The sequence below is a fragment of the Uloborus diversus genome, chromosome 6 (genome assembly GCF_026930045.1).
Source record: "Uloborus diversus isolate 005 chromosome 6, Udiv.v.3.1, whole genome shotgun sequence".
In the NCBI taxonomy this organism is placed as follows: Eukaryota; Metazoa; Arthropoda; class Arachnida; order Araneae; family Uloboridae; genus Uloborus; species Uloborus diversus.
Genome location: NC_072736.1, coordinates 37,156,209 through 37,228,297, shown reverse-complemented (window position 1 = coordinate 37,228,297; position 72,089 = coordinate 37,156,209). Strand labels below are relative to the sequence as shown.

At 32.6% G+C, this 72,089-nt stretch overlaps 1 protein-coding gene across 1 annotated transcript; it reads left to right on the top strand.

Moving 5' to 3' along the window:
* The first annotated feature begins 15,440 nt into the window (after nucleotides 1-15,440).
* LOC129224344 (cytochrome P450 2F3-like) lies at nucleotides 15,441-25,810 on the top strand. The gene is made up of 4 exons (XM_054858786.1): nucleotides 15,441-15,891; nucleotides 18,278-18,611; nucleotides 19,235-19,434; nucleotides 25,473-25,810. Exons 1-4 carry the CDS (start codon nucleotides 15,441-15,443, stop codon nucleotides 25,808-25,810), a joined length of 1,323 nt encoding a protein of 440 aa, XP_054714761.1.
* The last annotated feature ends 46,279 nt before the right edge of the window (nucleotides 25,811-72,089 follow it).

Here is a 72,089-nt window from a genome sequence, read left to right as displayed (position 1 = left end):
TATTTCTTTATGCTTTATAAGCAAATGTGCTGACTTATATTTAACCATTTTAAATTGAAAATCTATTTTTTATAAATTTACAATGGCAGTTACATAGTTAGTTGATTTCATCATTTATCACTTCATAGTTGACTGCAAAACGTACCAAATCACAATTAGTTAAGCTTACTCGCTTAAGGCCTCCTGCTAGGGCAAAGCGAGTTTTTCAAGTATTTGTAATGTTTGATAATGAATAAATATTGGGTTTAAAATAATGCAAGAATCACTTTTTATCTTGAAGTTCACGATTCCTACTAAACATAAATTAAAATTGTTACGATTAAAAGCCAAAAACTACACATTTCGATCGTTCTTCGTTAACCTACCCGCTTTGGGCCACCCTCCCATAAAGGTGTCAGTTAAGGTTCTGAAATTCCCAAGCTCGGAGAAGGGGCTGCAGTTGGTCATTTTTATTCTCACTCCACATTTATAGCATTATTTTGTAATAGCAATATTTTCTTATAGCATTAATTTGTTATAGCAATAATTTCTTTCGCAACGTGTAAACGGACGTTAAACCATTGCTTCTGAGACAGAAATACCTGATGTCATTGAAATATTGGTGAAAATTAAACATGAACATCTCCATGCAGATTTATTTATGTACTAGGGGTCGGTCCCAAACTTGTTCGAGTTGAAAAATTATCTGCTTAAAAAAAAATATTATGCAGATTTTTTTTTAAATTTCATAGTATACATCATTTTTTGTTTCATTTTTATGAGGTTTGTTTTATAAGAAATTGATTCACTTCATTTCCTTATCTAGAGAGACCAACCTTTCCTTCTCCGTGAACAGTAAGGGAGACCGGGACTAGTATACGAAGGGGTAAGTGTGCGAATACTAAATATTTTTTTCGTTTTTGACTTGACAGCTGTGAGTAAGCTGTTACGTAAGAACGTAGATGCCTCGCTACTGTCAGTGTATTTTCAGCTAAATCGGTCCAATCAAACGTGTTGTGCAAGAGAAAGTTGTTCTTTCGCAGTGTTAAGTATTTTGTTTGTTTTTTTCATCTTTAGTTATTTTCTTGTAAAACATATAATAGTAGTGTAATTTACCAAAACTTATTACTATTGAATAGCCCATGCTTCTACGCAACAAATGACGTCTTATTTATATTATTTTATAAAACCATTTTTAAACCAGTGTACCTTAATTTCAATACGTCCAGTTGGGTCTAGTAGGTGAACTTTTCTCAGGGTAAGTGTGTGAATTTGCATATTTGCCCTAAGTTAAGTTTTTAGCCAAAACATTAAACAATGGAAATTTAAATTCTGTAAATTATCAATTTAATGAAATAATTGCATTAGTTACACTATTCTTGAACTTATCATTTGTTATAGGCATGCTTATACAATTGCCAACATACCTGTTCTTCTTTCCGGAAATGAAAAAAACAAAAGAGAAAAAAGAACAACGAAAAACCGCATTAGATGTAATGCTGCATGTATGGTTTATTCCCTAGTAGGTAGTTGACAGCTGAAATATTTCCAGATTTCTTAAAGTATTTTGCTAAAAACAATAGATGTTCAGAAAAAAAACAACAACTCTGATTCTCTTACTAGACTTTTAAGACTCTTAGAAGGGCTTGATTTTTGTAAGTAAATTACTACACTACTAAAAATAATAATAACACTGATTTCTTTCCCACCACATTGTAGCCATTAGTTGCTGCCTCTTGATAAGAGTCGGCATGGTCCATTCAAAAATTAGATTGATTCCGCCTGTGATTTTTGGATGATGAATAATCCGGATAGCCAATGACGATTTACGACATACCAACGGTGGTAGCAGTTGCTTTTCCACAAGAAGCAAGCCCCATAAATGTTATGAATGGTTACAAAAGAACTGGTGTGTTTCCCTGCAATTAAAACATTTTTCAGGACTGTGACTTCATGCCAAGTTATTTCATTGATCGGCCAGACCCCCAATCTCCTGGATCTATGAGTGAATATCTTTGTGTCAGCAGCAACCATGTTGGAAGAAAGTAATAAAACTGGATGCACCTGTCCTAGAGCATATTCAGTAGCTACGTCATTCAATGATTCAGATTTAGAATTTCCTACTAAAGATAGCTCCATGTCTCAGCTAAACCCACAAACGTCTCTGAGCATTACACAGAGATCATACACGACCTTAACCTAAAGCTAGAGAGGGTCAGATCAAAAATGGATGGAAACGAAAGAGGTCTACAGCAATACTTTTAATACTCCAGTCAAAAAGGCTCTTTAGGGAGAAATAAACTTAGCAGAAAGGCGCAAATCATCACAAAAAGTCCCCAAAACATACAAGATAACTCTGAATCCCAGAAAAAAGGAATGTAAACCCAAAAGCAACATAAAAAAAAGAAGAAAGGAGGAAAATAAAATAGTTCGTTTCAAATAATGTTTACATTTTTCAGCATTTGCTTCTAAAATCAGTCAAACCTTTTATATGGTGTAACATACCTAATTTTAAAGCAATTACAATACTAATTTCACATTTTTTCATTCATTGGAAAGTTTCTCTTGCTTGTTTAAAGCGACATTGAAGCTTTATGTGAAATTTTCTAGGTCTATTATGAGTTTTTCTCAATTCGCTAACTCACCCCATACGTCTCGCCAACTTACACCGTGACGGGGCAAGTGTGCGAACTCTGCGAAGGTTCACAAAAAATTATGTAAAAGTTTCGTTTCGTAACTTTTAAATTTACGTTACGTTTTTCGTAACTTTTAAAAAATTATGTAAAAGTCGTATTTTTGTTTGACAAAGCATAGTACTGTCAAAACAAAAATACGACTTTATTGCTAATACCATACAGATTATCCAAGCAATAAAAGAAAAATTTTCTACTTTATTTACAACCTTAAAAAAAAAAAGTTTAAAAAGTTCGCCAATTATCCTCGGTTCCCCCTATAATCTTCCCATGTGTAAAATTGTACGTTTGACCTTCAGTTTTGATGATGGTGATGGCATAAGAAAATTTTCTTCGGAAATTGCAATCACATATATTGAAAATGATTGGAAATCACATATATTGGGAACATGGTTGATTTCGAGAAATATTCCTGACTGACCTGCTACTGGTTCAGTAAGAATAATATGATAAATCATATTAGTCCATATTGATTGTACTTGGGATCCAGTTTCATTGCATAAATAAGACAAATTAAGATTTCACAACGAAAGTATTGAAATACCGCCTTTAATTTGAATAGAATGAATATTGGTTCTTAAAATGGTCTTAAGATACAGAGATGGTACAGAGTTCCTAAAAGGAGACGACTTTAAACAGGCTTAAAGTATATCTGTACGCGTTTATAAAGAGAACCACAGGAATAGCTTGATAAGAGTCACCGGCAATTGCGAAAATGACATCTCTCTCAATGTTGTCTTAATCTTTCAGTTCGTTTAGAATCTACGGCTTCTATATTCAAACAGTGGCGGTTCGAACGTCCATAATACATAATGGAGCAGACCTTTTAAAGACGCTTACCCTTTTTTTTTCTTATGAAACGTACAGAGTCTGCCTGAAGTGAGACATTCAAAGTATTTTAAACCTTAAGTGGTCTGTTTTTCGATCACTAATTAAAATTGCTGCAATTAAGTTAAAAAAAAAAAACTACAAACACATCCTGAGTCAGCCTGTTGATTTTGGTTATAATTAATAAATTTTTTCAGTTCCACCGGGTATGCTGATAAACATTAATTTGTGTTCTGGTATCATAGGCGAGTCGCTGATCGGTTACTAATTTAGTTGCGTGATTGGAAACGTACTGATTCAGTAGGTTGCAATTATGTATCAGTCTTGTCCAGAACATATGAATACACAAAAACCGCTCTCTTTCTCTTTAAAATATTGTGTAGGTTTTGCTGCGCAAGTTTGCATTTCATACAAAGAAGACATTATTTGATTAGGTGCAGTGGGTTCCGGAGATTACGAGGAAGATATAAACGTACAAAATTATCCCTTTCTCTTTAAAATATTACTATACATAAAAAACCTCAAAGGGTAGCACGAAACGTATGAATATTACAAATTTTAGGAACACGGATGAATATCGTCTATCTGCACTACTTGAACTCGAAAACTACTTTGCTCGAAGCAAATCCCAGTTATAATTCACTTGAATAAATTTTGATACATTACCATTCTGTAGCTCTAAATGGTTTACAATGTCCAAAGCTAATAGAATGCTATAGACCTTATCCTCTGCAGCATCAAATACGTGTAAAGGTTTTGGTGGTTCTTAAGCCGCCAACGTGATTTTTCTTTTCACTAGCTTCTCTTCCTTAGCATTCAGTTCGAAGGCAACCTTTAACTATTTTGTCATTGAAAGTGCAGGTCAATCAGCGCTCGTGTTTACGTACGTAAGAATAGATCCGTACAAAACATGAACTGGTTGCGAAGACAATCTATTGGTTTAAAAAAATAGTATAAGTACATATATGCATAATCTATAGTCTATGTCACTCAGTAAAAATGCATCGTTCATATAGTAAAAGAATTTTTCAAATAGCTGCTATGGCTCCCGAGATTAACTCGAACATTAAACACACAAAAATCCGCCCTCTCTCTTTATAATATTAGTATAAATCAGTTCGAAGGGAACCTTTAACTATTTTGTCATTGAAAGTGCGGGTCAATCAGCGCTTGTGTTTACGTATATAAGAATAGATCAGTACGAAACATAAACTGATAGCGAAGACAAACTATTGGTTTAAAAAAAATGTATAAGTATATATGCATAATCTATAGCCAATGTCACTCAGTAAGAATGTACCTTTCAGATAGTGAATTTTTTTCCAAATATCTGCAGTGATTCCAGAGATTACCTCGACCATATAAGCACACAAAAATTCGTCCTTCTCTTTATAATATTAGCATAGATTTGAAGCCAAACAGAATACTCTAAAGAAGGACAACTAAAATGTAAGGCTGCATAAAAGATAAATAAAATATGCTGTGCAGTTTTTGTCTTTCCATGTGAGATTTCCATATTGGATTTCGATTCAAGTAAAACTTCCGTTTCGTTTTCCTTAAGCTAAGATACGTTAAACAAAATAAAAGACAAAATACTTCATAATCCATCGGAATTAACAAAAGGAAATAATTGGACTGTTGTAAAAGATTTTTTTCCTAATTAAAACAAAACGCTCGAACTACTAGTACCTATTGTACGTATAGTTTATTATTCCAGTAAAAAAGATTTATCGAAGAACAAAAAAAAAAAAAAATACAGAATTTACCATTTTTGAATATATATGTTTTGATTTTTTTTTTTTTTATCTGAATGAAGGTTTTTTTTTTGCTGTGTAAGTTTTTGTGCAATCTTACAAATGCTTAATGAAGCTTAATAATGCTTAATAATAACGCTTGGTTAAATAAGAACTGGTCATTTAGATTTTTTTTTTTTTTTTTTTTTTGCACATTCATTATTCTGCCGTGCCGTGTAAGAGTTTAAGCCGTATTTGCAGCCGAGTTCAAAATGAGAAATTGTTATTTAAAATTTTGCGCCTGCATGTATTATGCAACTTTTCTATAATATTTAAAAATATATTTACCATTGGCAAATACCATAAAACGTTGTACTTAGGTGAAATATGTGACAAAGAACCAACTGGTGACCGTAACTCAATTTTTATGAAAAGTGCAGATACGATATTTGTGCTTAGCACGGAAGTATTTATCTAATTATTATTTTCAAAAATTTAACAATACGTTTAATACATATTGAAAAAATACATACATTTAATACATACCTTAAGGATGTTGCCCGTTAAAAACATTAGTCGCAATACATATTTTTACGGAGACACAATAACAACTAGTATACATTGTGTCATACTGTACAGTGCTGGCCAAACTATTAGACTAAGACTGTTTTAAAAGAAAATTCTTTATTTATTACATAACTATAGACACATTAACGAACAGTGAAATAATTGTCTAACATTTATTATGAATTCCCTTGTTCTTGATGAGCGTTTTAAGTCTTTTTGGCATGCTTTTTACAAGGCTTACACCATTTCTTAACTTTAAAAAAAAGGAGGTACAAAATTATTTATACTCACTATTATGTATACTCACATACATACTCACTAACTACCTAAATCTAACTTTAAATATAACAGAACACACTAATAAAAAGAGATAGCGAACTGATTAAGCTGATTGAGGTTATGTTCCTGGTAGGTAGATAAACAAAGAACATAAACAAAACAGACAGTGCTGCCACCTGCAAACATTAAATGACGCTAAAATAACGTAATAATCAATGTACAGTATATACTCTACTTTAACAGTAAAAAAAAAAATAGTATTTTAGTACAAATATTGTACAAAAAACAAAAAAAAAAAAAACTCTCTAGTCTAATAATTTGACCTGCACTGTACAATAGATATCAGATATCACCTCAGTATCGTAGTATAGTCAACTCTCGTTCGTTGCTGTTAATTCGTTCCAGACTCTTCCGCGATAATGGAGTTATTTCCCTCAGTCAAAAGTACTACTTTTAGTCACTAAAGATGATAAAATGAGCACACAAAAAAATGGAGCGAAAAATTTTCTTTATTTTCAAAGCGTTTAATTGTTAATTAATTTTTCAAAATGTGTTTTTTTTTTTTTTCAAATAAGACGTGGCACAGCCATTTTAACACAAGGCCTGCGCGCTCATTCAACATGGCCGCCCGTGAAGTCGGTTTGTTTACATCTCATAATAGCTCTACCATGAATAAAAATTTTGATTTTTTTTTTCAGTTCCATTGAGAAAGTAGTTGGTTTTTACATGAAGTACTTTGATACATCTCTCAATTAAAATTTTGTATCGTTCAAGTATTAATATCTACCCAAAATTCTTAAATAGTAAATTAAATTTAAATTTAGGGGAAGCTGCTATACCCAGGACGGTTGTACCTACGGACGTTGGTCGGGAAATTCCGGGTATCGTCGAGAGGGATCTTAATTGGGGTTCAACGTGTGTGTCACAGCCCTCTCCAATATCCAAGAAAGTTTCAACCCCATCAAACGAACATTTAAGATTCCATCACATTTTTTCGGTTTAGTAGGATCTAAGTAAAAAATAACATGAGCAATTTCTTTTTTTTTTTTATCCGTCGTGTAATTGTATTATTCATTTTTGTTGTAGGTATCATGATTCCCTATATTTTGAAGATTTTGTTTGTGATTTTAATGTTGTAAAACTGTTGTCCTGTCGATGTGACTGCCTTGAAAAACCAAAATGGCATACCTTTGTAACCCAAGGACACACAACCACGTGTACCCATGGACAGCAATTTTTAGTCTCCTTCGGTCACACTTGAGTCTTCTTACAATGTGAAGTACCTCAAAATGATGCCTTGTCATCAACGTTCGAAATTTGCTTTTAACAATGATGATGATATGGCTTGTAATTGTGTCCCGAAATTTGCAGAATTATTAGAAAAAATTTGCCGAATAAAAACATTTTCTGGGAGGTCCCAGTGCTCTCCCGTAACCTCCCATCAGGGTGCTTCTATGCCCCTATGCAAGTTAGTGATCATCTAAATAATATCACTCTATATTATCTATCCACTGAAGTTGTAAAAACAATTTAGAATCAACCTAAGCACAACTAACTGAAGAACCACTAATAACGTAATTAATCAATGATAATTATGAAAATTAATTTAGGTGTTGGACATGATTTGCACTTTTTGCTTAAGCGACAAGCATATGTGCAAAAATGTCACTACAGTGCAAAAAAAAAAGAACAAAATATCGAAGAACCAAATCCACTCACGTATTTTGAACAAACTCTTTCACAACAAAAAATGTGACCTTTGATACACATTTATTTTGTAAGCTAATTTTTTACGGGCAAATTGCTTATAAAACAAGAAAAAGTTATAAGTTTTCTAACAAAAACTTCAGTTAGCAGCATAAGAACAATATTGCCAAATCAATATAGAAGTCACATAGTTATTATTTATCTTGTTCGCAATTTTTAAAAGTGTGATTACCAGAGAAATAATATTGAACATTATGAACTATTATATTGCAGTTTATTTTAATTTCAAAACATTATGGCGTTTACTTAAAGACATGTTTTGGAGTAGTGTCGTTCATTTACGTCTTGTTATTAGATTTTCTGCGTTTGAGAAACATACAAAATGCATCCCCCCAGAAATAAACACAAAACCGTATACAAACCAAATAATGTATGAGTTCCACAAAAAATGTCTTGTTTTTCATGTCATAAATCAACAAATGCTCCAAGGAGAAAGAAAAAACCATTGAGAAACAAAACTATAATGTTCTCCCAAGCTGACTCATAATTCAGGAACGCGAATCCCGCAATGATCATATTTTAATGCTTCATATCGAACGAAAAATGCCAGTTGAAATGTATGTTCTATGTATTTTTGTTGTTAACGTTTGAAATTGATTTTTTAGATTTATACGAAAGATTTAATATGTTCTTCAAAGGAAAAATAATAAAATAATGCACACTGTAAACATTTTATGTATTCTTAAGCGACAAAATACAACGTTGAAAAGCAAACATTTACTATTCATTACAAATGCGTAGTTATGAACGCTTCTTTTTAGAATTTATTACAAATGAATGGAAATACTAATGTATATCTTGTTGCGTGGAATGTTGAAAAATTGTGTCAGAGAATGAAAGTTCCCCCACTATTAGTGGGTGGTTTTTATTTTCTCCCCCTCTCGACTTTGAAAAAACAAATAAGTTTTTACAAATAAGTGGGGTTAGTTTTTGTTGTTTTCTGATAAACCTTGCAATAACGTCACCTCCCCTTGGAAAAATTTGACATGAAGGACTTGATTACAAGCATGTTCAATGGACTGAAAAAAAGAAAGAAAAAAAAAACCGGTAAAATGTGCCACTTACTCCAATACTCAAAGTGTAGTTCATATAGCTTACAATTTTCTTTTTTACTTCCTTTTACAAAAAAGGAAGTATTGTATTCTCGAAAAAAATTTCACTGAAAAATCAACATTAATTTCCATTTTACTCAACCTCGAATGAATGTTGAGTTTTGTTTCGGCTCGACCACACTTGGATAAGTGCCTAAGAACGTATAGACACGCGAAATATCCATTTTGACGATTAACGAGTTAATTATAACGAGTTTTCTCGTGACGTCTTATGTACGTATGTGCGTATGTATGTCGCATAACTCAAGAACGGTATGTCCTAGAAAGTTGAAATTTGGTACCTAGTCTCCTAGTTAGGTCTAGTTGTGCACCTTCCCTTTTGGTTGCATTCGGGTGTTTTTAAATGGGTCTTATGCTCCTTTTGGGGGGAGGGGAATCATTGTTAATTTCGATGTAAACTCAAGGTGTTATACTTTGGCGGACACTTGGCGATATATCGCCAGTATTTTGGTCGCCAAGTTTTGTCGCCAACTTGGCAACAAATTTGGCGATTTTTTTTTAAAATCTGGTTTGAATTTGGCCTCTGTTGGTGATATTTACAAAGTAAACTACTAACACATTAAAAAGGCCAATAATGGGGAAATGACATTAAATTGGAGTAAAAGGAAGTCATGCGATGTACATATCAGTTCGTGTTTTTTTTTTTTTTTTTTTTTAATAGCAATTGCGAACTATTTATTGCTCTCACTTGACCGCAGTTGATGTTGTCTTATTTTTTATATTACCATGACGACAAGAGTTAGTCTAGCTCGCTGTTTATATATTTTTTAAGAAGACTAATTTTCGTTGCTGTGGTTATAAATCGTTTGCTTTTTCGTTAATTCACTTTCTTGTTTCTTCATCTAAATACAATATTTCCAGATTACAAATTCCCATCATTTAAAATTGATAAGAAATAAAAATATCCTAACGGTGTACGCATCAAATACAATCTTTATGCTAAGTGTAAAGTGCAAATTGGCCTTAATAACAATATCAGAATTTCCGCATTATAATTACCGTTTTCTTTTTTATGGTCGTTCGTCGCAGAAAATCCTCAGTCATAACATAACGGAAGCGAATTTTATCTCCATTTCCAATCGATTCGGGGCAGTGAGAAGCAAGGGAATTAAGTGGACATTTTCAAGTTTTGAGCTAAATGCATTTTAATATAAGGTTCTATGTAGGCTTCAATACATTTTTTTTCTTCAAATCATGCTGTGCTAGTAGCCCCTACCAGATTTACTAGTACTATCTCTTACCCTAAGGCAGAAGAAAGGTTCACATACCATTTGAACCGGTATCTCCAATTTTTTTTTAATTTTGGTATTTACATCCTATTGTTTCTCTGTCTCATTTGTAGAAACAGGAAATACAACGAGTAAGGTCCAATCGCAGTGGCAATATTCACTTTTAAGCTGTACTGTAGATGCAAAAAATATTTACGGGAATTAACTTGTTGGTCTTTTTTCTTTTTGAAACCAAGCATTTTTGCATTTGCTTTTATTTTTCTATAAAATGAAAATATCCCCGTAAAGCACCTACCCTCCCAATTAAAGCAGTTTTCAAGTAATAAAAACTTTTGCATTTCGATATTTAAAAAAGGAATAAAGAACCAACTGATTTAAAAACGTTGATGTTTGTATTGCGTTTTTGAGAGGAGAGGTGATTAAACTCCTAAAAGCTCTGTAACGTGTTTAAAACTTAATTCTTCGTTTTATATTTAATGTGTTGATGTTATCGCAGTGCTTAGTACTAAATCGGTTTTGCACCATTATATTTACAGGATAGAAAAAAAATGTAATCCTAAAATAAAAGAGTTTCACCATCTTCTATATTCAAACAGTTTTTAATTAAATTTTGCGAAATGTTGCCTGTTAACAATGCAAAAAAAGAGACAGAAAAAAAGGAACATCCATGCTTTAAATGATACGTCACTTTTTGATTGCTTTGTGTCACACGTTTCAGGAAACAGAAAGTAAATAAAAAGACTGCTCGGCAGACTTCAAACCCGTTGAAGGTCGATAAGAGCGTCCGCAGCGCCGCTTTGAAGGTCGATATGACAGCCCGTAGCGCTGCGACGCTCTCAAGGTCAAATAAGGCATCCTTTCTGATGCCGTGTGGGAGTCTTATCATGTTTACAGGCTTAAGTTTTTCTCTGCAAAATTACATCTCATACTCGTTGTACGATTAAATTGAATAATGAACTTCGGTTTGACATAAAACTACGCAAGCATCTAGAAGTTTCTGGCTGAAATCACTTGTAGGTAAGTGGAAAATTTTGTTTGGGGCTTGAGAGAAAATTATAATTAGACTCTTCATTTGTTAAAACGTATCTAAAAATGAGTTACGCCTAATGTAAATTATACACTGCTCGACATTGAAAATGCAACACCATGAAGGAGTGTTTAGAAATTTCTGCAAATTTTAGAGTAGACGTACATCACTGAGTTAAGTAAATGATGTGAAATGCCCAGCTCTTCGACGCACGTGAAGTGAGATATAAGGGAAGGAACTTGCAGAATGGGCAATATTCGTGTCGTTATTTCTAACTGGAGAATTATCGAAGAAATTTTGTTTTTGTCTTGGAAGATACGTGTAACACGAGAGAATGCCAGGCCGACGTCAACGAAGGCATTTGCAGCAGATGGACGATTTTACGAGGAGTATGGTGATCGGACAGAAAAGGAGAGGTTGATCCGTACGTCAAATCGCAGCTGATACCCACATGGATGCGTGCACGGTGCATCGGCCGAAGATGGTTGGAACAACGAAATGTGGCAAGATTGAGGGGTGCAGAGGCAGCCTGAGGGACGTCAGAACGCGTGGAACGACGCAGCCACCGACATATTGTAGAAGACCCACAAGTCACTTGTTCCTCGATTCTGCAGCAGGTGCAAGATATCCTGAATGTTCCCGTGTCAACCAGAACCATTTCCAGTCGTTTGGTCGCGCGTGGTCTGCAATCACAGCGTCCGGTAAGAAGATTGCCTTTGGCTCCACAAAATAGACAGCAAAGTTTAGTATGGTGCCAGACTAGCACGACGTGGATGACAGAAAGGCGAAATGTCGTGTTCTCAGATGAATCCCGCTTCTGTTTATCTAGTGATACTCGCCGCATATGTGTGTGGCGTCGACGTGGAGACAAATCTAATCCAACAGTAAGTGTGGAACGTCCCACCGCACAACAACGTGGCGTAATGATTTCGGGCGCAATTGCGTACAATTCCATATCAATCTACTTCGTATTCAGGGCACTATGACGGCCCAACAATACTTGGATAATGTGCTGCGGCTGGTGGCAATCCTTTACCTTCAAGGGCTACCTAATGCAATTTTTCAGCTGGATAACGCCCGACCACACAGTGCTCGCATCTACCAACATGCTCTCCAAGGTGCACAGATGCTTCCCTGGCCACCATACCTCCTGACCTGTCACCAATCGAACATGTGTGGGATGTGATTGGACGCCGTTTACATATTCTGTCCCTGCCTCGTTCATAAGACGAACTGTGGCAAATGGTTGAAAGGGAATGGAGAGCCAACCCTCTGGACACCATCCGCACCCTTATTGACTATATACCTAGACGTGTTTCTTCCTGTATCGCTGTCTGCGGTGGTCCTACATCCCACTAAGCCGACGCCGTTCTCGCTTTGTATTCTCCCTATCATTTTGAAATTAAGATCATTCATTATTCCTTGCTATCTCTGTCTTTTTTGAAATTTCATCACTTTGTAAACACTCCTTCTTGGCGTTGCAATTTCAATGTCGAGCAGTGTATGATGTCAAAAAGGAAAAGGGAAATATATACTGTGCTATCCATCAGCATTTTTAAAAATGTATTCATAATTTTGCTACAAATATCTTCTCAACCACTCTTAATTAGGTGAAAGATAAAACCGTCTTACATGTGTCAGGATATAATGCATGTATCCATCAAAAAAAAAAAAAAAAAATCCCGCAAAAAAAAAAAAAAAAAGTTATAAGAAATTAGCAGTTTCTAATTGGTATAAAAAGTTTTTTTCAATACATAACATATACATTTACACATAATTTGTTTACTTGTACATGTTAAAATCTATCTTGTAATGAAATTCCTTCAACAGTCATGATTGAAAAAAAAAAAAAAATCTTCCTTGTAGAAAAATTTCCCCGCATAATGCAATACGGCTGAGAAAATTAGGAGCATAATGTGAGAAAAAATCTTAAATACAGCTTTTATCTTTTGCGTAAAACCGATCAATAAAATGTGAACTGTTAACTAGAGATGGAGAAATTTCTCTTCACGAGTACTAAGGTACTGAGATCAAGAAGAATATTTCTTTTTTGTAGATAGGATAAAAATATAAGAATAACTCCACTCCCCCCCTCTTTCCTCCTCAGTACAGAAAAGAACCTAGTGAAGAAAAATGAAAGGAAATATTAAACCGTTAAGTGTCACTCTTTTGCAGAGAACTGTACGCATTGTTTCAAAGTTCTTAGAAACTAATTTTTTATTACAGAAGAAGTGAAATTATGGCTAAAATGACATCCAACTTTTGTCAGATGTAGTTCTTTCGCTCACAAAAATTTGTTTGTATTAGTCATTATTGATTTCTAAAACGCAAAAAGAGTACAGAAAAAAATACTTAAAGAAAAAGTCTGATCATAATCATGAATTGTGTCATTTCTTGACAGCTTGTAATGATTTAAAGATTTAGTAAAACATGTAACACTAAACAAGTTATAAGCCAAATTTACAATTATTACCAAAGTTGTAAAAACGACATCAGAAAATTAGGTCTAGAAACTCAAGAACATCAGTTCATAACTTATATACTTGAAATTATATTTCATTCACAAAAATAAAAGAAAAATAAGGGTTGAAAGGTGATACTGGAATCTATTTTGTGAAGTTGATATCTACATTGAGTCTTTTTTTTTTTTAACTGGACAAAGTGAACGAGGGCCTGATAGTTGACACGTTCAATTTTTGTGAAACTTTCAGGATATTTTACTAGCATTATGATAAGAAAAAGTGAAGCTTCTTTTCTCTCTAATTTAACTTGTTGGCCCTCAAGTGGAGGTCAAAGTTAGGGTCGTGAGAAAAAAGAGGTAAATATATGATTGCTTTGCTTCAAAAGCAATGAGTAAACCGAGCCAATTCGTTTAAATAAGGATACTACTTAATACTTGGCACATTTAAGTATAATTATTTTGGTGACTCACTCATGGCTTTGAGGGCAAAAGTCAATTGAAAATGCAATTTTTAAAACTTTTTTTGCCTTGTTTGAGCCCGGATATCTGCTAACCAGGTTTCTAACCTGGACCTTAATTTACACCACTCGGACTATAAATACAGCTGCGTCCCTAAGTTGTTGACCCTTAGCGATCGAAGGTATCGCGGTTGTAGCGATCAAAATTATTGACCTCTAAACTTGGCCATTTTTAAAAAAATTATCGACTTTGAGACCATTTAACTACTAAAGTCAAGAGAAACGAAAGCTATTTTACATTTTTCTTAGTACTATACTGTGGTGAGTTGTTAATCATATACTTATTTCCGAAAGTTATTCACGGCTTTAGCAGATATCTGAGCCCAAACATGGCAAAAAGGTTCACAAAATTGCATTTTCATTTGACCTTTTACCTCAAAGCCATGAGTGAGTCACCAAAATATTTATACTACAATGTATCTAGTATCAAGTAGTATCCTTATTTAAAAGAATTCTCTTGTTTCACTTATTGCTTTTGAAGCAAAGCTCTTCATTTAGCTCTTCTTTTTTCATGACCTTAAACTTTGACCTCTGCTCAAGGACTAACAAATCAGTTTTTTTAAAAAAAAGAGACTTCACTTTTTCTTATCATAGTACCACTAACACATCCTGAAATTTTTACAAAAATTGAAGACATTAACTATCAAAATTGTCCAGCTTTAAAAAAAATGTCTCTTAAACAAACATGTTGGGATACCTTGAAAGCTCGTTTAAATAAAATAAAATCAACCCGTTATCGTATGACTAATGACAGCGATTCTTGCTGCAAAGCTCCTGCAGAAGAAGATGTTACAGAAATAGTTTTTAAGAATCATTATATTTTTCTGTGTTAAGTCCTGAGCGACTTTTGAGGTTTTTTGCCAAAAGCATAAGAAAAGACTATATGATTATATTTTCAGCTCGAGTTTTATACACATATGTAATAGAAAAAAAAAAAAAGATAAATAAAATGGATTTCGGGAATGAAAAAGTTTAGAGCGAATATAAAACTCTTCTATGAATATTGAAATAATTTCAGTTGGTATTTTGTATAAATAAGAACTTGGTGCTGACTGGTTAACATTCGCCACCTCCCGAGATTGCCTATGTAATTCTTTAAAAATTTGTTTACAACCAGCCATTCTACTGTGAAGAATCTGTGACAGTTGTGATATGACTATGTCATATTGTATTTATTTTTGAACTCTCCTAACTTTCCAAATTATGCAAAATAAATTTAAAACATTCATTTTTTAAAGACTTGCGACATGAGCATAGCCACCTTAAAGCTAGTGCCTTTGAAAATTAAATGCATCTTATCTTATTTACAGGTGAATAAGGTACTTCCGGTTCCACATCTTTTCCATCCAAAGATGTTTCAGGACCTAATTTCACTTTTCTCTGAGCCATTAGTATTTATATCAACCCTAATCACAGTTCTTGGGATTGCATTGTATCACATAAGAAACAGAGGATTGCCACCAGGGCCAACGGGACTGCCATATTTTGGGGTATTATTTTCATTGAAGGACGATAATAACCATGTCCAACTGGAAGAATTCAAGAAGACGTATGGCGATATCTTCAGCTTTACAGTAACAGGAAAACTGTACATCAGTTTTGGAACAGTAAAATTGATGAGAGAAGCATATTTATCTCATTTTGACTGTTTTGATCGAACGATGGACTACACTATGCTGACACATGTTTTCGGAGACAGTAAGTATTGTAAAAAAAGCATTGTACTTTACATGAAACCTTCTTGCATTTGGTTTTTATAAATGCTAAAAAATAAACTTTAAAAGCCAGTTAAAAATACCAAAAAACTTAACAACTGCAGTTGTAGGAAACTACTGTAAACCCTTGCTTTTATTTAATTAAATTTTCTGCAATACTGTAGTGTGGTGTTCACATAAGATTTTTTTAACCAAAAGTATCTTACAGGTATTTTTTGCATCTCTGAAGACTAAATTGCTGCTTATTGGCAGTTCTATCCCTAAATTTTTGCTCTGATAACTCGAGTCATCATCACAAATGTATCTATGTACATCGGCATACGAGAATCCTTGTTAAAGCAAGTTCACAGCTTGTTGTATATTTTTTGTGGTTTAGTAGTTCCATTCTGGTTTCATCAAAAAGATTGCAGTACAATCACATACATTGTCACCTGCAGTTAACGTAAGAGATCAGCATCCCTTTTGGAGTTAAAAACCAAGTACTAGTTTATAACAATCTTTAAAAACTTAAAATGTGGGTAATTTGATGTGAGACCAAAGCATTTTACGTAGTTTCAAAAAGGATGATTCAACATCGAAAAGATAACTACCAATGCCCCGTTAGTAGAATAAGAAGAAAATACTGTTTTAGACAGAATTTGTATAATTTTATTTAAAACGATATCGGGAGAATTTTGGTATTGTTGTAAGTCAACAAGTACATGCTAGCTAAGAATATTCTTTTTTAAAACTAAGTTGGAGAAAACTTATCTTTTGTTCCAGTCAGCGGACAAAAAAAATGGAATAAATAAATATACCCAGCCGGCCGAGGATAGGCAAAACAGATAAATGTATTCAAAGGTTTCGCATCCAGATCTACCAAAAAGGAAATGATTTTAAGTCGACAAACAATTATGAATAAAAGGTTTTTAGAGCAGTTAAAATAAAGCTAATTTTAAGCAATAAGTTACCGCCCCTGAGCCAGGGAGAAGGCATAACAACATGCAATATACCGACACCCCTGTTCCCCAGAGACTGCAGTTTCGTCCTTGTAATGGACTCATCAGTCTGTAATGGGGAAGAACCGAGCTGGAGGCGGATATTATCTTATTAAATCTAAAAGTGCACTGCAAACAATCAAACACTTTTTTAACACTTTTTGCACACGTACACTTGTCTCCTTTTTGAGAACACTATTATTAGAACCTTTATTAAAACCGTTTTGAGAACACATGTCATAATACTTTTTGAACACGGACACTTGTCTCCTTTTTCAGAAAACTTTTTTCGGTCAGTTTTCAAAACACTTCTAGAAACACTATACGGAACATGTATTTCCTTTTTAGCGCTTTTTTGAAACACTTCATGGATAGTGTAAAATAATGGTTTTTGAACACTTGCACTAAACATGTTGTGGCACACGTTTTGGTACAGGTTTTAGGATATGTTTCAGAACAATTACGGTTCAATAATATCCTCCCAGAATGTGTACTACACAAGTATAAAATAATCTTCTAAAAAGAAAAAATACGCCCTAAATTCACTTTTGTTGAGACTGCAAGCTTGATGATGGGTTTAGGCTTTGACTGAATATGAATATTATTCTGCATTATTGCTATGAACATTTGGAATCTAATGGCATCTCAAAATCAATTGAATAGTTTACAGCAAAATGACAAACAAGCAAAAAAAGTGGCGGGAAGATGTTTTGTTAATCATATTTACTACAGAAATGACATCTAAATTTGAAATATATATTTCCATATTTCGTTTTCAAAGTCAATTAATAATGTAAAAAGTAAATAAAAATGTGTCAAAAACAAATGGTTATATAAATTAATTTAAAAAAAGATTCCAGTAACTGACGGTTATTTGAAACATATGAGTTCAGTTTCAGGCAGTAGACGATTTTTGTGTGCTCCTAATGGGCAATAGTTTTTTGTACTTTTTGACGTAGTTGGTACATTTAACAGATTAAATAAATAGCAACCCAAGTCCAAGCATAACTCAGTAAAGTTTATAACTTGAGGTACTCAGTAGACCAGAAAATGGTCCTGATCTTCTAAATGCAAATGCCATTTTTGCAAATGCATATGCCTCGTCCTTTTTCTGCATGTGCAGAAGTTCATAAATGTCCTGATGTCTGTACTTTATGGTCAAACAGCATTATTTTCGTGGTATCTGCTGATAAATATGATTCAGTAAAATTTCTGTACTCTTCCACTCAAGAGCCACAAGTACGATTTCTACTGAACCGCATGTAGGAAACGAGACGCAGGTTGCCTTAGGATAACGGTTGTCGTCCTTAATGTTCAATCTATTTTATCTATTAAAGATGCTGATGAATTTTACCATTAACTGGAAGAAATTTAACAATTTCTTTCTTCAAGGTGTTGGTTTTATAAATGGCGAAAGATGGAAAACTCTGAAAAGATTCTTTACTCAAGCCTTCAGAGAATATGGCATGGTAAAAATACAGAATGCAATGGCAGGACCAGTTTACGACCAGGTTCAGAAGACTATGGACGAATTCAAAGAAGCAAATGGAAAACCAATCCAGTTGATTTCAGTTTTTATAGACAGATGCTCAACCATTATCCGGCGAACTATTTTTGGAGAAGACGGAATCTCACATCAAGAATTATTGGATTTGACGGAAGCATATTTTATTGTGACAAAGGGAATGACAGTAACAAAGCTCTTAATGGCTGGCCCCATGACAAGGTAAAGAAAATTGCTGCCTTTGGGCGCTGAACCAACTTACCTGATGTATTTACAGAAAATATTTAGTCGAATTTCTGTTTAAGTATTAAAGTTAAGTTGAAAATATTTTTTTAGCAGAAAAAAAACAATACAATATGAGAAATGCCATCCTCTTACAGTTTATACTATCAAATGAAAATTTAAAAAAAAGCATGAAAGTCCCACAGAAGTTTAAAAAGTAGTTAAATAATGTTAAGACTTTCCATAATTCTTATAATGTTGTTAGAGTATTATTATTATTATTTTTTTTTTTTTAATGTTAAATATGTTTAATATAAAAGCATATTTTTTTGTATTTCCTATTCCGTTTCAGTTGATAAGTTTATGTTGAAAACACTTTTGTAGCTAATAAAGCAATGACATATTAGAAATATCATTATCTTACAATTTGGTTTATAAAATGAAAATTAAAAAAAAAAAAAACATAAAAGTCCTTTAGTAACGTTAAAAAATTAATTTAAAAAATGCTAAGATTCTATAATTCTTGAAATATTGCTGTAATCTTGTTATTATTATGTTTTTTTCTTTTTTGAATGTTAAATATCTTGAATAAAAAAGCATAATTGTTTGTATTTCCTTTTCAGATACATACTCTTTCCCTTGATCTCCGACTGCCGCAATGCCTTATCAAGTCACAGAAGTATGGTAAAGATACTAAAATCGGTTATTGAAAGACATGAAAGTAAATTCGATGAAAATAACGTACGAGATGTAATCGATAGCTATCTAAAAGAGAGGAAAGATAGACAAGCAAAAAATGATCCTTCTGCTACGTATTTTTCTAGTAAGTGCAAATGTCATTAACAAAAACGAAACAGAGACGAGGGAGGGGGAGAAACCGAGTGCAGATTTTCTATAATAACTATGGAAACCTAAGAAAAAAAAGTTAATTTATTATAAAAACGTATAATTTGTGAAATAATAAAATTCAATGCTTCGAGATTATTAGAAAAAAAACTTACCTGTTTGGCAAATTTTCCTTATTTGCTGTTCGGTAATTCCTACGAAAATCAAAGGACATAAACAGTTTTTTATCTTTTCCCAAAATGAAAACTTTGTATTGATACTTTACATTATTTCTGTATTACTTTCGCAATAAACTATTCATTGATCTTTATATGAGACAGTGAGAAACTAAGGAATGCAAGTGGACTATTTTAAGTTTCGGGTAAAACGCGTTTAAAGATCAGATCTTAGGTAAGATCAGATCCTAGGTAGGCTTTTATTGATTTTTTTTCTAATTTATGCTGTATAACGGAACTTATCAGGGCTATTAGTTCTATCTCTTGCCCCAAGACAGAGAAGAGGTTCACCTCCCATTGGTATTGATTATCTCCAAATTTTTAATTTTGGCACTTATACCCCTTTGCTTCTCACTGCCTCACATCTAACATAAAGAGAGAGGACAGAGAATCAGTTAAGGTGTTTAACATTATAAGTTTATTATTTTTGTTAATCCCGAATTATCAAACATGACAAAAGATCATTTAATCTAATTTGACCTCGAAAGCTACCTTTCTGTTTTCAGCCGATTTGAATGACAAATGCTCAATAGCAGCAACATTCCGCCAACCGTACAATAATGCTTCATTTAGTCATTTACGAAGATACATTGGCTTCTAGACAGACACAAATTGAACCTTTTGAAAGAAACATAAAAAAAAATCTAAAGAGAGCCATTGGGCATTTTTAAGCACATTTTTGTGTTTTGTACATTGTTGAACAGTTTATGTGTTTTTTCCAATCTTTCTACTATTTAATTTAAAGCTTAACATATAACACTTACCTTCTTTTTTTATAGTCAGAAATACCCAAAATACTCAGAATAGCTTATCTTATTTGTAAGTCGGAGGGATAGAGGGCTTTTATAAGGGTTTTACCAACATATTGAAAATTAGCAGGTGTGTTTTTTTACGGCTGATTTTTTTTTTTTTTTTTTTTGAGATTTCAAAAAAAAAAAAAAAAAAGGAAACATGCAATTTTTTTACTGCAATGATTTTTATTTTACAATAACTTAACATAGATTGTCTTAACGGTGCCGTAACACCTCAAAACACATGATATCTAATAAGGTGAGCCGAAGAAAACTTTTTTTTTTTTTTTTCGATGATGGGTAGTGTGAAAAGGGTGCCACTGGTGGAGCAAAGTGCACATAATAAATTTGAATTTTTTCTGATAATTTCTTCATCTGCCGCAATGGGGTTGAAGTTTCGAAAAAATGCTGTTTTTTCATGTTTTCAGCCAAAATTAATATAAATATTATGTTTTTATTTTCGATGATGAGTTGCGGGGAAAAGGTGCCATTGGTGGTACTAAACTCCCATTAAAATTTTGAGGTAAGTGGTATAGTTCTTTCTTTTGCCACAAATAAGTAGAAGTTTATGCAATTTTCGGTTTTTTAACGTTTTCAATAAATTTTCTGAAATAGCAAAAATTTGCTTTCGCCATATATCTCTGCCATAATTATATGTTTTATCACATAAAATGCATTTTTAGATGCGTGGCGTGTCATAAATTAATTACTTATTGCGTTAAAAATTTTAAATTTGAAATGTGCTATTCGAAAATTTTGTGCAGCTGTGTTCAAAATTAAGGTTAAACAGCACAGAACTCAATAAAGAATTAAAGATGGTGTGGATGTATAGACAATGTCTGCTTTTTCTTTCAACAGAGAATTTTTATCTACACTGTTTTAGGTAATAAAAGCTTTTTTCAACTTGAATTTCAGCATTTTAGTGCTTTTACTTCTGTTACAGTATTGCTACAATGAAAGTATCTTTTCCTTCGTGGCCATCTGTGAATTCCATGCTATTTTAGTAGTAAAGACGCACTGCTGGTGTATCACATGAAGCTCATAACTTGTTTCGGATTTATTCCAGTTTCTTGTGACAAAAGACATTTCGTGATGGGAGATATTGTTTGAGAGCCAAACCGAGCATATCGTCGTATTCAGTTAACCTGAATTTTAATTTTGGAGCCTTGAACTTTAAACACTCGAATTTCTTGACCCTTGTTTCTTCTTTTAATTGCTATCTATTTATTCAATTAATATTCATTTCATATCAATTACAATGTTTTCATACCTTGGATTTTGTCACTTTCTATTGCTGTGGTAGCATTGTTGTGAATTCTTAGGAAGGCCATGTTATTTACTTTTTTAAATCTCTTTTGCGTACGCTGGTGGTTTATATAGGTGAATCACATGGGCAAATCAATTCATATAACGAACAGTGCGAGACATCGTAAGGCATCTTTGGGTTTCGAGGTACTTAAATACAAGCTAATAGTTCTGTAGGCAGCTGTGAGCCACCTAGACTACGTAATAGGCCCTGGTTGGCTGTCTTGTAACTCTGTAGAGCACAGTCCAGTTGAAACAGTTGCACGACTATCAATTATGTGATTTTGGTCTGTGCTCAAATTTTCAGTATTTTTCTTTTCTTTTGCCAATGTAGAAATACATGTCAGAGGTAACCTAGAATGATAGCATACGTCGGTTTTCGCACGCCATCAGCTTGGGTTTGATTGGGCCAGAAAGTTCTTAAGTTCAGTAGGGGAAACCCGGCTGAAGTGGATACCCCGGGCAAAGCGAGTTTCGCCTATAACTCTCAAATAATTAGTTGGCCGGCATCCGCGTTGTCATAGCAACGGTCGCCTGTTGCCGCACCGTGTGCGGCAAACACGTCGGGACGAGTTCGCCACACGCGACGCCAGTGAGTGAACAAAGTATGTTTTTGGGGAAAACAATATTAGTTTACAGAGGTTAGTGTTTAACACTATTTGTGACATGTTCTTTGTTATGAGTAGAATTTGATGCACGATTATGTAGCTTTCAACTCTCCGTAGACGACGAGTTTAGATGCTCTGTGTTTTTAGTTATTTGTAGTAACATCAAAAATGTACCTGAAGGGCAAAGCGGATTGGGCAAAGTGAATACCATATTCACTTTGCCCAGTCATGACAAGTCACTTCTTCCGATCCTGGAAGTCCTTCAATATTAAGATCTCAAGAGAATACTACCATTGAAGACTGTCCTTATACTCCCATGGGATCTGAAACAACAGAATAAGTCCAAGGTAATGGTGTTCTCGCCGCTTCACCCAAACCTGAATTTTCTATACGAACTACTACAGTTCTTAAGTTTTACTACCTATTCCTCAGCCTGTTAAACCAATAAGAACACGTAAACAAAAACTACAGAGATCTACCCTCCAGACAAGTACTGCAGTAAAGGACAATCAGAGACAAAAATTTGAAAAATCAAAAAAGACTGTCATGAAGTAACTAGATGATGTTTCGCCTAAAGCTTCTCAGAAGACTATTAAAAAGACCAAGCACCAAAAAGACTAATCAAAAATCTCTGCTACAAAACATAGGACTGCATAAGAGAATGATAAGAAGAATGAAGTAAAGAAATTTGATGATGTAAGGTGTATTTTCTGTGATGAAATTTTCATTGAAGAAGATGATGAGCCAACGAAAAACAGGATACAATGTCGTATTTGTACTCAGTGGCGTCATAAAGAGGGTTCAGCATTCGAAAATGGTAATGATTTTGTTTGTGATAACTGCAATGATTAGTATTGTAGAAGAAAAATGTGTTTTTAATATGCTCCTAAATTTTGGTTTTTTACTTTTTTTGAAAAATTTCTTTGCTTGTTATAATAATTACTGCAATAATTAGCATTGAAGAAAAATGCTTTTTTGTATGAGCCTTTAATTTTCGATGCTTATTTTATTCTTAAGTTCAGTTTCCTTGTTTGTAATAACAGCAATAATTAGCACTGCAGTAAAAAAATGCTTTTAAATATGTTCCTTTTATTTTCGACGTTTATTATATTTTTAAGTTTAATTTCTTTGTTTGCAATAACTACAATAATTAGCATTGTAGCAAAAGAATGTTTTTTGGATATGCTCCTTTAATTTTCGATGGTTATTTTATTTTTAATGTTTAGTTTCATGACAGATAATGTTGCTGTTTGCTTTGCCCAAGCAACGAATCCACTTTACCCGGGGTGTTGAGCAAAGTGGATATTCATGCCATTTTTGAAAACTGGCCTTATATCTAATAGTGTAATTAATATTAAGGACAACTGTTGTTGAATTACGCAAGTTCATTATATGAAAACTGATTATAAACATTTGTTTCAATTTCTAAAGTTATAATTAAACGACAATAATCAAGAAAACCTTAAGGTATTCACGTTGCCCGGGTTTCCCTACTTTCTTTATTTTATTTATCAGGTGTCAGACCGGGAGTTCGTTCGTATGAAAAATGTACACCAAATGTTGCAGTTCTTTATTTATTTCCTCCTTATTTTTAACACCTGCAATGACACCAATGTTTTTTGTTTTTCTTTTTATGTTCTTACGGGGAGTGCCATTTCATACGACTGTTTTTAGTTAAGAGATAATGACATTGTTCTTATTTTAAAAGATTTACCAATGATTAAGAATGAATTCTGCGTTACTCTCATTGGTTTTGAACGCTAATCAAACAGAGAGCTGCACTAAGTTTTTTAAAAAAAATTTTAAGTTTACAAAATTATACGCAATAAGCACCTACCGTAAAGCGGAGGAACATTGCTCCTCTAGGGATAACATTGCTCAAAAAAGTGTAAAAGTTTTTTCACTGATTTTCGAGAACTTCAGTTACAAAGTGGTTGACAATGCGGAATTTCTTTCAAAAAGTTAGAAGATAACAGTAAACAGGTTGGCAAGTTGCCAATTCGAAACCGAAAATGTATTACACACCACATATTATTATAACACACCACATATAAAAAATCCCTCACATGTGATAAAATTATATAATTATGGCAGAGAAATACCGCAAAAAAATAAAATGTTTACCAATTGAGAACTTTTATTGAAAACGTTAAAAAAAACCGAAAATTGCTAAAATTTCTACTTATTTGTGGGAAAGGAAAGAGTTATGCCACACACCACAAACTTTTTGTGGGAGTTTAGCGCCACAAATGGCACTTTTTCCGCGCAACTCATCATTGAAAATAGAAACATACTATTTTCACTAATGTTGGCTAAAAACATGAAAAAACAGCATTTTTTCGAAACTTCAACCCAATTGCGGCAGATCAAGAAATTGTCAAAATTCAAATGTTTTATGTGCACCTAGCTCTACCGATGGCACTTTTTTCGCACTACCAATTATCGAAATAAAAAAAAAGTTGTTTTTCAAATCCACCCTAATATCTAAGTCTAAACACTCACGCCCATTCGCTACTCCTATTTTTTATTATATTATTCTTGATATGAGTTATTTTCGAAACACATATTTTGCGTGATACGTCTAATATTTTTATAGCTAGATACGATTAAATATTCTCACGCTTTTCTTTTGTCTGAAAGACACAAAGCTAAAGTTTGCAAAATTTATAATAAGAAATTTTACAAACAAACTAGCATTTTGGCAAAAATTTGGCTATTTAAACTTAATATAATTTTTATTTTATATACCCTTAGCTTAAAAAGTTTCAAATGCGCATTAAGGACTTGAGCCAAACGGTTACAAAGTTCTTTAAATAAAATAACTTTATAATTGTAGAGTTCCTATCTTCCCTCCAATGTAACAAAAACCTTTAAATATGTATAATCATCAAAAAATCGCGAAATTTGCAAAAAAAAAAAAAAAATCCTTGTACATGGTTTGTGGTGTAAATGGAGCTCCTTTACAATGACAAAAACCGTGAGCTATTATATGCAGAGGCATCTGGCAAAAAGGTGTTCATTATTGTAAGTATTCTATTACAAAATATATATAATTATTAAAATAATGCACTAAAAAATACATATTCCATTCTACAGATGAAGCATTGGTGTCATCATTAAAACAGTTCGTAGGAGACGGCATTTCAGCTGTAGCTGCTTTTATTGTCTCCTTTCTAACTGGTCTGGTCGAGCATCCTGAAGAACAAGATAAATTGTACTCTGAGATATCTGACGTGGTTGGAACAGACAGGCATCCAACCACGGAAGACAAAAGCAGTTTGCCGTATACAAATGCTTACATCTATGAAGTATTGAGAACTACTAATTTCTTCACTATGTTTCCGAGTTTGGAGTGTACAAGTAAGACATTTTTCGTATTATCGGACAGTACTATGTTTTCTTGTATTAACGAAATTACTAAGAGAAAAAAATAAGTATTTTCTATCAAAAAAAAAAAAAAAAAAATCAGGATCTAAACATCAAGATGTCTTGTTCATTTTTATCGTGATTTTCAAAGAGTTTGATTACTAAATTACAATATAATTACAAAGAAATTAAATTTAAAAAATATTTATGTCTATTACTTCGTCCTAGTTATTACGTCAATTAATGTGTCCTATGAAACGCACGTAGAGAAAAGTTTAAAATAGGGAAAGGATTATGTAAAACTTGTAAATATAAATTTTTATAAATAAACTACGTTGGTTACTGATCGCAATTTTATTTTATTTTATTTATTTTTTTTTTAATAAAAAAATCTCAGAAAATTAATTCTGCATTTGTAGTGAGATAATCGGAAGAATGGAATACCAAAATTTAAGGATTATGACGTCAGGAACATGAATTTGGCAGACATCCAATTACATGAAGTTTCATTTTCGTATCCTTTAAACAAAGTAACTGATTTAGTTCCCGTACGACTATTCGAAGAGACACCTCTGGGATAGCGTTTCTCTGGCCGATAATTTCGGCTGAAATTTTGATGAATATGTCCAAAAATATCTCACAAAAAGCAGGTTTTTGAAGACAGGAAAAAAAAGATACGACAAGAGCAATATATGTACCGATGTCTATTTTGAAAATAATATTATATTTCGATGTTAAATGCTCATGGTAATTTTTTATTTGTTTGTGATCACTCCTTCTTAATCAGCCCTGTTATTTCTAAATAGTTGTTACTTTTAATAAATTTGCATCGCTTTACTTTAATAAACAGCAATTGTTTACCTGTTTTTAACAAGCAATAAAATGTTTCTCTAATGACAAACACAAATGGGATAAAGTAAGTCGATTACTTCAAAATGAAATTTCATAAATGAGTTTTGAATCGACGGTTTTTTAAATTAAGGGAAACTTTAAAAGCAATAACAAAAGAAAAACCTTTGATATCTTGCTTATTAAAATTACTAATTCCAAAATCGTTTTAAGCTTTGCCGATACTGGAATATTCCACATAGTACTACAGAGCTTTCGTTCCGTTTGATTCTTCAATTCATTTGGTGAAAAACTAAGAACATTCATCTCTTGGGGGCATAGTAAAACCACACACTCCCGTACATTGTGTTACTGACAATTCTAAAACTCTGAGCCCAAATCTGTTTTAATCAACTGAAACTAAAAAGTTCAATTATTCTTTGTCATACCTAGAAGGATTAATTTTACTTGTATTGACAACAAATACTGCGTTTTCGACATGACTAATTTGGAATAAATTGCTGTTATGGCAATATTATTAACTAAATATGTACGTATTTGCATATTTTTATTTATCTGTACTACTCTATTTCTGTATTTATAAATTAATTTATATACACTTTGCAGAAGAACTAAATATCAATGGGTACAGAATACCAGAAGGATCAATGACAATAATAAATCTTTGGTTAGCTCATCATGATCCTTTAGTGTATGAAGATCCCTATACGTTTGACCCATCTCGGTTCCTAGCCAAACCGGGAAGACAAAGACCTGAACTGCCCATAATGTTTGGTATTGGTAAGTATGATAAAATTGAATTACTCTTGGACTACATTTACTGGCCAATGAATTCGAAACCAAAGATCAATATTTTATTGGACCACCATTTGCGCTGATTACTGCTCTGATTCGTTTAGGCATCGAGTCTACAAGCTTCTGGAGTGCATTTACATCCAAAGAATAATACCATGCATTAGCTAAGCATCTTTTTAGATCTTTTAAATAAAACAGAAGAGGCGATCGTTGTTGGATGCGTCTTTCCACCATATCCCGCACGTTTTCTATGGGGTTAAGATCTGGGTAATTCGGTGGCTAGAAAAGATGTTAGAAGTCAGGCTGATGCTCAACAAACCAATTTTCAACACTTCTGGCACGATGTATATTTTCATTATCGTCTATGAAGTATCCGTAGTCATCAGGATAAAAATGCATCATTGAATGGTTCACTTGATGATCTATGTATGGCATGTCTGTTTGCTTACTCTGGAAAAACACCAGAGCACCACTCTCATGCCATCAGAACAGTAACCCACATCATAACAAAATGTTTGCATGCTGCTAGTACACAATCAAATGCAAATCATGCTAATTCACTGGCCAGTGAGTGTATATGCAAATATAGAAACAGCAATGTTTTAGAAAACAGGATGTTAGATACTAAATATAATACCTCTGGTAGAAAGTTGTGTTTATTTTTTTTCACGCATGACTGATAATGTAGATGGAATTCTGTGGAATAAATTTTTCAGGTTGTTAACATTACTTGTTGTTTTTTATTTAGGCCGACGGTCGTGTGCTGGAGAAGCATTTGCAATGATGCAAATATTTTTGTTCCTGACTACTACAGTCCAAAATTTCAAAGTATCTCTCCTGGAAGGGGCAACAGTATCATCATCATTTGATCCTGAGAACATGCAATTCGTACTACAACCGAGGCATCAAAAATGAAAATTTATTACAAAGAAAATTAAGGAAAAAAGTTCCCACAACTTGTTAAATTTAAAGTAGCAAGGCCATTATAAATCCTCCGACTTTAAGACGTGATTGAAAGCAGCACTTTTTCAATAGAAGTGAAAAGTTGAATCATGTCTTAAACTCTGAAAACATTGTTTTCTACAAGGTTTATCAGCAAACTGCAATCATCATATTTCTTTCGAATACTACAGTGGTGGACAAAATTATAGACTCATTTTTTTTTTTGTTTCAATTACAACATGACTCAGTTTAAATTATTTTCATTGAACTAAAGATGAATAGTTGAAGAAATAGTTCTAAAATTAGTACATCTTATCAATTAAATTAAAAAATTCATAAAATTAGAAAATTTTCAAATTTAATATTTTATCATTATGTGAAACCTGGACAAAAGTATAAACTCAGAGGTAAAAAATCCAGGATTACAAGAAAGTTTCGTTCGAAAATGTTAATTTAACGCCATAGAATGAATAAATGTTGCCATCAGTGATTGCTAAAAGTTTTGTTTTCGGAAATTTATGAGAAACATATAAATGCATCGCTGGACAAAATTATAAACTCATTTTTTTTTTTTCATTTTTTCAATCATAATTTAATTCAGTTAAAAAAAATTTGTTCCAGTAAAGATAAATAACTCTCTCAGCATGGTAAAGCAGGATTGGCATTTCTTAATGGAAGATAGAACGCTGAAGATTACCAATTAAATACTGGAACATCATCTCTTACCTTTTTCTCATCTGATTCCTGGAGGTAACTGGTTATTTTAGCAAGATAACGCGAGTGTACACACAGCGAAAAGTACAAAAGAATGGTTCAAGCGCTGGGGTATCAAAGTTATCAAATGGCCAGCTCGTAGTCCGGATCTTAAACCGATTGAAAATCTTTGGGGGATCACGGTTCGCAAAGTTTATCATGATCGGCACCAGTACCAAACCACAGAGAAATTAAAAAGGGCAATACTTTCAGCATGGAACCATATGCCACTGCAGTTGTTGGAAACTCTTGTTAACTCTATGCCCAGCCGCGAAGTAATTCAGAAAAATGGTGGTCCAACTTGCTTTTAAAAGTTAGTAGTTTACACTGATAGCTAGATTTAATGCAGTGTTAATTTTTAAAACATTTCAAATATTGATTTTTTTTTTCAATTTATCCATGTTAATAGCAAAATTACATTTTCCTAAATCTATGCTTTTGTTTTACTGAAGTAATTGCAAATGTAACTTAATTAAACTCAAAAAAAAAAAAAAAAATTTTGTCAGCTTATAATTGTGTTTATGTAGTATTGTAAGTTTGTAATTTTGTAATTCAGCATTGGTTCATTTTTGGATATTAAATGATTAAGTATTTGAATAAAATTCTACCAAACTTCAGAGTTTCTTACTTTTGAGTTTTTACTTTTTTCCAAGTTTCATGTATTATAAAAATATTGAAGTTGTGATTTTTTTAATTAAATTATTTATTTTATAAAGTTTATGAATTATACTGAATTTAAGACTATTTAGTCAGTTATTTATCTTTACTGGAACAAAAAGTTTTTTAACTAAGTTAAATTATGATTGAAAAAAAAGAAAAAAAAATGAGTTTATAATTTTGTCCAGCGTGCATTTATATGTTTCTCATTAATTTCCGAAAACAAAACTTTTAGCAGTTACTGATGGAAATATCTAATCATTCTATGGCGGTAAATTAACAATTTGGAACGAAACTTTCTCGTAATCCTGGATTTTTTACCTCTGAGTTTATACTTTTGTCCAGGTTTCACATAATGATAAAATATTAAATTTGAAAATTTTCTAATTTTATGAATTTTTTAATTTAATTGATAAGATGTACTAATTTTAGAACTATTTCTTCAACTATTCATCTTTACTTCAATGAAAATAATTTAAACTGAGTCATGTTGTAATTGAAACAAAAGAAAAAAAAATTGAGTCTATAATTTTGTCCACCACTGTATTAGCTATTTAGCAGCATGTGATACGTCTTAACATTTCATTACGTTTGCACACGAGACACGTCTATTACCTATAAAGTGGTGGTCCATTGTCTGTCGATAATGTAGACTTTATATGATATCAAATGAATGTCGATGGATCTTCAAAATTTCAATTATACGGGATAAAGAGAGGTTAATACACAAGTAAAGCAGTTCTTTCAATGATAATTTGTAGCCTTTTCCATTGAAAAGACAAACGTAACAGAAAAATGGCGATCTTGAAGAACCTTTTGTATGCAACCTTGGTTTTCGGAGCAATATTACTATGGTTATTTGTTACTTTTATTTATTAGTGTGAAAAATTCATTCTGTGCAATTATTTCGGACAATGTACTCAAAATCAGATGGAAATAGTTCTACAATCCAACAGTTGATCTGGATTGGACTGTAGGCTACCCATGCTGTGGTGTTTTAAAGTGCTCTGATTGTAATATGACATTTAAAGGTTTTTTTTTTTTTTGAAAAAGTAACTTTTTTACATCTTGAATCCAACGCTACCTGTGTCCCCTAGGACAAGCTGACAGTGTACCGATCCCACTTCTTGTGTAAAGACGACAAGAGAATGCATGGTCTTTTAGAGACGTTTAATGACATCAATATTTACAGCTATATTACAAATTACAGATTATTTAATGTTACAAAGATATTTTGAACTGCGTGAGCCACTCCGCGACTCAACAGCATCTCTGCTCTACGAGTGTCTCCCCCTTTGACCTATTTACTTTCTCTTATATACGGGGATTCGTTTGGCTGGGAATGCACCCCTGTTTACAACAGTCAGACGATGTTGACAACATGCGTTAAGATCTTTTCCTTCTGCTGTCGGAGGTTTCCAACCGCGTTGACAAGGTGATTGAAAAATGTTCCCTATAGTGTCACAGATATCATATCACACCAAACAGAGAAAGTTTATGTGCACAACAAATGTCCAGCTTCGGATAAAATTCAGCTATTCTGAAGATCTGATTTCGAACATTTCTCAGAAAAGGGGAGCAAAAACCGTATTTACGTGTGGTCTTATACTTATCCAGCTCCCATACTGGTGACAGATATAAAACACCCGCGTAACAGGTTTTTCTCACGATGAGTGTGGTCTGGTAAAGAATTTCTAGACCGACCCCACACATTGAATCAAAATAGCAAACAACTGGAGAAGTCGCATCGGTATAGCTCTTTCCCCCTTAGAAGAACTTTTCGATTAAGAGAGAAGTTTCATTTTTCTGGTGATGACACCCAAGTACAGTTGATTACAAAAATAGCACTTCTATAGGCAGTACTATGCTAATTCTGGAGTTGCAATTGACTCAATACTCAATTTCCATTTTAAAACAAATAAACTACTTTACAATTTTACTTCTACAATGTAAACACAGTGCGAAACTTGTAAGAGTCATATAATTAAAATAGAAAAATCATAGATAAATTACAAAAGAAAACAACAACAAAATTAATCATAATATAACGCGTTCATAAATGCATTAAAGGTAAAAAGCATCAAATTACTTCACTTATTCGTGAACATTGTTAACTTGCTATTCATTAGAACGCAGTACGAGTGTACACAATTAACCAAACCATGCAATGAAATTTAAAATTATACAATTTGTTCTAGTTAAGATTAACAACATTTAACAAATATATTCAGCATATTTTACCGGCATCCTGACATATGCTAGTCTTTCCCCCAAGTTAGCAAAACAAACTAGGTCACTCGTCTCTTTCGTTCCACCATGAATCCTTCCCGCTCGCGACACTTCGTATAATGCGCAAAACACAGTAACTTGAGAAGTATCCTAAGTTGAACCCGCGTACCCCACTAGAAAGGATCTCAAAAAAAACTTTAAAAAAAAAGTTGAGAAAATCTGTAGGTATTTGGCCCACTTCATAAGCCTACATCTTAAGAAAATCTGCAGACTGAAGATATCTAGATTTTCTGCAGAATGTTCTGAAGTTGAGAAAATCTGAAGGTATTTGGCCCACTTTTAAACCTAAATCTTAAGAAAATCTAGAGATTTAAGATCTGTAGATTTTCTCTAAAAAGGTCTGAAGAAAATCTTCAAATTTTTATTCTCAAGGTTTTCTTAGAATATATAGGCTTAAAGTGGGCCAAATAACTTGAGATTTTCTGAAGGTGAGCGTTTCTGAAGATTTTCTTTAAAAATTAATTTTTCAGAAAATTTTATTTATTTATTTTGAAAAATACAGTAATTAAGAAAATCTTACAACTCTTTCGGCTAAAACATAGTTCCAAATGATTTGAAACTCCCTAAAAATTGCATAATGATAATGTATTTAATCTAGATTTGATTATGTGCGTAGATCATCCAAATAAAAGCTTAAGAAGCATTTGAAATTTTAATCTACATACATGAGATGCTGTCATAACAAAAATTTCTTACCAGAAATAACTTTGAATGTAGTACTTAAAATTAGTTCAGAAGAATAAACCAAGAGTTTTTTTTTTTTTTTTTTTCATTGTGCTTGGCAAAAACAGATACCTTGAAATAAGATTTTTTTAATTTAGAGTAAAATGGTGTTCACCGTACTGATGTAGGACAACGTATACAATGTGTTTTTAATTCATTGGTGTTATGAATAGGATACACTTTTTTTATTTCTTGTAGATAGTACTAATTTTTTTAGGATAATGGTCATAAGTCAAGTATTTCAAATATAAATTGACAACAGAAATCCCTTCTACTTCAAGAACAGTTAGTTATATTGTTAAAAATTTTGTTGTGAAAAGTATTTCATTGGCTATTTGAGAAGTGGTATGCACCTGAATATTTTTCCAATTAGAGTAGGAAGAATATAATTTAAAGGGAAGATAGTAATAACCTTGAAATATTTTTATTTTTTTTACATTATAATATATATTTGCTCTACTCTGATTTTGAAAATATATATACTGTCGGCCCTGCTTAATTGAATACTGTCAGTTAAAAGAAATATTATTTGATTAAGCGGGGAAATACTCTTTATCATACCAAATTGACAACATTTGTCTTAAAACGTAATAAAAATGAATCAATAACTATATAATGGAAGTAATGTTTTTGGTAAAAATATATTGAAACAAGCTAAGGGAACGACAAAATAATAGGTATAATAATTTTAAATATATATTAGAAGGGCGCAAGGAAAAAAATGCAACTTACAACCTCATCTGTTGTATGCAAAAAATATAATTTAATATTTTTACATGAATAATTGTTCATACGTAATTAATTTTTAAATTATTTAAAACATTTCTTAGCAAAATATTGTGGAAACTGATCAATATTGTTTGATTAAGCGAGGATCTTTGACATTTCCTCAGTGGGGAAGTATTCGGTTCCAAAAGGTTTTATTCATATTTGGGGTATTTGTTTATCCGATACCCGTTTAAGCGGGGCTGGCAGTTTTTATAAGAATACACACACAATATAAATTTTTTGTTCTGATATGAGATATTTAGCATCACCTCTACACTTCTGAGACTTAATTGTGCTACAATTTCTTTATTCCCAAACACATTTAAATATATATTACTGTGAAAGCTTTAAATAAGAGAATGCTGACTTTCACCGTCTCATGTGGACAGTTGCCAGAGATTTCAAACTTTTAGTTTCATGTAGAGTGAAACTTTGGAAACTCGACTTACGGATAACTCGACTAACCTGGTAGCTCAACATTTATTTTCCTTATGGTTGGCTCAATGCTAATTTCAATGGGCTAAAATCTCTCTAACTTGACGCACATTTGCAGGAACCCCTATAAGTCAACATCCAATTGCTATTCTAGTCCACAATTTTTTCTTTCAACATTCTTTCATACTGACCTTTTCTCAGAACCTTACGCTGTGATTTCTTGGTCAGTCAATCCTTTTTTGGGAAGCTCTTTTAGAGAATTCCATTTTTATCCAGGGGAGTCAGCCACCACTCTGTGCTCTGTGCTGTCAGTGCAATTCTAAAAGGCTAAGGTAAGATAAATGTCCTCTAGAGAAAGGTGGCACCATGACATGTTTTTCAAACAAGGGTGAGCAGGACTTTATCTTAAGACGTGGCTGACAAGAATCTGTTTTATCTCTTTAAAAAAAATAATGGCGAATTTATTATGTACTTTTTAAAATTAAAAAATTCATTTACTGGAATAAACTTTCATAATGTGAATGTTAAGCATTTGTAAGTGACAAGGCTTCAGAGTAGAGGGAAAAAATGACCGGCCCCGACTCTGGGAATTTTAGATCCTTAGACTCCGACGCCACTAGCAGTGGCAGAGTTGCAGGTTTTGGGAGAAAATGACTGACTCAGACTATTGAAGTTTTAAAACTTTGACTAGTAGGTTGACTTCCGCTTCAGTCGACATGTTTTCATGTTCCCTGGGGGTGTGAATTCAGACCTGACTGACAAGAATCTTTATTATCTCTTTTCAAAAATTATGGATTTATTATGTACTTTTCAAAATAAGAAAATTCATATACTGGAATTAGTTTCCATGATGAAAATGTTAAGCATTAGAAAGTGATAGGGCTGTGGTGTAGGGAGGGAAAATGACCGGCTCCGACTCTGGAAATTTCATACCCTTAGGCTACGACTCCGCGAGCAGTGGCAGAGTTGCGGGCTTCGGGAGAAAATAACTGACGCTTGAAATTTTAAACCTTCGACTCCTGAATCTGACTCTTTTGTCCTAAAATCTGTCAGTCTCTGACTCTGCAGCCTTGGTAAGTAAAAGTGATACATAAACTCTTCAGGAATTAAAATTATGGAACCTCAGTAAGTTGACATCCGCTTGAATCAACATGTTTTTAATTTCCCTTGGGGTGACGAGTTATGAAGCTCCACTGTATATATATTCAGTGATGTTCCCATCAATTTTTCTGAGGTTATACTTCCAGTAATCCATTACCCACAATTGGTGTACATGATCATATACATAGTATATTATAATATGAAAATTTATGCAATTTGAGGGTATACTATATGTCTAAAAAATGTTTGTGAGTATACAGCATATATGAAGTATACCCTATGGGAACACCACTGTATATATTTCAGTAGCGTCACTACAAAGAGCGATGTTTAATCATTCAAATTTTAGCAAAAATAGAGCACTATATTGCAGGGAGGGAGAGGTTATTTTGCATGTGTATATACTTCCTTCAATCATAAACCTAAATTTTATCAAATTTTTAGATCAGACAAGATAAACAATAATAATGTAGGGCAATCACATGTGTTTATGTATGCAGAGGCACTGAACATCATCCAAGTGAAGGCTGCTACATTTAGAGTTTTGAAATCCATGACTTAAGTTGCAACTTTCCATGACTCATGAGTTACAATTTCGTAGAAAAAACATGCATTTTTCACAAGAATACCGAAATTTAGTATTTTGTGAAAAATAAAATTTCAACCACATGAACTACAGTTAGCACATTAAATTAAAGCGAAATGTAATGAGCTGAACTACTATTGTAACTAAAAAACAGAAATAATAAATTTCATGAACATTTTCTGGTTTTCAACAAATCATACAAAAATTAGGTAGGAATTTTCATGTAAGCAAATTTGTTATTTTTTCCTTGAAATATCTGATATAATACACAATAATCTCTCAATTACTAAAAATACTGATTTTACAAAACAAAGGAACCTGCTAAACTGGTTTTATTTACTGCATTTTTTTTTTTTTTTTTGAAATTTATTTTTAAAAATATGTTATTTTAAGAACAGAGAAAGACGCTAAGATTTAATTCATTTGAAAGCTAGCAGTTTTCTTTTTTAAATGCGTGACTATCAATAATTTACTAATTACTAAAATCAAGTTCAGAATCAACCAAATGAAATAAATAAATAATCAGAGTAAAATAAACAATTAAATTAACTTACCAACTTGATCAACAAAATTTTAGGAAAACCTACAAATATTTGAAACATTTTTCATGTTGTGTAAACTACATTTCCACACTTATGAATAATTTTAGATAAGAATTACCCGAGCTTCCCATTTTCTATCAACATTTTTACATGTTCCAAACGGGCAAGTGGTAATGGTGTATTTTGACCCTATAATGAATATGCATAGATATTACAGAGGCGCATGTTGTGCGCACATACATTTGCTGTAGATATGTGCATTGCCTGATAATTGTTAATTAATATCCATACTAAGTATTATCTTCAAAATAGGTAAATTAATGCAAAAAATTCCCCTTTTGCTGTCATGGATATATGATTGGAAAAAAAGCCAATGGGATTGTCATTTATTTTCATCTTTCAATTGCATATTGTTTTTCATTCCTGCAGATATTTTTGAATTTTCAGCGTGATGCTTGATGTGAATAAGTTCTTTTCTTACTGTAGGAATAAGTTCTTGGCTAATGTGAAATTTTTGAAAATCAACTCTTTTCGTGCTTTGAAAAAGAGTGCATAAATAAGATATTATGAAAGTAGAATCAGAATTAAAATTTTAACATTTTTTAGCAATATATTTTTACCTTTTAAAGCATAAAGTAGAAGCATTCGTATGGAAAAGAGATACAGTAGAGTCTCAGAACTGGATAACTTGGCAGACTCTCAGAAACACATCGAGTAGGGTGAAAATACTGTTGTTAAACCCCATTCCCGAATTCCTGGCATTTCCAAATTCGGCCACCGTTTACTCAACATTAGGGTAAGTTTTTTGACTCTGCTGCACACGGTACTTGCCGCAATTGTGTAAAATATAGGAATGCAGTGATTTCATAAGCACTGTGTGCATTTTAGGAGCACTAATATAAAATAATTATCCCCTCACACAAGCTGATTAGAAAATCTTGTTTTTTTTCTTATTTTAAATGTATTTTAACGCATTAGACAAAACAAAGCTTTCATAGAACTTTCCAACTTAAAAGGAGTTTATTCGAGATATAGAGAACTTTGTATTGAAAAAACTAAATTATTTTAGGACTGAGTGAAATCCTCGAAATAAAGAAATATTCAAGTTGTAAGGCTTCGTGTTATCGAGAGTCGACTGAATAGGACACCTTTGATCATGCCTGGATCTGTAACTTTTGGGCCCCTAACTGTCCACCAGAATATGTTATGGCACTAATGGCCACTGCCGTTTTAGAGGCGTGCCCCCCCTCTTCCCCACATGACAGATACGTTAATTCGGGCCTGCCTTTGAAGACATTACGGTAAGGAACGGGGGGGGGGGGAGTACACTATTACGGTAAGTTTTGAGGAATGGAAGTTAAAAATTTATCTGAGACGATCTTCCATGATGTTACAAGGCGGAGGTTTGCGAATTTATAAAAGGGTAAATATCTGAAATCAATCTATTCCTCCTTCTTAATTCGCACCTGCGGAGAATACAAATTAAAAAATTTGGGGCAGTCTCGAAAAGTTTCACAACTGTCACAGAGGAAGAAAATAGATGCTACCTCGGCAATGGGATCCAAGACAAAAAAAAAAATTGATTTTAAGTAGAGACGTACCGAGTAGCACTTTGGCCGAGTACCGAGTACTCGGCCTTTCACTACTCGGCCGAGTACCCAGTTCCAATTGTGTTTTAAGAAATACCACTGACACACACATGACGAATTATGAACTAATTGGAATATTTGTATAGACCTCCATGTCCTAATAAGTTTTTAAAACAAAATTCCAGCTGAAATTTAATTATGCATTTTTTAAAGTAAAAATAAAAAAATACATTAAAGGTAGGATTAATCAAGTTGGAATTAAAACCAAGCATATCAATCTATACTTCTAGTCCAGCAAACAAATAATTTTTTAAAGCAAATGAAACAACGTTAAAAGCACAAACGTGCAAGAGCACTGCAGACACGTCAGTGACGGCTCGTCACTATGGGCCGAGCCCACCCGGATAAATTGTGCATAGTTAAATTATATTAAAATGTCTTTTTGTGTTTTAGTTTTAAATAAAATCAGGCATGAAACTGATTTTAAATTTCTAGCACTCTGCTAATCACTAATATAAGAAAAAAGTGTTCCTTTTCTGTTGACTAGCGACAGCGCTTTAAGAATGATCCTTCAGGCCATTTCAACAATGGCCCACAACTTAACCAACCGCGAGCATTACGAAAACGGCAAGCGACGTCATCCCGAACGATGTGTATGGGCCGGCTCCCTTCCTCTCCTTCGAAAAATATCTTCATCCAATAGCAATAGTAGAAGCAGTGGGGGGAATGTGTCTCGTCTCGCGTTGCTTTTACAATGTTTCAGTGAAGCAAAGGGCAGAAATTTCGGAGCCCACCCCACGGGGAAAGGAAAAGTTCTCGCATTGCTTTCTCTCTCTCACTCTCTCTTTTGATTAATTCCATTTTTTCCTTTTCTTAAATCTTAAACGGCTGTTACTATCAGGTATTGCGGTTTACAATATTTTGGGTTCCCACTCATTTCATTGCATGGGATACCTATTTTAATTTATTTATCTTTATGGAACTAAAAGCGCATTCTCGAAATTTCTGAATGGAGATTTCATTTTTGAAAAGGCGTTTGTCATTTTTTAAGTTTCAGTTTGAATTTAGGTTCAGTTGGTTTTCAGTGTCGGGATAGTATAATAAGAGTTAAGACTATTTTTTTGAATTAAAAGCTGTTCCTAAAATAGTCTTCATTGAGTGTGATTTTTTCAATTTTCTTTCAAGCTAGATATTTGGTTAAAGTAATAAGTCTTAATCGTGTTGTGCTTATTTTCATGCCTCTACTACGCTAGAGTATTCTAGCACTGATCAAACCTAAATTATTACTCAATTAAAAGTAATTCAATTTTCTTATAAAAATAACGTATTGGTAATTAAGTAAACTGCGTGTTTCTAGAAAAATTAGTTACCAGTTTCATAATTTGATATAAACGAAGCATGTTAAAGTGAAAGTTAGTGCTACTGCATGATCCCAGTCACAATCTAATTTTTGCTATCCTGCATGGGAAAAAGAGGGGGGGGGGGTCTCATTGCCCTATTATTTGGCATACTCACCTTAGTTCTCTTCATTTTATCTGTTTTCCTTTTTTTTGTGAAAACTTTATACAATTCTCAGAGGCAACTCGAACTAAAACTTTTAGGAGGAGAGTGGTTAAGTTGTCAATTCTCAAAATGAAACTCCGAACTTTACCAAATGATAAAAAATGAACATGCACATACTTAAATATAATTAGAAGATACTCTAGGCCTAAATAGCTATATGGACTCCAAATTTGCCAAGTAAAGAATATTTTGGGAGGCCACAATGACTTCCATCGGGGTACCCCTGATAACAGCGGGCCCACCCGCCAAATTAAGCCACGAGCCATCAAGACAAGTGTTTCTGTATTACAAGGAACATCTTTTTCAGTGCATAAAATGCGAGAATCTGAATGTAAAAAAAAATCGGATATTTGTCGGATGTCTTTAAATTTGTAAGCTCACATTTTGTGCATTGAAAAAAGCATTCCTTTTAATGCCAAAACACGTGTTTGCAGTGTTCCTGCACATTCGTGCTTTTGACGTTGTTTTATTTTTTAAGAAAAGGTATTTTTATACTTCTTATAAATAATTTTGGAAATGGCAAAAATCCATTTAATAATATAAACATTTCATATTTTCTGTACATACCTTTTTTGTCCCCATTTTTAATAATTAAGTTTTATCAACTTTGGGGCTTTAAAATATAAGATTTACTCCATTGAAGCATACAGACTTCATTATTCTCAAAATTTGAATTTTACTTGTAAGTTTGAATTGTAAATGATTGCGGTATTTTATATGCTTGTACTTTTTTATTAACTGTAAAATCCGGTTTGAACAATAATCAATTTTTTACAACTACTCGGTATTGGCCGAGTACCTCATCAAAATTTGGCCGAGTACCGAGTATTCGGCAAATTGTCCAAGTAAGCCGAAGTACCGAGTTCTCAGTATGTCTCTAATTTAAGCTATTTTTTTATACTTATTGACAAAAAATGAAAGACGTATGCAATAGGTTTCTGGCAAGGGGGACCGACCTGATAATAAATGCTTCAGCTATGGTGTATACGTCTGCCTTGCTACGCTTTCACTCATTCTCCGCTTTGTTCTTAATTTCGGGTTACTTATTAATTAGAAATTTTTTACTTACATTCAAGTTTTCATTTACATTTTTCACTATATAGTCAAGTAACATGCGTCTATCTTTCCATGCTTGTCTACTTGCACATTGCTCAATTTATTTTTAACTATACATTTGATATTTGAGTGTTATTATGTGAAATTCGTTTTTCTTTAAGTTACTTCTATGCATTAAGTTACTCACAGTCAACTGTAGTTTCAATTTCGTGCAAATAACGCAATAAATAAAAATAATCATAATAAAAGTAAAAAGAAAAAACCCGAACATATCAAATAAAACGAACAATGTTTCAACTGCCAAAATACGCAATAAAAGCTGCACATGAACAAAAGTGTGATTTTTCCCCCTCACATTAATATGAAAATTAAAGCACAGTAGGGACATCAAAGACTCAATTTGCATTAAACAAAAACAACGAAATAACGAAGCTGAAAATTAAGTATATATCTAAAGAATTAACTAGCAATTAAAGCACGTGTTTCACGTTAACAAGCCCAGCGATTTGGCGATACGATAGTAAAGAAATCACATGACAACAAAAACCCTGTAGAAAAAAAAACCCGTAGCTCAATTAATATGAGCAGAAGCAGTTTAAAGACAAAATAAAGCTTAAAATTATAATAATAGCGGAAAAAAATGGATGAGCGAAAGCATGGAAGAGGCAAACACGTAAACAAATCGCCGGTCGCCGGTAAAGCTGCAAGCAAGTTCTCTTCACTTCAAGCCCGAAACTGATTAGTATGGAGCAAAAAAAATATGAAAAAAGAGTGGTTCATAAATCATTAAATTTAAAAAATCTACAACGAATTAAAAAAGAAAAAAAAATGCAGCATTTTCGGACAAACTATCAGAATATGAACTAGTGTTGTATTAATTTTCATTGTCGTGAATTGCTTAGATTTTGCTGGACTCTATATTTTGCAGTAGGACAGGAAAGTTATTGCGCAATCAAAAGTTAATTTCATTTATAGATTGGTTCTTTTATGTCAATCGTATCTTGTTTTTATGGACAAAAATGTAGAAATATGTGTTCAATTAGTATAATTTTAATTCAAAAAGTAAAAAATCAAAATTATGATATCAGTTATAAAAAAATTATTTAAATAAATACTTGATAAAGTAAATAAGTATTTGCAAATTTCTAGTTTCAATCTTCAAAAACATCAAAATTGCATTGTACTATCACAGATTATATACTTAAAACCTAAAGGACACCTATGTTCACAATAATTTCTTTAACATCGAAAAACTCCATTCGACATCAACATTTAATAAAAGAAAAAAAAGTGTAAAATTTCCCAAAGAGCTATTTTATGACTCAAAATTTAGATTTATATAACTTTGGATTTCTTACTTTTTTTTTTTTAAATCTCAAAATTTCAGTCATTGTAAAAAAAAAAAAAAAAAGTGCAAACATTCTGTTTCACAGATTTTCTGGCGAAACGCCCTGGAGGGTCTATCCCCCCCCCCCAGCGCAAAGGGGTGAAAACCCCTCATGTAAACTCCTGAGCATTAAGAGCCTGTTTCATATTTAGCAATGATCCGATGCAAACTGTGGATTAGTATTAAAAAAACTCCATGGGGGGCGACCCCCCCCGCCCCCCACATATGGGCGAAAATCCACCTATGCGAGTTCTTACTGATCAAAGGATTTCTGTGTCAAATATGTGAAAGATCCGACGAAAACAGATATTGTACAAAGAAGACATCTCAATGAGGGGGTCGCCCCCCCTCATTAAGGGTCCCCCCCCTCCCACACAAGTCGAGATTCCCCTTGCGTAAATTTCTGAGCATTGAACGACCTCTGTTCAAATTTAGCAAAGATCCGATGTAAACTGAATTTTTATAAGGCCCCCCCCCATGAGGGTCGACCCCCTACAGGGAGCAAAAACACCAATATGAGCTCCTCCTGATCAAAGGACCTTGGTGCCAAAATCCCTTTAGATCCGATGAAAACTGAATTTGAATAAGAAAAACCTTTTTCAATGGGGGGGATAATCGACACTCCCCCCCCCCCAACTATAGGAATGAGAGGAATCCCCCTCTGAATTCTTGAGCATCAAAGGACCTTCGCACAACATTTATAAAATAAATTTTCAAAAAAAACAAAAAAGGAACTTTCAAATTTCGAAAAAGAAAATCGCAAAAATCGTTGTTCGTTTGATGTTAATGGTATCTGCAGATTTTTTTCAGATTTTACTTTAGCGCCAAATTGTTTTTAAATTTGTGTAGAAATTCTTGAGACAAATTTAGCAAGCTGTGAATGACTCTAAAATGGTTCAAAAAATTCTTGAGATATTTTTGAGGCAAAACAAAATCTTAAAAATATCTTCAGATTTCTGCAGAATTTCTCAAGAAAGCGGCACTTTCTAGAGAAAATTTTGAGATCCTTTTTAGTGGGGTAAGGGGATTCCGAAAAACGAAGAAGCGATGATCTTTTACTTGCAGAGCTACTGCGTTCCCTCTTTCTCGCCCCGGAGAAACTCTACACTTGGACGTGCTGATAGCAGTTAGTTTTGCTTTCGGGATCCTATAAAGAAACTTCCCCATGCTCGATGATGCCTCTGTATTATCCGAACAAAGTACTACCGAATTTCCAGAACTCTTAATTAAATCATTTACTAACTCCGTAACGAGAACCGGCACAATTTCCTTTCCTAATTCTATAAAATGTATACATTTTAATGGAATGTTTTCCCGAGGATTGCACGGCATTACGTTCTCGAATGAATCTGTTTGATTCGTATTTTCGGATTCGTAGCCGTTCCTCTCTCTAATTTTCGGATCACGATTTGAACCCCCGTTGCGAGCTGTGTTCAACTCATTCCCATCATTATCAAAAAGGACCACTTGCGACGAGTTTCCCTCAGTTCCAGAATCCAACACCAGCCCCTCAACATAAAGACAAGTTTTTTTCTTGTCATCAAGGATATCCTTCCGATCTGAATTTATATCAACTACTGCCCCCTTCCCGTATCTGGTCAGTGAGAAATTTATATCAGAATCCGGAGAGCTCCCGCTCATCGAATCTACCAGGAAAAATTCATAGCCGGTCTTTTCTTTGATCAACGCGGCCGTCCGATTTCCTAACAGGTACCGATTTCGATCAAACACATCTCCGCAAACTGCGGCTTTTGTTTTCACTGTACAAAAAGGCCCTGAAATTCCGATTTGAGCTAAGGGTAATGTTACTAAATCCAGACTTAATGGTTGCCTTATCCTTACCTTTTGATTGCACCAACTCGATTGTTTTACATATTTAGCGTTGACTAAATCAATGATCGATCCTGTATCCCGATATAAATATATCGGATTCCCATCCACGGTACCCTCGATGTAACATATCAAGCCCTCTGTGAGTTCTGCCGTCTCTATAAAATTTATAGTTTCTATTTCGGAATAGATACAATTGACAGACTACAATCCGGCTCCCTTTCCCAGTTTTGGACAGGCAGGCTTAATGTGACCTACCTCATGGCAGTAGTAACACCGCGGAGCCGCGCGTTTTTCGAAATCTTTCCGAATTTGCACGTTAGAAGAATTTGCCGACTTAGATGTCTGATTTCCTTCTCTCGTCTTACTTCCTGTCTCTTTAAAACCAGTACCCTCTGCAGAAAATTTAAAATGTCTATTAGAATTTTCATCAGATTTTGAATTATGTTTTCGGGCTTCGTCGTAATTATCAAATTGTTCTGAAAGTTTGGCGGATGATTTGTAACTAGTCCAGTCGTCTAGAAAATGACTTTTCATTTCTGGACCGGCACGTTTTTTTAACTGATCCACTACCATGAGCTCTTTCAATTGGTCAAAACTTTCTATTTCCAGCCCCGCTAACTATTCATTTAAATAATTCGTGATTTCAAAAGTAAAATCTTTCCAGGAATTTTCGGGTTTCTTCTGATGTTGAGTGAACTTTTGTCGAAAGACTTCTGAACTTAATTTATATCTTTTTAGCAACACTTCTATTCTATTCTATTCAAGAGTCACAACTGACTACAACTGTATTTATGTCGAGGGCTGCATATAGCAACACTTGTTTTATATGATGGTAATCCGATGCTACTTCTTCGGGTTCCCTCGCGATCAGCTGCACTATATCCAGTGGCAACAAGCTAAGCAAATGAGCGACCCAATTTTCCTCGGGAATTTCAGCTCTCTTTGCTTGTCGCTCGAAGATCACCAGATATAGGCTGATGTCCGATTATTTCGCATCAAATTCAGGAATTAGTTTCTTAATGTTTAAGCGCGACACGATAGATGGCGGTCCTACATTATTATTTTCAAAAATGGAAGCGTTTTCACATTTTAATTTTAACATTTCTAGCTCGTGCTTCATTTGAATTTCTTTTTCTTTTAATGCATGTTCCCTTTGTTTCTCCTGTTCAGCCCTTTGTAATTCTTCTACCCTCGCCTTTTCAGCCCTTTGTAATTCTTCGACCCTCGCTTTTTCAGCCATTTCTTCCTCTAATTTCCTAGTGGAGATTATATTTTCGAAGAGGGTCCTAACAAAATCCTCTTCGTAATCGTCGGAACTCGTAATTGCCTTTTTAAGTTCGACAATTTTCCTCTCCGAAGTAACGGTTACCCCTAAATTCTCAGCCAGGATTAGCAAATCCTGCTTCTTTCCTTTTCCGAGGAACGCCATTTCAAAGAATACAAAATTTACAACAAGAAATTACTTAATTAGCTAATTAGAAAGCAAAAGAAAGTTAATGTACTCGTACTTGAGTTCCCACAGTTAACTTTTAAATGACTTAAAATGTACACAATTTTCCCGTACAAGATTTGCACTGTCATACATTTAACTAATTAGAATTAAGCTAATTTCAAAACTTTGAACTTAATATATTAACAAGTCAATGACAACTCCAGAAAAAGCAAAGGTACATACCCCAGATTTTCCTGAGTGCCTTTCTTCTTTTTTGTATTCCACAATTGGCACGTGCACAATAGATTTTCTTCGGCAAGATTTGCCCACAAAAAGTGTTTTTTTTTTTTTTAATCGATATTTTTAAATTCTGAGTTCCCTGAAGTGAATTTTTCCCCCCATAACAGAATTACAGGTCTCTGAAGTTGAAGATACATTACATTAGTGTTATATCAAAGTAGGGTTCTAGTTATCCGAACTCTAATTGCTCGAACTGTCCAATTATCCGGTCATGATGCCCCTCGTTTTAAATGACTGAGCACGCATAATTGAAACTATTTGCGAAGGGTATAATAGAATAAGGACTTGAAGAAAAAAGGGAGAAATTAATTTCAAGACAACATAATTCTAATAGAAAAAAAATTTAAAGTTTAATTTTAAATTTTTGTTCATTATTATTATTTTTTATTGTTGCTGTTGTTAATTCTCAGTCACCCAATTGATCATCAGTAAGCATTTTCTCATTTTATATTAAAAAAAACATATATATATAAACAAATTCAAGTTTTGGAGCACCGTATTAAAGCTGGTGCTTTTAAAATTAAAGTTTATTAGATCATAGATTTTAACCAACTTTAGTATCTTTACTGAAACTTTGAAGGAGTTGATTTTGTGTGTGTGTGTATGTGTGTGTGTGTTTTTTTTTTTTTCATTTTATTGCTATACGCTATGCATATACTTTGGTAACTATGCTGGATGGTTACCAGTTTTTTTTTCAAAATCTTTTTCTTTAACCCACAGACCTTCCAGACGTACACAAAGCATTTGAAAAAGGAACATTTGTTGTAAAAAAGACAATGAACGTGCTTTCTGTAATTGGATCGGACCATGCTTAGCAAAACAATGCGATAGTGAAAGGAGATGGTGGGGCTATTGGTCTTTCACAGATCCAACTGCGTTAAGAAGATGGGTGTTGGCTGGTCTTCAAATTATCGATTTAATTACACAGTTTGAAAAAATTACCTCTGCTGATTTAAAGAAACGCTGTATATGCGCAATGAAGAAATGTTAAGTTTCCAAAGCATGTTTTCAAGAAAGTTTTTGAAGAGAAATAGCTAAACATGAGAATCCATTTTTAGAGTAATCGAAAGAATTGTTCTCATTGGAGACGAATGTAGCAGTAGACGAAGAATATGTGGAGCAACTGATGAAGATTGGACAAGTTAAGGAGAAAAAACAGTGCAACAGTTTTATAAAGAAAAGAGTTGTGACTCAAAAGTCATTTTATTTTTCCAAAAAAAATCAGTAAGTCTGCTCTTTTACTGAAAAGATTAAAATCCGATACAGATTCGTTTTTTAAGCTTCTCATTATTTGCAATATCGTAAATTTCAACTTAGTTGAATTTCTCCTCTATGAAAATAAACCTCACCCCCCATCGATTTCAATAAATGGAGCTCTTTGAACGGGAAATAAGTCTGGTCAATAACATTCCTGCTCAGTGAGTTTAATTATAGTATTCCTACTGATGAAAACAACTCGAGAGAAGAAGAAACCGAGTTAAGATGGGATGATGAAGTTGCAAATGATGAAAGCTAATTTTAAAATAAGTGCAATGGAGATACATTGTGACGCCATCGTCTATGATGGTTCTTTCATCGTTCACATAAAACGACATAGGACAGAAAATTTTTAGGTGGAGTATCTGCATTCTTTTCAGGATACAACAAGTAAGACATATAAGAGAAATAAGAGAAAGATATCAGTTTAGAGAAAATGGTTTGCTTTCTAAGAACTGGTTCAGTTTCTGCGAAACGCAGATAAGACAGAATTGTTTTCCATGATTGCACTAGCTATATGATCTTATGCTTGCTCTTAATGATGTGACGGTGATTTTCATTGACTAAGACATCTCTAGTGCTATAAAATCACGAGGAAGCTAATTTCTGGATCTTCGTTCAATTTTTGCATGCTGCAATAAGAGGTCCCATGAGCATATTCGTTGAACTGTTGACAACGATGCTTCCATTAGCTGTACAAAAAGGGGATAAAGAAGATTTTGGAGCTGGAAAACACTTTCGATTTATACTAGTCCAAGACTTAGCGTACAAATTCGGGCAGCAAAAAGCTGTTATTCTAAGAGAATTCCACTCATTCTCAGCGGAACTCTCATGGTTACCTCTTTTCTTGCAGGTCGGAAAAAAGTGACGATGTGGAAATGATGAAAAGACTATCCTGATGTTATTGGTGTATTTTCATATATATATCCTAACCTAAAAAAATGCACACCTAATTAAAAATTACAAATATCTTAGCGAATCATTAATCTTTGCCACTACTCGTCTGCCTGCAACTTGCCATCCGTAAATGAAGCTGGAAACTTTTTCAACCAGCGAACAATGATCAATGAATAACTTACCACCCACAGCTGAAGCCCTAAGGCAAGTTATTTAGTGCTCATCAAGGTGGACATCAGTGGGGCAGTATTTTCAAAAATTTAGTCTTATCTTCAATTTATGATTGGGGTTTTACAGTAATTGATGAAAAGCTCGTTCTTATTTGTTTGAGTTTGCCCAAAGTTTCAAGTTCTTGCTGAAAGCGAATTTACGTTATGCAAGTGTTAAAAAAAAACTGCTCTCAAATAACTTGTGGGTGCTTCAAAAATGAACTTATCTAAACACCTATGTGTAAATACTGCAATGGAAAATGTTATGTACTTGTGTAAATTACTTGTAAAGTCAAACGTTTTAAATTGCCTTCTATATAATCGTTGTATGCATCACTTAATCAGATTTATATTGCAATTTAGTTGTAGTTTTTGTAACAGTGAATTATATTTCAATAAATAACAATTTTACTAATAGTAAAAATATTGCTAGCTTTATTAACATAGCCCTAAACTTCTTATTGTAGTAATTAAAAATTTCTTCCTCTTACATCGTTTAAAACATAGAACAAACGTCTCAAATCGTCTAATGAGATAAAAACTTGAAACTTGTTTTAAAGCGTTTAATAATCCTTATATATTATTTCTGTAGCCTGTTTTTGGTTTCTACGCGAGATTTTCCTCAATTCTTGTTCGATGTCTTTGATTTACACCTTATTTTAAAGCTTATCGTGCAGGCTACTGACGAAAAATAGACCCACGGTCAAAAAAAATTTTTTTGGGCAAAAAAAACCGTTTTTAAAGAACCAGAATGAGGTTTTCGGTTAAATTTATAACTTAAACTTGCACTGTTACCGACAGAGCTGAATAGCTTGATCGGCAGAGCGTTCGACTGGTAACCAGGAGAATTCGTGTTCGGGCCCACGTCCGGACAATCTGTATCAAAAAATTAGAAAAATATCGCGCATTATATGAATAACAAATATGAGGGAATACATGAGATAGAAACGTTTCTAGCTGTTATAAAAACTTGATGCAACACGGAGCTAAATTGATACTCAATTGTAGGTTCGTTTTTTTTTTTTTTTGTTTTTTTTTTTAAACTTTAGCTCCGGTAAGAAAATTAAAGCATAATGTAAGCGAAAATACAGGTATCAGGTTTAAGATTTCAGACTACAATGGAATTGTTTTTTGTTCAGTAAAATATAATAAATCGTATGTTGAAATATAGATTCTTCTAATGAGTTTTTGACTCTTTGTACAAATAAAAAAATAACTACCTCAATTTTAAGGGTAATATATATATTTTTCTTCTTTTTGCAAAAAAAAAAAAAAAAAAAAAAACAAATAGCGTATCACATTTTTACTACATTCGAAAAGCTACGCTTAAAAAGGAACTTAGTTCGAATTATTTTGTATTTTAACCGTTCTGTTAAATGATGAACACGTGCTGCCATCTAATTCATAACGGTTCAAAGAGCCTGCGATAACAAATTGTAAAAATTTTCAAAAATAAAAACACTTCTCGGCAAGAAAAAAAAATTTAAATTAACCTGTGGGTTTTTTTTTTCCGGTAGAGCGTCCGGCTATAAACTGTTTGAACTTCGGGCCAGTTCGAACTGTCCGACATAATAGCAAATTTACATTAATATTACGCATTACATGTACTCATAACATACAACAGATGACACACGTAATAAAATAAATGCAGTGGGAATGCTATTTGGTGTTTCGACTCCTTTATGCAGGCTACATTTATCATTCAGGTAAGTTGACTGCTAATCGAAGGGTGTTCTTCGCTTTTTTTTAAAGTTTTGAATCCGTTCAGACCACTGAGCATAATGTAAGCATAAAAAAAAAGTAGCTATACCTCAAGGGAATCCTTTTTGTGCAGAAAAACATTTTCATTGTATACTGAATTGTAGATTTTTCTAATAGCAGTGTTTGAAATTTGTACAAATGAAAAAATACTACGCCAAATTAAAACTACGAGTTTCATAATCTTCAATTATTTATTCGAATACGATAGAAAACATTAAAATTATTATCAACTTCATTAGTAAAAAATCATTTTCTACTCCTCTGCTTTCGGCTGAAAAAAAAAAGCATTTTGTCTACGTTCAAAAAATTACACTTAAAAAACGGACTCAGTTCAACTGGTTTTGGTTTTGAATTTTAAGTGTTCGATTTAAAGAAAAACAAGTGCGGGCATTTAAGCCGTATAGGTTAAAGAAACCTGCTATGGGAAATTGTTGAATATTCAAAAATAAAAACACTTATTTTTTCAATCAAATTTATTACTTCTCTAGAATGTTTGTTTCAATCGCTTCGTGAGATCTTCCTTATTCTTTAATCTAATTCCATGTTTTACGAATAATTTTAAATCGTGTAATGCTGGCTAATGACAAAACATAGACGCATGATCTTATTATATTTTTTCGGCAAAAAGCTTTTTTTACTGTGTTTTTTATTACGCATTCCTTCAATGAATAGCATTCGAAAAGTAAGGCGCAGTTGCTAGATTTGTTGGAGCGTCGTACTGTTAATCAGAATGGCGCCAGTTCGAATCCGTGCCACTAAATATCTCTTTAATGTTTCTTTTTTTTCTTTCAGATGCTCACATGGACCGGACTGTATTTGCCACAACCTGTTTTTTCACATGCAAAATTACTGATTTTTCACGTGTCACTCAGCCACACTTTTAATGATATTTATATTAGCATTGAAAATACGTACAACCAAAAGGGGAACGATGATCAAATTATCACAACGTTGCATTTAACGAGGTTTTGTTACTGATGTCTTCAAATTACATGCCTTCTCTTGTGCACTTACTTTTTTCGGTTTTTCTTCCTAATATTCTTTCTTTGAAATTTTTAAAGAGCGAAATGCCTTATGAAACGATTCGAAGTACAGTGCGGAGTTCCGCACGGGTCGACTAGTAATAAATATTATAGTTCTGTAAAAAAAAACGTCCGTGCCACCTTTCCTTATTTCAAGTGCACATATGAATGATAAAGCTGCAGAATGTGAGTGAAACTTCCAAAAAATTGCGTACTTCATTTCCAAGTGTTTGAAGGTTTTTTCTTTTTTTTTTCTTTTTTTCACCGATAATGACAATTGATATCGTTTTAACTAATCAAAGTGCTGTATTTATTCTTAAACAGCAATTCAAATGCTTGTTTCAAGTTCTGAAAAATTACTAGCTTAGTTTATAGTTTTTAATTTCTAGTTTTACTCTTAGTTTTGTAATCAATTTTTAATAGTAAACTTTAAAACATAGGTTCGGATTTTCTGATGTTTCAGATTTTTAGGGTTCGGATTATTGGGTTCTACTGTAAATGAATTATTTTTCTTTAACACAGTGCTTTAAAATGCATCAAAAAACATTTCTCAAACGACCCCTCAAGAAATTTTTAAGACTTTGATTAGTTAAAGTTTTGTTCAAAAAAATCAACTTTTTAAAATTAACATTAAAATTAGGAGGTTTAGAGATATTTTGATGACTTTTTACGCTTTAGTAAGCATAATAGAACTCCCAAAAGAAGATACAGTGGGTATTTTTCAAAAAATAAAAAAGAAAAGTAGTTTTGGATTTTTGACCAAAAATGGCTGCCAGGGGGGTTTGGGAGGGGGGATTTTGAATTGCCTCCCCTTCCAAAAATGTTTGTTAGTACATTGTCTACATGCATGCCAAGTTTCATGATTTTATCACAAAATGCAGTTTCCGGCTATTTTTTCTACCATAGCCCCTCTACTAGTAGAATTCTTTGTTCGTGCTTGAGAGTCCTTCTTAGCAGTGGCTATAGTTGCGATAATGCGTTTGGTACTTTCTTGGTGAGTCGAAAAATGTGCCAAGCTATTAGTTTTAATTTTACTTCGGTTCTCTCTAAAGGTTTCAGAGAAAGGATTGTCTCGAATCGGAGAGGTTTCTGAATTCTTCAGAAAGACTTCAGGATAATTTTAGGAAGGTTTCTGACTTTTAGTGGGATACGCTCCTATTTTTTTCTAAAATATGTTACTTGCAGAAATTGGGCGCATTCGCTGCCCATTATTTTTCAAGACGTTTCTTAATTGTTTTTACAGTGTTGACCAAAATCAAAAAAATCATGCAAGCCACACAAATTAAGAACACAACACTCATCAAGCTCGGGCATAATTAAAAATTAAAGTCAAGACATTGGGACCAAAAATCCATCCAAAACAAAACTGTGCATCCAAAACAAAGTGAATGTTGTTTTTGCATTTGTTTTCGGGGTTTTCGGTGTAATTATTGGTAGTCAACAATCATTGGGAGTTGAATATTCTAATGCAGGTTTTGCATAACGAGAAACAGTATTCGTTATTTTTTAAAGATAATTTTCACGACATAATATCCAACAAAATCATCATTTATATGGGAAACTATATAAATTTTATGCTTGAAGATGCATTTCATAGAGTTAAACAAACTCACAGATGTCGAAATCTAGATTTTACATCAAAGTTTTTTAATGAAGCTTTAGTGTTGATTTATACATTTCAATTTCAAATTTGTTGTTCTGTCATTATGGTGTGATATCACCTGATCGATTGGTCACCGACTTAGTTGACACCGATTCGCAACGAGAAAAAACAGTGCAATGACGCTATCTTAGCTACAATTATTGTGAATAATGAGCCATTACTGACAGCTGAAAAAAAATCATAATCAGATTGTGCTTACCGTTATGCTGAACAAGGCAATACAGTTGTCGATGAAAACAAAGCCGTAAACATTTCAACTGAGTTTTTAAATTCTCTGAATATACCAGGAACGCCACTAGACGATTTTCGGTTGAAAATTCGTTCACCAATTATTCTTTTTCACAGTTTAAGCCCACCTAGATTATGCAACAGTATATGTTTTTTCATCAAAATTTCTACAATTTTGACAGAAAAGTTTAAAAGAGAAATTTTTGTGTTGCCACGTAAGCGATTAATAGGCGTCATAATTTTCAAACACATTTGGAAGACTTCAATTTCTGATTTGTTTAGCTTTTGAAAAGACCATAAAAAGATCTCAAGACCAAACAATGTCTACTTTAGGTTTGGACTTGAGACTACTATGAGAGAAACTACATGTTTCTCTCATGCGCAACTACAGGGTGTCCTGAAAAAGACTGAATGTTTTTAAAAATTCATAACAATAAAATGGTTAATGAAAAAATAATAATTTTTGTAGAAAATTCATGTGGAGGGCCGTAAGTTTCATCCCCCAAAGTTACAAAATTTAGTTCAAGCATTTTCCAATAGATGGCGCAGCAGACCGTAAATCAAAGAAAGACAGAAAATTACTTCATAGTTTATCGAAAAATGTTACTAATAAACAAAATTTCACAACAATATTTTTAAAATGCCTGCCACCGGCTGCAACGACATGTCGCAATTGGAGGAAAAATCAGTGAATTAAAATAATTATTTTTTGACTTAGAGGCTTACTATCTGAAGCGCCATCTATTGAAAAACTTTTAAACTAAACTTTGGAGCTGGGGGACGAAACTTAGTGCCCACCACATGAATTTTGTGCAAAAATTATTTTTTTATCATTTACCATTTTCCTGTTATACATTTTTGAAATCAGTTAGTCAGGACACTCTATATCTATCGCCTACTCACGAGTGGGAAAGTTATGATACCTATTCGTGTTAGCAAAAGACAGGTTAAGCAAGAGTATTGAGCGCAACTTAGTGCTTAGATAACTTTTAGTTTTCAAATAATAGAAAAAATAAATCGAAATCAATGTTATCTACTTCATTTATAAAATTTAATTTTTATATGTTTTAAATTTAGTTAATGTATTTTGTAAAAAAGTTATTGATTACAAACTATAGATAAATTGAGATGAATAAAATTTAGTGTACATTCTAAAAATGTATGTTGGTTTATGTTTAATTTCTACGTTCTGATATATTACAATCAGTTTCGATATTTAATATCACTTTCAAGGTTTTTTGCTTTTATTTTTGGCCGAAGTCATACTTGCAAAATTTATCAAGCGTAAGTATAGTGCTTTAACCATTGAAAATTTAGTTAGTACTTACTAAATTCAATAATTACTTAATTCAGTCTAACACGTACATTATCAGTCTCATTTGTTTTAAAATTGGCTAGACAATTTTAAGTTTTACTAAAAATATTAATTAGAGTCTATCAAAATATTGAGTAAAATAATATTTTAATCCAACTACTTCGCCACAGCAACGCGTGGCTGGATCAGCTAGTAATTTATAAAAGTTTATATTAAGTAAAAAGTTTAAACCATATAGTAAATTTTGGTGTTTTATTTTATACTAATCCTCTTTACACTAGTTACTGCCTAGATCAACCTACCCTATGTGTATGGTCAACTTACCCCTGACATGGGGTAGGTTGGTCAAGCGTCAGGGGTTTATAAAATCGGCTAAATAAGTAATATAGTGATGAATATAAGGGAAATATTATAGTGTTTTAGGTTCCTGAATAGTTCTATCTGTAACAATTGTTGTTTTTTTCTTATTAAGTTAAACATCAGAGATATACGAGATTAAGTCAAAAGTTAGTCAACCATTTTCGGTCTCCCCTAAAGTTTTTTTAACAGAATTCATTATAATATATATATATATATATATATATATATATATTAAAAAAAAGAACGATAATTTTGAAAAACATGTTTTTTTTTTTTTTTTTCGAAACAAGCTACTCCTATCAAGTTTTCAAAGGAATACCATTAATTAATGTCATAAATCGTATCTATTAGTTTGTAAAAGCAGGCATGGACACACACATTACTTTTCATTTCATAACATTAGCTTTAAAATATATTAAATAATTATGACTCTTTTATTTTAAATATTTTTATCAAATTTAATTTCTGTCCGTTTTCGGGTTTTCGCCGAAAATTTTGTTAAAATTGAAGTTTTAAAGTACAATTAACAATAACATCATTGTCTAATAACAACCAGTCTCATTAGAACACCTATAATTAAGGAAGAACTAGCAGGATTACGGACATGTACTTAAATCTGACACTTCACCGTATACATATTACATAGTTGAGCCACGCACTATTAATGCATAATTTCACTGCTCAATAGGTAAATAAATCTTTAATTAATGACCCAAACAAATCATGATACCGAGGCAGGAAAGTCATTTGCATTACATCATGGATTTGGAACTAAGTCGTTCAGTCAGAAATTGTTAATGAATGCTTTGAGTGTAATATATGTTTTGTAGATAATTTCTGTAAACTAGTTTTATTGGAATATTGCATCTACTCGAACTTTCAGAGCATCTTTTTGCTGAACTATAAAAGAAAAAAAAATCACGAGAACGTAGTGGAATAATTTTCCTTTGAATTTCTACGATTTTGACCAGTTCAAAATCCAATTTAAAAATTCTAGTACAACAAAATCCTAGTATACATTAAAAAATTAAAGGTTCACTTTATTTAGCTTTCATATAAGAGGCACAAAATTAGCAGTTAAAAAAAACATCCTTTTTCAAAAGGTACCACTGAGACTGAATTAAAAAATTTATTATAACTGTGACTTCATAAACAAAGAATAACCATTGATAAGAATCACTTTTTATTTCCAGTTTCATTTTACTAAAATATGAAACTGGTTAGATTACAGAAATATTTTGATACCAACTAAATTGTGCTTTCTTCGTTGAGTATCCATTCTATCCAAAAGTAATGCGCGATTAATTTTAGTTTTAAGGAAATATACATCTATTTTGTTCTTAGAATTTCAAACCCGAACACACGTCATACTCATATATGCTTTTGTTATTTAGTCATCCCTGTCGTTTCATTCATGCAAAAGATTAATCGAATTTCCAACCGCCTCGTAAAGAGCTGCTACATTTACTTTTTCCTTTATGTATTTCTATGGATTTTGAAGGATTACTATTTTTTCCTTTCCGCAGTCTTTTTTCCATCAACCCATAGAAATTCGAGAAAGCTGTGGAAAGAAATTACCAACAAATAAAAGTAATATTCTTCGTTTACTTACACGTCATTTTTCCGAGTACTTTTATTTACTTTTCGTTCTGACAGCAGATTTACCTGTTTGAATGAGTTTTTGAAATCTTGAGTAAACTTTTATTTTAGGAAATCCCTGAAGAACCATTTTCGTTTAAGGAAGTAAACATTCTAAAATCCTTTTGTTGACGGTGAGAAAAATAATATTAAAAGTTTCAGCTCTGAAGGTTTTGGGGAATTTCAACATTGGCAATAAAAAAATTATTATCGCTTTTATAACATTCTTTTGGGTTGATGGATTTTACGCTAAACAATATAAACAGCATGATTTTAAAACTAATTATAGCAGTTGTGTTTGCATTGTTCATATTAGAAGATTTCATGAAACTAAAACATGTACGTAGTGTTCAACTTTAAATGTTTTAAGCAACCAGTTTACCTCAAACTGAAAACTCTTTGCCATTTAAACTGTACCGTGTATGTAGGGCAAATGAGTGCACATGTGAACATTGAATGTTTTACTATGATCAACTGAAGCAAAAAATCTTTAAAATCTCTCCAGTCTTATCAAAATCAGTCTTACCTCTTGATACTTTTTAAACCAAAATCTCATTTTGTTTTCTGTGGTGTCAATTTCTTTGTTTTAGCTACAAATGTTTTTAAATTTATCAATGTCTTTTTCACGTAAATGCACCTTTAAAACTGACTAATAAACTGAAACCTATTATTTCAAACTATTGTATGACCATTTGAATAAAATATTGAAACAGTTCAAATGTTAGAATAAAAAATTCTTGATTTTTTAAGTTTTTCTTAGGATAGATGATGTGCCACTCTTGAACATAATAACTAGAGAACATGTAAACAATTCCCATATCTACAGTGGCTCCCAAAAGTGTTCGTACACCTACGACCTTCAATGAAATAGGCCCTTATCGATTGGTTAGAATTAATATTTCCGAATAGGTATTTTATTATAAGATCTATGATCTATTTTTAACAAAACTACATGAAAACTTTTAATAAAACATTAAAACTTAATTTTTAAAAAATCAAAAACCAAAAAGTGCCGGAAATTTTATCTCACAAGTCTTCGTACACTTTGAAAAAACGTCAAAAAATTAGTAAATAATCTAACTTTTTACCAAGTTATTATTTAGTAGAATATCATGCAGTAACAACAACAGCTTTTAAACGTCTGGGAATAGATTTCATTGTTTTTTCTTTCTTTTTTTTGTGCAATTTCTGAGTAAGTGTTCAGCCGCACTACGAGTCATACTGTTTCTAGTTCGATTTTCGCTTCAATGGTGTATTTTCGTAATCTAGCCACCAGATATCTACAAGTATGTTCCATTAAGTTTAAATTTGGTGATTGAGGAGATATTTCTAAGCTTAAGGACAAATTTTGAGGCACCAAACGCGAACGTGTGCTTTTTATCGTTATCTTGATAAAAAACAAAGTTGTTTCCGATTACCAAATTTTGGGCCAATAGTTCAAAATTGTTTTTTAAAATATTTAAATGAACAGCATAATTCATTATTTCACCGAAAAATTCCAAATTTCCAAGTCCTGATGCTGAGATGCACCCTCACACAAAAACACCTCCACCGTTCTGATTAACTGATCCAACTAAGTTCTTAAGATTAAATTCCTCATTTTTTTCTTCCGTTTGAAATTATACAACAATTTACCCCCAAAATGTTGAATTTATTTTCATCTATAAGTAAGACGTTATTCCAAAACTTTTTGAGCTCATTTATCATTGATTTTACGACGGAAACCGTAAGCTTACTGTTTTTTGCACGACCAAGAAAATTTCTGCGGGAAGAGGTCTCATTTAATCCAGCTAATCAGAAAAATTGGCGAACAATTTTAGGTAAAAATTAAACGTAAAATGTTTCATTCAATTCTGCAGAAACTTTTTCAGTTCTGAAATGTGTATTTTTCATGTTTTTTTTAACTGCAAACCTCCGATCACGCTTTGTTAACTTTGCCAGTTAACCTTTTTGAAAAATCTTAAGAGATGCACAAATAACAAACTTTCTTTTCATTTGTTTATTTGATTGGTAGTAATGGGCAAAAGCCGCTTATACATGTGCAATTAGCGACATGCACATAATGTGTTGGTACAACCAACAGCTAACAACGAACTAACTAATAGAATGCAATGCGTCCCTTGCAGAGGCGCATTTCTTCCCATGATGCAACAGTTCAATGACGCAACTTGGGATCTTCCCGTGACGCAACACTTTTCTTACCTTGTTTTCGATCCAAATCTTGTTTTAAAAGCATTTTATCAAGCACTTCAGTATAGCATGGTATAAATTAACCAATTTAGAGACATTTCAAACAAATTTACGGCTACTGTGAGGGAAAAAAAAATCAAATTTCGAATCGTGTTTGTTGTTTTCTACGCATACCTGCCATTTTAAAATAATAAGCAGAATATTAGGGAATAAATACACAAAAAATTAAAGGCAAATGACTTTATAGTATCATTATAATGCAAAAATAATAAAAAAACCGCATATGATAATTTTAATTATGAATTTATTCGAAAATATTTCAGTGTACGATGACTTTTGTGGCGTATCTTTTCCCTGTCTCTTCGTTTTTTGACAAATTTCAAAAATTTCAAAATCTGGCAATATTTTGAAAAAAAAAAAAACTACTGGGCTTTATTCAGAATGGCATAGAAATGGTGTGAAAAAAAATTGGACTTCATATTCGAATTTAGTTTTGCGTTATTGTGGTTTTACTACAAAATGTCAAGGTGTACGAACAATTTTGGGAGCCACTGTATATATGTTTTGGTTCCTATCTGAAACAAGGGAAATTACGCAATCGAACGTTTTTGTTTGTTTTTCATTTAATTTAGTGTAAAAGATACATCATGTAAGTCTGTATTGGTATAGTTATAGCTATAAAAATGTATTTGTTGCAAAAAATGGTCCTTGACGGGCTCTGGTGATGATTTGTTTTTTTTATTATTAAATGTTACAGTTGATATTTTTTCTCTTAAGGCTAAACTGAATTAATTAAGAAATTAAAGCAAATTTTCGTAGAAAAACGGACTTTCAGATGACTTACAAATGGAAATTATACATTTTAAAATTTAAATACCACTCGCTCCATGAGGGTATTGTTTTTTTGATTTAAAAAAAAAATTCATATGTAAGATATATAAGAAATCTAAATAGTGATCTCTGATACGTCAATTATCCTGCTCAATAAAAACAAACGGATTAATACAATAATTTTAAACGGATGACATATAACTCAAATGAACTAATACTTTTTTGGGGATGAGGTTCACATTTGTATCAATTAATATCTACAAAATTTACCACCACTGTTTCTACAAGACACAATACACTACTTATACATTCGCTCTGCTTAGAAATCTCTCTCTAGGTTCGGTAATTCAGGTCTACAATACATTTATTCCTTCGGCGAATTATTATTTCGAACCAAATATTTATATTCTTACTATAACATTAAATAAGAGTCTAGAATATCCACTCGTATTTTTCTTTTAATCAGATACATTCGATCTTTATTCTTCGAACAGAAGTAAGAAAAGTTAATTTGAGCTAGATGGCTCTTACTGATTTAGAACTTTTCTACCTGGATGAAGAAAGAGCCACCGTATATAAGAGATTAGTTGCTGAATAAGCATTTGAAAGTGTAGCGTTTCTGAAGGGGGCCTTATCCGTATGTTTGGGATCGAAATTTTTCGTTTTTTATAGTTTGTAATATGTTAACATGTAGTAACTGAATAGTATTTTAAAAATATTTTGACACAAAACTGTCGTAAGTCATATTTAATGTACGAAGGTGAAACAAATCAACATTGTTTTTCTCCGTGTATGTCTTGTTTGAAATTACTTTTCATTGAAGTTTAAAGGAATTATTAAGGAATTAAAATAACATAGGAACAGTTCCTTAAATACATATTTAAGATAAAACAATTTATGAATACTTTTGATACCTCAAACGTATAGCTCATGATAACTCATTTATATTTTACAAAAACTTAAAGCTAATATATATTCAAAACTGGTTTCAACTTGCTATAAACTTACATTTTGAGCATCATGTAATCAAAGAAAGCTTTTTAAAAAAATATTTGTTGAAACATTAGAACTTTCAAAGCAAATAATACATTTAATAAGAACAAAAGCATGCCAGTTTGTATTTATTACAAACGGGCTGATGTGTGCATTACATAACTTTCTTTCTATACCAATTTAATGATAATAGTGCCTTGGAGCACCACCTCCTACATAGAAAGCCTTATCACAGTTTTTGCCACGTGACCGCAAGAGAATGACTCAGAGGAAATTTCCCGATGAAAATTGCTTTAATTTATGTATCTTAACATACTAAAGCTATTATTTTGAGAACAGTAGTTCACTAAACACATTGACATTGATCAAAGGAGAAATCAAAAGTTTATTTTCTAAATGAACGCTCTTTTTTTCTTTAAATTCAGCAAATATATAAGGAAAAACGTAGGGAATAACAAGATTACAGTAACCAAAATTTTCAATACATCGGTATCATATCCGTATGATTTTTAAGGATTCTTATTAGATTTGAAAAATATTGTCTTAATTATCAATATCATAACGAAGTAAACATAAATGAAAAATTTAAATTTCAACTACCATAGACTCATATTTAAACAAGAACGACATACTTTAGTTTCTCCCATCCACTATCGTAGAAGCGTTCACGTACTTAGTAACAAAATGGCTATCACAATAAAGTATTCTGAAAAAATGTATAATTGAATATGAAATCCGTTCTGCATAAATATGAACATATGCATAGGAATTATGTAAATCATGCGTCACTATCTGCAACACAAAGTAATCAAACGAATATTTTGCGAAACAGAAAGCAATATTTTAAAAAATGGCAGTTGTGAATAAAATATTTTCTTTTTGTTTACTTTCCTTGGCGAGATAAGTTTCATCTTTCACAATCAATTAAAACAAGTTTTTAACTTTATTCTCTCACATTTTCGTGAAGTTAGTTACTGCATTCTATTAAAATTATTGAAATGATGACAAAAAATGTAGTGGTCAGAATTTCTTTTAAGCAAAATGTAAAAAAATGTCTAAAAAAAATATCTAAAAAAAATATCTAAAAAGTTCTGTAAATATTTCTTTCATTGCAAAATGCAATTTGCGAGAAAGAACGAACCATTGATATCTTGAAAAAGAAAATGAATTTCTTACCTGTTTTTATATGTTGTAAATTATATCCATTATAGAATCATTCCATTTCAAATCAGGCAGCCAGGTATAAAAAGTATGACATTACCATCACCGATTTTTTTTTTTTTTTGAAAAAATTACAGTAGTTACAACGAAGGAACACATGAAATATTCCAAAAAGATTTTGCAAGAAAAATAATTTTTCTTCGGTTACAGCCTACTAAAATTCTGCAAAAATCCGCAATTTGGGAAAAACATAGCAAAACACTTGATTTGAAATGAACACTATTTCAAAAGTATTTAACCTATTTCAATTATTCTTTTTTCTAAAAATAAATAAGGACCCATATATCATCTAGACATCGGTTTTGAAAATTTAATTAGTTTTTTGATGAAGAAAAAAAATATTTTTCTGTCGATAAAACTACATTTTTGCCGATTTTATGATTTTTTTCTCCATGAAAAAAAAAGTGTTTTACTAAACGGAGATGGCAGTCTAAAGCGCTTAAATGGTAGTTTCATAGCATATTTTCTTATAATCCCTAGATGCATACAGCCTTGGAAATCAAATTTAAAATTTTGAAAATTTTCAAAAATTCACGATTTTTAAAGTGAGATTTCTAAAAAAAAAGAACATTTTTTTTAAAATCTAAATATTGGCTCATTTGAAACCTATTTTAATGCTTAACAAGAGGATATACACCGCATCCCGTGTTTTTTTTTTATCAGAATATGTTCTATGATTTTTTTAAAGTGACCTTATCGACCATGGCATGCATGTAAAATGAAAATGTCTTAATAATTTCATTCCCTGAAATTCAAATCATATCAATGTTTAATAGTCCCAATACTTTATCAGTAACAGATGAAATCTTTCCTTTTTCTTGTTTAAATGTTAGTGTATTTTGTCTCCAAAGCTTTGCATTCACCGTTACATACATATGCCGCAACGACTCAATTTTAAAACGATTTACCATTTTGATTTCGTGCTTTGGTTGTCGTTGGTGACTGCTGTCCCATAAGTTTTGGATCCTACCTCGTATGGTAACTTTTATGCATAAGTATAGGTACACTAAATTCAAAACGAAAACTCAACTATAGTTTGAGAACTTAAAAAATCCACCAGTTTTATGAGAGAAGTAATCAATTGAAGATGGTTCTAAGAGGTAACCAAACAGATCATCGAACACAGCTATTATAGCCAGGGATCCAATCTCTAACAAAATAAGTGCAGGAGCCTTATACTGCTGTGTTGCAGGCAGTAACTGCAAATTTTGCAATTTTCATTTTTTTTTTTTTTTTTTTTGTATTTTTGTCATTTCTTTTACAATATCTTTATTGTACAAACTCGCTTATTTGGTTCCCGCTGGAAAAAAAAGCGCGAAAAAAAGTCTAATTCCAACATTTTCCTATCGTTAGTGTCTTGAAACACCACACGTGCCTTGAAACACCTCGAAAAAACTCCTTTCTGCAGATACTACCGTTTACCTGCACACGGCAGTATAGTCTTTAGAACTTCTTTTAATGCTTAAGTGGCGTGAATTCGGTCAAAAATGCAAAAATTTGAGTGAAATAAGCAAGGAAGTACGGTAGCTCAACTTCCACAACAATTAAGCCCTGATCAACAGAAAAATATTTACATAATGAAGTCAGATAATCACCAAAGGCTCTTTTATAACTACGCACAGTCATAAAAAAAAAAAGACGAATACACTGGATTATCAAAAGCGATTTGTTACACGTATATTATTAAAAGTCAGAAAGATTTTAGTTGTTGCTTATAAAGAACACTATTACTGTAGCTATTAGGCATTAATATAAGCAGAATTTCAGTGAATGAAATTATTCGACATTTTCATTTTAAATGCATGCCATTGACGATAAGGTCACTTTCAAAAAAAAAAAAAAAACATTTTCTGAGAAACAACACGGGATGCGGAGTATATCCACTTGTTAAGCATTAAAAGAGGCTCAATTGAGCCAATTTTTAGATTTCTAAAAAATTGGTTTTTTGAGTAATCTCACTTTAAAAATCGTTGATTTTTGTAAATTTTGAAAATTGAAATTTTTTTTCCAAGGCTGTATGAATCTGAGAATTATAATAAAATATGTTATGAAACTATCATACAAGGGATTTAGGTTGCAGCAGATTGCTGCATACAAAATTTCAAAGCAATCGGATGATTGCTTCTTGGTGCGTCGATTTTTTTTTTTTTTTTTTTTTTTTTGTTCTAGAGTGTATTTATTTATTTATTTATTTATTGGTATCTTTTGTACTAATTGCGTTAAAAATAAATATTTAATTTGACTGGATAGAGCATTTGGAGCTAAACATTATTGTTTTTTTAAGTAAAATTAATAAAACTAAGAGTAGTATGAAACTAATTAAATTTGAAATAAATATAAAGATACTCAATTCTTTCTTTTGAATTTTTTCATTTGAATGCTCACTCCTTATTAAAAACAATTATTTTAAACATTTCTACTTTATTTCGGCTATATTGTCTTATTTTGATAAACGTCGCGGCTTTAATTTCTAAATGTGCTTCTAGTTAGTAAGAATGTTTTTTAATTTTTAGTTTAATTGGTTTTAGTTCGAGTACTAAATTAAAAATTACGTTTGGAACTGGAAAAAAAATGATATGAACAGTTTCAAACGTTTAAAATAGATTCTGTGATTGAAATGTTCTTTTCATTTATTTTTAATAGCCCTCTCTTTTAAAACAAAACATATCATTGTACAAAAAGCAATTAAATAATTGATTTCCATCTTACCAAGTATAAATTACATACATTTCTAAAATTGCAATACATTTTCCAAGATTATAAACATTTTCCAAATTGTTTAAATGTTTTCACAAAAAAAAAAAAAAAAAAGCATGATGAAGTAACTAATCTTATTTTTCTGTAAATGTCTAGGGTCTGGTGGGGGAAAGTGGTCAATGGGGTAAAGTGGTCATGCGTCAAATAAATGGCTTTCGCTTGGAAATAAATGTTCGAATGAATGTGAAAATTTATTTTAGGATAGGGGAGTTAGAAACTACATTTTGAATACAAAATTTCAAAACTGGCAAAAAAAATTTTGGTAAAATAAAATATTTTGTGTGAATATGAAAAATTTCAAAATCTAAACACCTCTTCTAACTTTCTTGGGACATTTTGTTTGTCAGAATTATGAACAGATTGACTGCACAGGAAGCTTCCTACATGTCTCAAGAACTTTTACTCATTAGCAGTTAGCTGAATCTATTTTGGTTAATTTTTTAGAACAGTTTAAGTAAGATGGGATAAAGTGGTCATAATATTAGGCTTAACGAATATTGTCCTTCTAACGTCACTCAATCTTTAAGTATGAGGCAAATATAAATGAAATATTAATTTCACTTAATATGTATTGTTTTTACAGGAAACAGGGTTAAATATACGAGTTTATACGTATGCATACGCATATACTCGTGTACGCACGTATATATACGTATCCACATAAATGCACCAATAAACGTGTAGTATATAGGTATCTGCAACTATTTTTTGTCTATAAAGATATACATTCGACTATACACGTACATATATACGAACACTTATGTGCTCAGGTAGACAAGTATATACGCGTACGTACTCGAAGCTCGAGTAGACACTTACACACAAGCATATGATATACATGTATACAGGGTGAGTTTAAACTCTTGGGCAAATTCTTAAAAGATGTAAGAGAGGAGTAGTAGAAGCAAAAATCATAAGATGCATATGGTCACAAGCACAACGCTGACGCACTACATGCACGCAAAACCAAAAACTGGGGCATGCAAAACAGGTCATAAATTTGTTACACAAAGACAATTTTACACAACATTTTAGGCCTGAAGAAAGTGTTAAAGTGATTGATGAAATTTGGTCGGCTGCTGTAATACATGCGTCGCAATTACAAAGCACTCTATGTTGCAATAATGAGGCTTTTGAAAACTTTCATCAGTCGCTGTGCCTTTGTTGCAATGCGTGTATTAGAGCTACTACAGGCCGTAACTTTAACATCTGCTCTAAATACTTCTTAAAAACTAAAATGTTGGTTAAAATCACCTTTTTTTTATTGTTTCCTAGTGGGGCTTTATAAGAGACTCTCCTGAAGAGGCGTCTTGGCCATAATCAGACCTACTGCACTCCCCTACAATCCATCAGTCTTTCATGTGTCACCATTAAGGCGCTGATGCTTGACACAGCAGTTTATTTGACGCTCAGTTTCCACCAGGTGGAGGCACCTGGGCTCTCTTTGATGCGAAATTGCACTAGGAATTTAATTTTGACTAGGGAATTTTAAGCCAAACGAATACCCTATGGATCTTTTACATGCTGTATAATCATACGACATGGGCGCTGATGATTTTCTGCATCTCGAAAATCCACCGACCGGCATCCCCAGGTTAGAACCCGGGTCCACAGACATACAAGGCCAGCGCCTAACCATCACGCCACCAGCCGGTCAGGTAAAATCATCTTTGTGTAACAAATTTGTGGCATTTTTTGCATCCATCAATTTCTGGCTTAGTGTGCATGTAGCGCGTTAGCGACTATAAGTTCATTATGATTCTTTTCTTCGTATCCTTCCCTCTCACACCCCTTTGATTTTTGCCCCAGAGCTTGGATTCACTTTGTAAGCATACATGTATATTAGGGGATATACCCGACTATACATATATGTACTGATATACACGTAAATGTACGTATATATGTCGATACTAGTACATAATCATGTTTACACGTAAACATACGTATATACTCGTTGCTCGTTCCATACGTATATACTCGTCGTTCATTTATGTACGTGAGTAGACATGTACAAACACGCACTGGATGTATCTACGAAATAACTCGTATATACTCGTATACGTATGTAGGTATGTATACCTATATATGCGTATATATGTCTACTATAAACGCATATACTCAGGTATGCATGTATATACTCGAGGTACAAGTGCATACACGCAAGATGTTCTTTTATACGCGTATATATTGAATATACACGTAACACGTATATATTCGTGTAGACACGTATACTATAGGTAATAACGTATACATGCTTATGTATACCCGCATATACTCGTGCATATACTTGTAACTGTAAAAATAACCGAAGTATACAAATATTACCCATGCTGTGACCACTTTCCCCCACCCCATAGGATAAAGTGGTCATAATTACATAGGGAAATAAAAGTGTTATAAAACTACTTAAATCAATAACTTTCTTCCTAAAATTCTATGTATTGTGTTCTTTAATAATGCAATAGAAAACAACAACAAAAAAAATTGGAGTTTTTATGGAACTTATTGTATTTATTATCCACCTAAGTTGAAAACCTACGATTTTATGACCACTTTACCCCACCAGACTCTATATCTTTTTGAATTAATCCTAAATGTCGCTAGTGCATAACTACTAACTAACAGCATTCAGATAAATTTGTAAGGGGATCATAGAGGGGAAAGAAAAGTAGAATTACGAAATAGAGTTGAAAAATAAAGTAAAAGCATTGTAAAGGCATTTAGCCTACTAATTAGATCGTAAAAATGACAACAGGATTTTTGTACCGCTTGATTCGTCGGCATGAAGTTCTTCAAAATATTTACAGTGAAGATATTCTGAATCTGTCTTAGATGAACCTATGCATCTTCAGCCGTCGTCAGAAACATTTTGAGAAACTGAATTATATTAATATTAAGGAGTTTTTTTAATGTTAAGTGGAGTATCAATATGTTTACATTCGAAAAGCAGTTTCTAGAACTCTTTTGACTGTACGTGCTTGGCTTAATCATGTACTAGGTAATCAAATAAAGAAAACGTGGCTTCCAAAATATATATGTTTCATTTTCAATCATTTAACTGATGTTGTTTCATTTAGTTGCTTTCACTTCAATCACAACGGTAAAAAAATCCGTTTTTGCAAATTTCTACTGTTTTTACTTCTCTATATTCAACACATCTATTACGTTCTCACTGACATTACATTATTCCGTAGTCAGTCCCTGCTGCAATTGCTGCAGTAGTCCTCAAACTTTAAATGTAAACTAAGCTTTACACCTACTGCAAGTGTTTTAGGGAGTAAGAAACATTGAAAATCAAATGTGATTCATTTCCACAATCATCGGGTTCGTATTGCCGATCGGTTTTTACTTTTTTATTTAATTAATCATGACTTTCTCACAAATATAATGCGGACGATCCCCTAGTTTATCTAACCATTTGCTAAATTGCGCAAGAAATTTCATCTGTTTATGTGTGAGGAGACTATACTACCAGGTATGTTTTGTGGGTGGTAGAGAAAAAATAAATATAGTCAATAGTTTTTTTTTTTAATGAATATTTATGTCGGTCTGAGGTCAAAGCATAAAGCATAGAATGCTTCCATTCCGTTTGCTTCTTTTTATTTTGTTCGAAAGAAAAAAATAATTCAAAAGTTATTTTTGAGTTTGCATTATTTTGAAAAATTATGTGCTGTAAAAAAAAAGAAAAATAAATAATATAAAAACAATGAATTCACCCTTTTGCAACGCTTCAGTTTGCAAAAAACGTTGCATGTCCCTTCTTACAGACATATGCATTATTTGAATGCTTTTTACAGTAAACTTGAATTGTGACCTCATCTATGTAAGTCACGTATTTTGATTCAGTTTATTTTACATTGTGATATACAAAATAAAGTCGAAGCTATACTAGTTAATGTCGAATATAATAATTAAGAAGCAAAACAAAAAAAATAATTTGAACTTTGACATCTTGAATTCAAATTATATTTTTCGCAATCACGAGTGTGTGTATGTAGGCGTGCGTGTTAGTGTGTGTGTGGGGGGTATATTTGTCTGTGTGTTGGGGTTATGTGTATGTGTGTGTAGACATGTGTGTTTGTATGTGTGTGTGGGTAGTTGTGTGATTGTGTGTGGTGGGTATTTGTGTGTTTGTTTGGGGGGGGGGGCGTATGTTTATGTGTGGGTAGTTGTGTGTATGTGTAGGTGTGTGTGTGTGTATGTGTTTGTTAGTGTGCGTGTATGTGTTTGTTAGTGTGCTTGTATGTGTGTGTGCGTATGTGTGTTTAGGTGTGTGTGCATATATGTGTGTGCGTATGTGTGTGTGTAGGTGTGTGTATGTATGCGTGTGTGTGTAGGCAAGTGACGCAACCTGGAGACAGTTTTCGCTAGAGGAGCAGCATCGTGAGGCGGCCGGCCGACGGTGGTGCTGCAAAGGGAGGCGGGGGAAATAAAATCATAGGAATTCAAAACAGTCAAGTGAGAACAATAAGCAATCGTGATTGCTCAAAAAACCCTGGCACTTGATATATTTGAAATTTATGAAGACAAAAAAAGAATGAGTCAAACGCCAAATATGCTGTATATTCTCCATAAAATCGCCTCATAAACCTACGCTTTTTCCTTCAAGGCAGTATTTTGGGAATAAGTTCAAAATTTTCCTTCCAGTAAAAAAAGCTTCGAGCCACAAGTGAACCAAGTCTGTATGTTTTATATTTTGAAGATTTTCGTTTATACCATAAATAACATTCTAGTGCTGCAGCAAATAATGTCTTTAGTTTTTTCTGTCGTTGCAGAAAATCGGCGACTGTAATGATGCCATTTGGTAATTGATTTAGAACACTATCAACCAAATTTCTGGAAATATGTTGAAATGTACCTGGTTCACTTATGTTCTGAATCCTCCTATGTATTAATAATGTATTAGTACACGAATGATTTATCACGCTTATATGACTTTATGGCCAAATATCCGTCAGTTTTCTTCAAAAAAAAAAAGGAACATTCATTCGATTACCTATATGGATTATTAAGAAAGCAGTAAAACTATTTTTTCACTAACAGCTTAAACAACTTGTTTTCGATCAGTTTCATATTGAATTATTTGTGAGAAATGTTCCGAAGCAAATAAACTTATCTTTTTACCGATGTTCCTGATTAAATCTTAGATATATAACTACACGCTACAATTTCGTTTTTTTCCCCACGATAAAAGTTGCAATGCATTCACACTATCGGTGATATTAATGTAATTTTTATATGTAACCATGTAATAGGTACATTTTTTGAAAATTAAAAAAAAAGAAGATACATTACCCCAAATCAAATATTCCTAAGAATGATGTGTGCCCCCAAGTCTTTTTTGAGAGACATTGTTTTTTAGAGATGGATTTAAGGTTTTCATTTTCCTTTTTTAGGAATTTATAATATTTTTAAAAAGTATTCTATTGTTAACATTTGACCCTGTTAAGGGGCACATGTAAACAAGACTGGGAAGCGTGTGAACTGTCAACATGATTGAAAAATGCAAGACAAGCATCATATTTCAAAGAATTGAAATACTGAAGACTCCTTAATATGAAACAATTGAAACATATACGTATATACCAATTACATTTCAAGGTTTGAAACTTACATTGGTCTAGTTTGAATTGTATTGTAAGTGTATCATTAAGAAAATATTTTTTTCCAAATATATAAATAATATTTATCGAATATATAAATGACTATAATAGTGATATATATATATATATATATATATATATATATATATATATATATATAGTCTTGTAGTCTGTTAAACAGAGTATGATAACGTATTTTATAAGGAATTTAAACTTATGTTTTTATTTAAATTAAAATATTATTTAATCATTTTTTTTAATTTAAATATAAAACTAATTGTGCTAGTTTTTGATAGTGACGCTTCTATATACAAGTGATATCAGCAAGTTTGATACTCAGTTTGTGTTATTTCTCGGAATTAAAACCAATCTTTTTTCTTTTAAATAGCTTAAGTATGTCACTTTTTTTTTTGCCAAAAAACAGAATTTGCGGGGGAAAAACATTTAGAAAAAATCTGCAGTTGAAGTTCACAAAATCTCTGTCTGTACTTACGGCGACCATGCTCTGCCTGAAACAAATTTTAAAAATGGTTTTTACGCTTTAAAAATAATGATTTTGACGTTGAAGATACAGAGCACTCAGTTGCACCGAAAAACTTTAAAGGCGAACCATTAAAAGCACTACTTCATAAAGATTAATGTCAAATGATAGCTAAACTTGCAGAATCATTAGGAGTTATTCACAGTTCAGTTTCGAAACTTTTGAAAGCATTATGAAAGACTCAAAAGCAAGGTCATTGAGCGTCGTACCAGTTGAAGTGGAGAAACCATCACAGAAGATCGCTACAGGGTACAACTGGAACGATTAAGCCGAGCATTGGAGAAAAAAATGTCCGTTTTACAAGCAGAGACACAACAGGGTCATTCTTCAGCATGACGACGCTCGGTCACATGTTGCAATACCAGTCAAACTCTTCTTGGAAACAATTAAGTGGGACGTCCTACCCCGACCGCTGTATTCACCTGACGTTGAACTTTCCGACTACTACTTGTTCAAGTCCATGACACATGGCTCACATGGCGTGGCCAAACAGCACTTCCATACTTCTGAAGAAGCCAAAAATTGGGTTGACTCTTGGACAGCCTCAAAAGGGGAGTAATTTTTTTTTTGAAGTGGAATTCAAACGCTGCCAGAAAGATGGGGAAAATTCGTGACTAGCGACGGACAGTACTTTCAGTAACATGTTTTTTAAAGGCTTTTTAAAAATAAAACAGTATTTTTTCACACAAAAAAACTTTGGGAACTGATGCAACCTCCAATTATATTAAAATTAGTTGCTGAGGTGTTGCAATGAATTGACAAATTGATGATATCCTATTTATAAAAATATATCTGCTACACACTATTTTGTAAACAAATAATGTTGAATTATTTAATATAATAATGTGATCAAAGTGGTATTTATATGCACCAAAGATTAGGTTATAAAATAAAATGCCATTCCTTATTACTGTATGGAAAAAAAAAAAGCATAAACCGCTTTTACTCTAAATTAGAAAGGAAAACTGTTGGCACTGCCTAGTTTTTTTCTCATTTTGCAAATATTACGAATGTAGAAAAAACTATACAGTAACATGAATTAAACAAAATAATAACGTACTGCAAGAAGTTGAATTAAATGTAAAGCAAATATGCGATTTGTGCAATATTAATGAAGATTTTAATATTGGCCTATAGTGATCGACAATGATATGAAACATGCAGTATATATCGAAGATCGAGAAAGATGCTTCACTTTCAGCAAAAACGTGAAATCATAATGAGACTATCCATAACCGCAAACATTTGGGGGCACCAGATGGCCCCAGTCCTACATTTGCTCAACTTTATCTTATCAAGAACCCCCCCCCCCCCCCACAAAAAAATAAATGAATAAAAAACAAGTGCGTGCAACTATTATGATGTTTGAGCAATTTTTGAAATTTTTACAATTTTCTTTTCTGATAATTACTACCGTATATGGAAATCATCTGGAAAAAGAATTTCAAAAATTTAAAAAAAATGTAATACGTATTTATTTAAGTATTTATATTTGTTTCTTATGTAATACGATGGTAACAGAAAAATAATTAATAATAGCAAAAAGAAAACTCACACAAATATTTTTGGTATTTACAATTCCTTGATAAATCACTTACATTACTAACTAAAATTCAACGCTATCTTAACCTCACAACCAATTCACGATGTCTTATCTTCACATGCAACATTTTACTTTGTGTGAGCAGCAAGTGTGTGCAACTATTATTGCTTTTTGAGCAATTTTCGAAATGTTTACAATTTTTTTTCGGATAATTACAACCATATCTGGAAATCATCTGGAAAAAGAATTTAAAAATTAAAAAAAATGTACTACGTATTTATTTAAGTATTTATATTTGTTTCTTCCGTAATACGATGCTAACAAAAAATAATTCATAGTAGCAAAAGGAAAACTCACACAAATATTTTTGGTATTTACAATCCCTTGATAAATCACTTACATTACGAACTAAAATTCAACGCTATCTTAACCTACCAACCGATTTACGAAGTCTTATGTTCACAAGCAACATTTTACTTTGTAATTTTTGTGTATTTCCCTTATATACAAGCCATATGCATTTCTAATTGAGTATATGTATTTAATATAATATTCATTAGCTTAGAGGTTTGCCTCCGGATGCTGTTATTGGGATAAACTTGCTTTCCAAATCATCCAAAACTAAAGCTAACCTCAAAACGCAATTAACTGTTAGTTCGGCGATAACTAAACCTCCTGGGCGAATGTCGCACCTTAATGCTACTGATTCAACAGTAAC

What these genes read in the sequence shown, in the direction of transcription:
- LOC129224344 (XM_054858786.1), top strand. Translation starts at nt 15,441, where the DNA reads ATGAGCATAGCCACCTTAAAGCTAGTGCCTTTGAAAATTAAATGCATC. An exon ending in GACACATGTTTTCGGAGACA is followed by an intron (nt 15,892 to 18,277) that starts GTAAGTATTGTA and finishes TCTTTCTTCAAG; the next exon opens with GTGTTGGTTTTATAAATGGC. An exon ending in ATGGCTGGCCCCATGACAAG is followed by an intron (nt 18,612 to 19,234) that starts GTAAAGAAAATT and finishes TTTCCTTTTCAG; the next exon opens with ATACATACTCTTTCCCTTGA.